Source organism: Haliotis rubra, unplaced genomic scaffold (assembly GCF_003918875.1).
Source record: "Haliotis rubra isolate DU_JTF1 unplaced genomic scaffold, ASM391887v1 Scf48, whole genome shotgun sequence".
Lineage (NCBI taxonomy): Eukaryota > Metazoa > Mollusca > Gastropoda > Lepetellida > Haliotidae > Haliotis > Haliotis rubra.
In genome coordinates this window covers 2,597,479-2,651,729 of record NW_025767168.1, presented here as the reverse complement: position 1 = coordinate 2,651,729, position 54,251 = coordinate 2,597,479, and the positions used below count along the sequence as shown (strand labels likewise).

Genomic DNA, 54,251 nt, shown 5'->3' with positions numbered 1-54,251 from the left:
ATTACAATTGTTATATCTGGCCATAATACATCATTAGATTTTCATCCCATCCTGCTAGTCACACTAAACAACTCGCCTCACATTCTACCATTCCCAGGTATCAACAGGCAACACAAATGACTGTGTTTGTTTCTTTAATTGTATATTTGAAATACACCAGACATACCAAGATTCATGTGAATCCAATCAAAGTGAATTGTAAAAGTATTATAAATATGGGAGAAGACTGCATCTTACCAAGTTCATGTGTTGAAACAGAACCTCTCAATACACCTCAGGTATTTTATCTATCCACCAGTATGCAAGCTAAGATTTGACATTTTTATGTCTACGCATATGTAAAAAGAAATTTTTAAACTTATCCTATCTCACGGTATGTACCTCTCTTCTTCTTCTACGACCATGTGTGGAAACGTGCTGTAGGCTAAGTTGAATCAAAGTTATCTGGCCTCTGACCCCCCGACCTCTGACCCCACTCCGATAGCAGTACCTGTCAATCATCTCAATAAGCGTGCAGATGGCTCAGATGATCACGTGACGGTCTGTGCCTGTCATTCTCTTTCTTGTCGCTACACCGAGTGGATGTGTGTTGTTCTCTCAGTTAGACATTATTTGATTGTCAATATCGGAAATAAATGGAATCAAAGTTCTTCTAAGAAACGCAAACACTGTGATCAGTGCAACAGAAACTTTTCCGCTGCTGATCCACACGCTTTGTGAGTGGATTGTAGATGTAGGCTTTTGTAGTTGGTCACATCAGTGTTCTGTTTGTTCACACTTGAATGATGATGATTTTTCTGAATATCGACGGGTTGCATCTAGACGTAGATCAGACAGAGATTGGCGTACAATTGCTGAAGGTCCTTCAACTTTTAAGCGTGCTATATCCGAATGCCGTTCGAAGAGAGCAGTCCGTTGATCTAAATCACTGTCCCCGGATGTAGATTTTTTAGGGGTGGCCTCAGAGTCAGACTCCTACTTGAGCGAGTATCTCCGTCATCTCTTTTCGTCATCAAACGTCTAGTCCTGTCTCCAGACAAGTTTTATCTCCTCCGAGAGTGGTAGTGCTAACACTTCTGCAGCACAGTCTCGGCCTTCTAACTTGGTGACGATTTCACAGACTCCTAGTTTACTCAAGTGGTTGTTTCCAATGCGCCGCTTTGGTTGAGTGCTCCACACACTGTTATGGTGTGTGCGCTTGGTGAAGCATTCACTCTCATGCAGCGAGTGCAGTCATTTCGGCGCTTTCAACCACAGGGATCAGTTCGTCAGGCATGGAACATCTGAAGTTTTTACCAGACTGTCTCGCTAGACGAGACCAGTGCATCGTTTCACTTCAGTTCACCGCTCTCGTTCGGTCCAACTCATTAGACCGATGCGCCACATTCAACTGGATCAACACTTCAGCCCAGTGTGCCTTTTCGATTAGATCTATGCTTCAGACCGGTGCCTTTTCGATTGGAACAACGATTCAACCTTGTGAATTGTTGTTTGATCGGAACATGTTTACAGTCCAGTACACCATTATTGTATGGTACAATGTTTTAGACGAGTGCATCGGTCTCGATTGACTCAGCGCTTTAGATCACACTGCCGAACCGGATCATCTATCCGATCCAGATCGTCGAACCAACCAAGATCGCATAACCGATCCTGATCGCCGAACCATACCAGTTCGCCGCTCCTACAGTATTCACCGATCCGAATGTGTTCGCTGAACTGTCAGCATTCACCGAATCATCTGGTTATCTCTATGTACCTACTGTCATCATGACTTTGTTTGCTGGTTCACACACTACGTTACCTACAGTGGTTTTTTTCTGCTGCGAGTTTACCTTTAACACTTCTTCCAACTCCGGCGTTGATTCCTCATTTCTACAGTTTTTACCAGTTCTCAGCTTGACTTTAGGGTTAGCTTCCTGATTCTGCGGTGTCTATGTACGGACAGTGCGTTCACTCCAATGTGGTGCTTTCATTCTGTTCAGCGCTTCAGAGAGTACCTTGGGTTTTTGATTGGCTCATCTCTACACACTAGGTCAATGCACTGTTTTCAGTCCAGTGCGACACTTTGCTCCAATGCGCCGCTTTCATTCACTTCCTTGTTATCTACCAGTGTGCTGATCGTATCCAGTGTGCCGTTTTACTCCAGTGCGCTTCTCTCTAAGCATCAACGCTTCCATCCAGTGCATCATTTCAGCTGGTTGTATAGAGGTAGTAGTTATGTCAGTAGCGCAGGCCCCTACTTTACGACGGCGAATGACGATCCCGGATCTTTAAGATTCCTCCATCATCTACCTTCCGATCTTCACCTTCGATGAATGATTTGATTCAACGACTCTACCCTTCGTTGTAGATGTCAGCTCTACAACCACCCGGTTTGACATATCTGTCCAGAAACTGGTTGATGTTAAAGGAATAATGATGAGGATGACGAAACAGGCCACGATTACACCCAGCGATACATCATAACGCTGCTTTGAGTTGTCTGTAGTAACCAGACTCAATGAAGTGTCGTATAATATTCCTGAATATCAAGTTGGCCTAGTATCCACAGTTTCTGCGTGTGGTATCAATGTTTGGTCAAGTAGCGAGCGTCCCTAACATGGATGTTATGGGTTGGGACTCGCCTGGTTAACCGAAGACTGCGGTGTCTGTTTTTTTGTCACTATTGTGAAGCGTTTGCAATGGCGGCCTACTGTTTGTTTATGGGAGATTTTTGATAATTCGGGTGACTATGGAGTGCCCTGACAGACCTGTCTTGGTCCTACGAAGCTGATTACTATCCCAGCCTTTAATTGCTAGGGATGATGGACAGTGCCATTCCTGGTAAGAGTGTTTATGTCGAGTTTCGTCAGTCAGCCGGGAGAAACAGTTTACCGAGGGTGCCAGACAGAATCGCCATGACGCTTTCACTTTGGCTGGGTTTACTCGGTTCTTAGCTTAAGGCCTCAGTTCAGGGGTCACTGCAGCTATGTCCGGACTGTTCGTAGGCATTGATGTTACTACCTTCGTCTCCTTTACGAACGTTCCTGGGGTCACTGGTCTTTTTTACCTCTGCCATTCCATCAATTTTACAAATGTTCCGGGTAGACTGATGATCCCATGCATCGCATCTACTAACTTTCTCACTCCATCTGGCGGACCAACACTTCATTTGGCGAACTATCCTACGATCACTGTTTATACGGCCTTCATCACTCTGTGTACAATGTGTATGTTACTGTAGGTTGACTGACATCTCCATGCCACAAACCTCCTACATTCAGCACTTCTTCAGTGCTGTCATGGTAACTTGGCTACTCAAACGGATCCTATCTCAGGAGGTTTTTTTTTCTTCAGTGGCAATAGTTGCTAGGCCTTCTGATGTCAGCTTAAGCCCCAACGTACAGAGGCCATCTCCAACTTCAACAGATACTGCGATTCTACACTCGTATCTCGACGTTGATAACTGAACCCAAAGGAATTGTTTTGCCTTCCTGAACCACTTCGTCCAGTCCTTCAGGGTGGCCCGATGAACGGAAGGTCTGCGCTGGAGTTTTTTTCTTGGTACCCCTAGCACTCTTGTGCATTTATATGTCTAACCCGACAGTGGATCTGTTTGCTACCCGCTTCCATCACCTGCCTCCGATAATCGTGTCCCCAATCCCGGATCCTTTGGCCTGGGAACATGACGTTCTAGCCATCCCCTGGGATGACTTGAATGCCTACGCGTTTCCACCAGTGGCGCTACTTCCATGCATACTGCTCAAGTTATGCATGACGTAGCGGTTGACACTGATTTGGGGTCACACCGTTTTGGCTCATTAGTTTGTTCCTAACCTGCAAGACTTGGCCGACCCATTCCAGTACCACAGGGGCGTGTCAGGCTTATAGAAAGACATATAGGTATATAGACCCTACCCTAGTACTATATAAAAGGAAAGGGATGTAACGACGGAACCACCCCCTCCTCAATCTAAATTAGATTTCACCAGGTAAACTATTTTTAAGGCCCCGTCGAGGCCTACGGATTGAAAGCAAGATGATTTCCCTACAAAATGAGCTATAAATGGTCACAATCAGATCATTATTTCAAAAGTTATACGCCACGACTCACCGAAAACAGCAACCTCCGCAATTCCAAGCCAAAATCATGGATCACCCAAGACAGCGAAAACTCATCTTTTAAATTCTTTTATTAATTCCAGCCATGTTGACAGCACCTATGTAGGGCTAGATTCGATCGGCAGCGCCATTCCACGGGTCTAAAAACTTATTGCAACATCTACAAATCATTTCCTGGACAGTAAGCAGACATTTTCTCCAAAACCATCGACAATCATACTCACTTGTCGGCCATAGATGTACGGAACGGTAAATTGTTAAGAATAGTTTTAGAGGTTGTAAAAATTCATTGGATATTGATTCATTTTTAGGAAATTATATTTATGAATATTTAACTTCTAAAATTATTCTTACAAATTTACTGCTCAGGTCACTTAAATGTCAAGGCCATAAGAAATAGTTTACGTGATGAAATCTAACTTAGATTGAGGAGGGGGTGGTTCCGTCGTTACATCCCTTTCCTTTTATATAGTACTAGGCTAGGGTCTATATACCTATATGTCTTTCTAACACTGTTTCTAAGTGTGACACGCCCCTGTGTCCAGTACCACTTCCCGTCACGCCGATATTATGGTTCATCTTCACTTCGATCAGCTGCATGGTCTCCGCTCACACTTAATTTTCACGCCTGGTGCCTATACTTGAATCGCTAACTGCAAAGGGATATTCCAAGCGAGTCGCTGTGGCGATTACCACAGCGCATTGAACTTCTACCAGGCCACTCTGTGATGACTATGGAAGTATTTTGAAGCGTACTGCTAGATGATGGGTATTATATCTCCCACTACAGCATCGCCGCAGATGGTCACAGAGTACCTCCAGCATCCTTGAACTTCCAAGGAATTGACGTGTTCCACCTTGTCTACATACCTGGCCATACGTAACACAGTTATTGCGCCGGCTACGGGTGCAAAGGTGTCAACTGTCCCAGAGCTCCAGTCTCTCCTTAGATCTTACAATCCCGGAAGTTCTGGCCACCAGCCTGGGACCTTTCCATGGTTTTTAATCATCTCATGTCAGAGGAGTATGAACCTCTGGCAGAGAAGGCTTTCAAGCATGTCACGTTTAATTCTTTCTTCCTCCCGGCTCTTGCGACTCACTGCTGCCTGCATCTCGCCTTCCCGCCGCTGTCTTCTATTTTGGGCCCTGACGACACCGAGAATCTCTCCCCATGTCCTGTCCAGAATTTACGGGTCTTTTAACTGCCTCCATGGACCGTTGTAGGTTACGCAAGAGACTTCTATTTCTCTGTCATCTGCCTCATCTAGAGAAGTCTCTTGTACCACACTGACCTTCGGGATGAGATCTACCATCCTTCATGCCTATGCCTGTGTTGATCTTCCTCTTCCTACTACAGCCAACCCTCATGAGACAAGAGCCTTGACCTCTACGATGGCGCGACATAGAACTGTTTTCTTCACGGCATCATGGAGGGTTGTTTTTGGAGTTGGACTTGGTCTTTGTTTTACCCTACCTCCGGGATCTGTCTGTCACTGACCCATCTGGGTCCATTGGTTCTGGCGTAGCAGTTGTCGTCGGCTCGCAAACGCAGATAAGATGCAGTTCCCACCTTCTTGTAGGTTTTGCATTCTCTATATCATGAAAGATCTCGGTCCTATCTTTCTTATTGGTATGGATTATATTGGGCATAGACCACCTCACTTAGGGTACTAGGGCGTGTCTGCACTGTCATAGTTATGACTCGATAGACTGAGAGGCCAGTCTTGTGCTACATGCAGAGGTGATCGTCGATCCGCTTACTGACCTCTACTCTCTGAGCAATTACGTCAGTGAAGTGTTGATTTCCGATTACCTGCGTGGTTTTCGAGGCGTTCCGCTCCTAAGTTCTTTCTCACCTTTGGTAAGTTAGGGGGATTGGTACTGAACGTTAAACTAGTTGAGCAACCGGGCTATTCCCTCTTTCACCGCCTTCCAGGGTGTCTGTGGGGGGTAGTTTCGAAGCAGGGACTGGCCAGATTAAGGTCCTCGACTTTAATTCACTGGGGTCACCTGATAAATCGTGGGGCAGCGGGGCCTACTTGCCAAACTGCATCCTTTTGCTTGTCAAAAGTTGCGGCTGAAAACCACATTAATTCAGGATCGCCCACTCCCTAGAGTTTTTGTGCTGTGTAAGCCAAGGGGTTATCTGAAGCAACCCATCACAAGTTTGGAGTTTGCATATCGGGAGTTGGTGCTTTCTCCTGGCCTCCTTGGGTTATGCATCTTCACAGTTTTAAGTATTGACAGGGTAATCTGAGTCCCTCCTGCCAACCGTGGGATTATGCATACCGTGAGATAGGATAAGCTTAAAAATTTGAAAATTTTACTATAAATTGTATATTTATATACTTATCCAATCTCACGAGATGGATACCCACCCGACCTGCCCCACATCACAGATTACTGGAAGCTCCAAGACGAGAATGACAGGCACAGACCGTCACATGATCATCTGAGCCATCTGCACGCTTATTGAGATGATTGACAGGTACTGCTATCGGAGTGGGGACAGAGGTCGGGGGGGTCAGAGGCCAGATAACTTTTGATTCAACTTAGCCTACAGCACGTTTCCACACATGGTCATAGAAGAAGAAGAGAGGTGCATACCGTGAGATAGGATATGTAAATAAATATACAGTTTATAGTAAAATTTTCAATTCTTTTCCAGAAGAAATCCTCCTTGGGGTACATATAAGCATTAAAATGTCCATTTTAAAACCTACGACAGTTGTAACTATATTATGATAAAAATATTTACAAAACAAAAAACACATTTGTCTTGAGAGACCACCCCTACAAGGCCCCTCAGGGTTCCCTACATCCAAGAGCAGGTAACTCTAGCCATTTACCTCGTACCTCACTAGGTTTGACCTCCCGCAGCTCAACCGCCAGTACCTGATGGGGGAGGAGGGTTTATACACCCCCCTGTGGTAGATGATTGTGTGTACGCATCTGTCGCCCTCGAGAGGGGTTCGTCAGGCTACTCCCAAGCTTTGGCTCAGCAGGGCCGTAGGTTGCCTCTGTTGACCACAAATAGCCAAGTGCTGAAGTCGGCTTACCGCTCTTTCTAAGAGCTGTAGCGTAACGCCGTACAACAGCTCAAGGTTATTATCCATTCACTGTACCTCTCCGCCTTTCAGAGGCAGTTGGTAGAGCAGGGTGGTGTGGGCGATGACTTGTCATCAACCACGCTTGCGAGGCAACTGACGGAGGTCCACTCACATCTGGCATGTGACGCTATAAGGTTATGCGCTAGCCATATGATGAGCGCCGTTATGGTCCTCCATTGGCTCTGGCTGTCCGTCACATAGTATTCGCCGGCCACAGAACACGCCCTTCTGTCACTCCCCTTCCAGATGGGTTTTACCCTATTCCCAGGGGCATTGACAGTTGTTTGGGAGGCCGAGGAGGCAGTTAGCACACTCAAGGACTCCAAGCCCTTGATTGAGCAACCCCCCCACTCCTTGCGCCCAGCCATCGGTCTTTGCCAGTGCATACCCTTCCACTTCCAGGAAGGAGCCTGCTTTTGTGGACTGCTACACTGCAGGCGCGCATAGGCAAGGGCAAAAGAAGAGGCAAGGGTAAGGCTGCTCCATCCCATCAGCCTTTTCAGAGGAAGGGGAAGTCGGCCCTGACCTCCCAGTAAAATCATCCTCGGGTGCCCTTAGAGAACCCAGTGCACACAGTTGTTGCACTGCCGACCATTGGGATCCAATGCCTTCTGCCCGACATCCCTGTCGGCGGCCAACTTTCCATATTCCTTCACCTGAAATCCCTCGGTCCTGTCCTGGCTCAGGGATGGTCATTAGCCACAGTGGAAGTGAGGCCCTCTCCCTTCTCCGGGATTCGTCACACTCTGGTGCCGACTTCTCAGAAGGCAGATACAATCCGTGCCGAGGTCCAGTCGTTGCTGGACATGGCAGCCACCGAGGTGGTTCCGTTGGGGCAGGAAAATCTGGGGTTTTACTCCACATATTTCCTGGTTACCAAGCAGGATGGAGAGTTCAGACCAATTCTAAATCTCAAAGGGCTGAACGACATGATAGAGGTGCTGTCTTTCCAGATGGAGACACTGTGATCTCACCTGTAGATCAATCGACCTCAAAGATGCATACCTTCATGTCCTGATGCACCCCAAGTTCAGGAAATACCTCAGGTTTTCCTTCTACGGGAAGTGCTATCAGTTTTGTGTGCTCCCCTTCGGCATCTCTACGGCGCCAAGGGTGTTCACCAAACTCATGCTCATTCCAGCTCAGGTTGAGTCGGGAAGCCACACATGCCATGATGGATACTGTCACCAAGTTGGGTTGGATTATCAACCTGAAGAAATCAGAGCTGGTACCAACACAGGATCTTGTTTTCTTGGGGGGCGAGATTCGAGACACACCGGGGCATAGTCTCCCTGTCTCAAGACCACAAGTCCAGAGGGTTGTTTTACAATTCCTTGCGTCCCCCAGGACCTTGACACGGACATGGCTCCAGTTGCTAGGCATAGTTTGGTGTGCGCGTCTGAGGATGCGACCTATTCAGCAGGCGTTAGCGCAGGTGTGCTCTCACTTGGAGAGTTACGAGAGGCTTCTGGTAACTCCGGAGTGGCTAATTCCTCACTTATGGAGACTCCAGTGCCGACACTCACAATTCAGACGGATGCCTCCCTCACAGGCTGGGGCGGTGTTCTGGGAGACCTCACAGCTTCCAGCCTTTGGTTCGAGAACGAGGTGACCCTGCACATCAATGTGTTAGAATTGAGAGCAGTCCCGGTTGGTATTCGAGAAGGTTCTGAGCTGAGTGGTTCGTCTAGAGATGGACAACCAGACAGCGATGACTTATATCCTGAAGCAAGGCGGTACGGTTTCCCCATCGCTCCTTCAGGATGCGTGTCAGTTTCTGCTTTGGTGCGATCAGTTCGACATACGGATGATGCCTGTTTATCTCCCGGGGGTAGACAACGTCCATGCAGACACGCTCTCACAGCCATATGAATGGATGCTCGACTGGGGGATATTCGGGATTATCTCCCAGTTGTACGGATCGTTCCAGGTGGATCTGTCTGCCTCTGGGGTGACGATTCAGACACCAGACATTTTTTTGCTCCCCCTATCCAAGATACGAGGGCAATCCCCTCCGATGCCTTCCAGCTCTATTGGACAGACACCCAAATCCCAGGATTCAGTGGGTAGCTTGGCCACTCCGGAATCACCTCCAAGTGAGCAGAATTCCTGTACCAGTTGCAGACACAATTCTGGCTTTGCGGAGGGATTTGACAAACATTCAGTATGACGATAAATACTGTTATGCGCATTGTTAATCCCTTTTCTGCAGATATAGTCACTGTGTTTGGAGTTTTTACAATCTCAATTGGAAGCCGGTCTCGCCGCTTCTACAATCAGGGAGTACTCCACGGCTATTTCTGCTTTTCACATACCGGTACCTGCCAATTGTGTACTTATGGGACAACACCCTCTTATGCAGCGCTTCTTAGAGGGCGTGGACAGAATCTGTCTGACTGTCCGGCAGATCAGTTCCCCCTGGTACTTGTCAATCGTTCTTGATTGGATCTCCGGTCCTCTCTGTTTCAATCTGTCGGCTCTCTCCCTCCAGCTGTTAAGTTTCTTGTGGCGGTGACGTCTGGCATACGGGTCGGTGACATTCATGCAATGTCATCGGATCCTGAGCTTACCGTTTTTCACACAGATCGGGTCTGCATTCGCTTGCCAAATTCTTACCATCCTAAGATCGCAGGCTCCTTTCATGTAGCGGCGCCTATCAAGTTACCAGCTTTCATTCAGCCTCCATCATCTGGTACCTCTCTTCGACGTGCTCATGTTTTAGATGACGCTTAAGGCTTATATCAGAAGGACAGCGTCTATCCGCAAGCTGTTCTGCTGTTATGGTGGTGGTAAGGCTGGCCTTTCGCCGAACAAGCAGACCATATCTAGGTGACTTGTCTCTGCCATTTGTATGGGTTACATTAACAAGGGCTTAACTCCCCCAGATGGGTTGAATGCTCATTCGGTTAGAGTGAGTGAGTGAGTTTAGTTTTATGCCGCACTCAGCAATATTCCAGCCATATGGCGGCATTCTGTAAGTAATTGAGTCTGGACCAGACAATCCAGTGATCAACAGCATGAGCATCTATCCGCGCAACTGGGAACCGATGACATGTGTCAACCAAGTCAGCGAGCCTGACCACCCAATCCCGTTAGGTCGCCTCTTACAACAAGCATGGGGTACTGAAGGCACATTCTAACCCAGACCTTCACGGGTCTCATCGGTTAGAGCAGGGGCCACCTCCAAGGCATATGCTGCTGCTCTGCCCATTGAGGAGATCTGCTCTGCAGCTATTTGGAGCCGACCATGTACATTCATTCATACCCCAAGGAGGACTTCTTCTGAAAAAGAAGAGAGGTATCCTGTAGAGGATATTGAGTTAATTTTGTTAAGAAAGTTCTCCTTGGGATACGGCCACCCATGAAAAGTGAGGTATGAGGTAGATGGCTAGAGTTACCTGCTCTTGGCTGTAGAGGGCCCTGAGGTGCCCTGTAGAGGTGGTCTCACAAGACAAAAACGTGTTTTTTGTTTTGTAAATATTTTTATTAAAATATAAGTACAACTGTCGTACTGACATCTTAGTGCTACTAGACATCTCAGCAGCATTAGATACTGTAGATCATAATGTGCTTCTTAATGTGCTGGATAACCGGATCGGTGTCCAGGGTTCAGCTTTGGAATGGATCCGAACGTAAGCATCGGTGGTGTAATTTCAAAGAAGACAGATCTGCTTTATGGTGTTTCACAGGACCGATCCTGTTCACTATATACACGCTACCAACTGGTGATCGCCAGAGCACACAACCTCGATTTTCACTTCTACGTGGATGACAGACAGATCTATCTGGCTTTCAAACCACTAACAGTGACAATCTCTTATCAGCGAATCCAACACTGTATAGACGACATCAAGCACTGGATGACATTAAACTTTCTAAAACTGAACGATGATAAAACAAAGTTGTTGGTCATCTGCCCTAAGCAAACCATGACAAGGATCCATCTGCCACATTTCCAAATTGGCGAACACACAATACCCAGAAGTCCACATGCCAGGAATCTGGGGGTTATCTTTCACTCGTCACTCAGTCTGGAGACCCACATCAACTCTGTTTGCAAGAGGTTGCCACATTAGAAACATTGGTCTGATAAGGAGGTACCTTTATGTGGATACCACACATCACAAGCCTATGTTACATCCAGGATAGACTATTGTAACTTGCTGCTATATGGCCTTCCAGAACAACTTATGAATAGGCTCCAAAAAGCACAAAATACAGCTGCAAGAATCATCACTAGAACAGCGAAGTGGGATCACATCAGACCAGTACTTCAAGACCTTCATTGGCTTTCTGTCCACCACAGAATCCAATACAAGATCTTCTGAAGGGTCTTGTCCAGCATGATAGAAACCTATCAACCAGTTATGATCAGCTGAACAGAATCTACTTGCTGTGCCACGGACTAGGACAAAGATGTTTGGAGATAGATCTTTTGGTAAAGCAGGTCCAGTTCTCTGGAACAGATTACCTCTTCATCGAAGATCAGAACAGCTATCCACTTTCAAGGCCCAGCTAAAGACTCACTTACACAGAGAAGCATTCAATCTGTAACTGTTACTTAAAGTGTTTTCCTGGAACTGATGTGCTTTTGAGCAGCTTCTGCTGGATTCTAGCGCTCAATAAATGTATATATATATATATATATGTATGTATTTATGTATACATAACGTAGTAGGTTTTAAAATGGACATTTTAATGCTTATATGTACCCCAAGGAGGAGTTTCTTCAAAGAATCAATAACCTCTACAGGTTTGTACAAATTTATTGAGTATTTGCAGTTGATAACATTGCATTTTGTACATGGTTCAACAGCAATTTTCACCTTTCCACTATTGAAAAAGCATGAAATACTCATTTTACCAAACTAGTTTGGTCATAATAGAATTATTCTCTCTCCATTGAAAATACACAGTAACTAAATCTTTAAGCAAAACCTAGTGCATTAAAATATATTGTAACAGATTTCCTTTCATTCTGTCAACAACACTGAAAAATCTGTAAGTCAAGATGGATATTTGATCAAACATAACATTTACAATCCCTCATTGTGCAATCTTGTCAGCAGGATTATCAAACGCTGATAGTTTTGATTTACAATAATAACCCATAGAGTTAAAAGATCTTATAATGGAACTGGACCCTTACAGGAGCATAAGAGATCATTGATAATGTGTTATTCACAATACGGATAGAAAAATCAGGAAATTGAAACAAAATACAATATATTCAATACTAGGTAATCCTGTTTGCAATAGACAGTAAGACTTATTTTATCTATCCACAAATCACTTCAGCCAAAACATATTGGTATGATACTGTATGTTAACTCATGCAGAAACAGAACATTTCAAATTTACCTCAGTACCAAAGGCCTTCCCTTCTTTGCAAACTCCATCAAAGAGTGTTCTGTGTTGTCGAGAGCAACAACCTTAACATCCTTTGCTACATTTCCAATAGCAACGTTGTCATAGATACGGATATACAGGGTCTTCAACATGGTCTCTGCTGCCTTGATTCCATACATGGCTCGAATAAACTCCTCAGGGTCAGCTTGGCTGCTGTTTTCTCTTCTGGCCTTTATTTTAGCCACTACAAACTGACGAAGTGGTGGTACCATGATAAGCACTAACAGAACCATCTGGGTGGCGGCAATCCCCAAAAATGCCAGCACACATAACACTGGACGCGGGACATACTCTTTCAGTTCAAGTACAGAAGTAGGCCTGATCATTGCAAACACTGAAAGCAAATATTTACAGTAACATGAGTTGAATATTGCTTCTAAAAAAGAAAGAGAAAAAGACAATTTCATTTCGCAACCTTCGGCAAGATACTCAAGTGTTATCTCCCCGCCACCAGGTGGCGCAAACCAGCTTTTTCAAAGTCCCGCGAAAATTCGCCTTTCTCCATTACCAGCTTTCAGCTAGCAGTCGACTCGTGAAGGTTACAGTTGCATTTTGCTTTTTAGCTGGAGGTGAGTACTTTTCTTGCATAATTGGTTTAATTGTATTGTTTCTACAAACATAAGACATTATAAAACATGTCTAGTTCGCAGTTGCCGTGTCAAAATAAGGAAAATAACGATGAGCAACACGTTGTCAATGTACTGGCAGGTAATACTGACCCGAGTATGAAACTGTTGGTTTCGGCCACGGTAGATTCTGACTCTGAGTGTCGGGTCGATCAAAACGAATCTGACTCAGACGACGATGCTGTCTCGAAACGTTCGTTTTTTAGCGATACAAGAGCCAGAAGGGGTGACAGCATGTGGTCTGTGCAGGGTACCTCGAATATGGGGGACACCCTGACAGAACCTAGACGTTTTGACCCTCATGGGGCATCTAATGTCCCTCGCTGTAGGCTCCCTAAGGGACAAGTGGACTACATAACCAGGCATTTCACCACTTTCATAGATGACAAGACTATGGAGGGTGTGTTAGAGGAATGTCCTATACCGGAGGGTAAGGTTTTTGAAGTCCCTCATATGGATGGCATTATCGAATCCCTTATGGAACAATATGGGATAAGTAATGAGAAGGGAGCTGACAAGGGTCTAAGATCCATTCAGTCCAGGCTCATGAGAGTTATGGGTCCTTTAGGGGCTTTATATGCTCTACTTGAACAGGCCCGTAATGATCAGTGTACTGAGTTAGACTTCGAGTGTGTGATTGAGCTAGTTGAGAAAACGATATGTTGCACAGGCCAAGTTAATGTAGCCTTGAACTACAATTGGAGGCTAGCTACATTGTGCAAACTTACAAAGGATCTCAAAAAGAGTAAATCCTTGATGAGAAAACATGCCAACGTCTTCAGTGACACCGAGGCCCAATTGTTTGGGGACGGTTTTCTGCAAGTCTTGAAAGACATGGGAAAAAATCGTAGGGAGGCTAGAGAAGTGGCTGATGCACTTCAGCCCCCTAAAAAGAAACTGAAATTTGTGCATAAGCCAACAGCACAACCTAACCCTCCACAGTCTGCTAGTTTTTCCAGACTCATGTTCAAGCAGCTCTTTCGGCCCGTGCCCTCGGGAGGCAGACAGGTTTCCGGGGGCGGATATACCGGTGGACTTGTCAGCAGGGGAGGTTTGTCCCAGTACAAGAGAGGCAAAAGGTATGTATCAGCAAGTTCCTTACCCCACAAAAAATCAGTTAGAACACCTGTTCTTAGATTTAGATACCCTGCACAAAAACGGAAATGTGGTGGCCCCAGTGCTAGGTTTGAATTTGACCAAGCTGGCTCCAAACGTTCCTTTGGCAGGGAGAATTCATTTCTTTCTAGAAAATTGGGAGAAGATAACTTGCGACCAGTCAGTTCTTACACTTGTGCAGGGAGCAAAGTTGAATTCGGTCTCCACTCCCTTTCAGAAATCCCCATCAAACACTCCATCCCTCTCAATAAAGGAAAGGAATCTAATAGACCAGGAGATACAAGAACTCCTTCGGAAGGGGGCCATATCACAGGTGGAAGGCAAACCGCCTCAGTTTCTAAGCCACCTTTTCCTGGTCCCAAAGAAGGGTGCAGGCTTTCGTCCTGTAATAAACCTAAAAAGGTTAAACCGTCATCTGAAATACCAACATTTCAAGATGGAGGGTTTGTTCATGGTTCCAGATCTTCTCAGAAGAGGCGACTTCATGTGCAAAGTAGATCTAAAAGACGCATACTTTGCTGTTCCAATGGACGAAAAAGACAAAAGGTACCTCCGGTTCAAATGGAATGGTATGATTTTTCAATTCAATTGCCTTCCTTTCGGTCTGGCCTCTGCGCCGCGCCATTTCACAAAGCTGCTGAGACCGGAGGTAGCGTTTCTCAGACGCCTGGGAATGAGAACGATTATTTATCTCGACGATGTGTGGCTGGTGAGCACCAGTCGTCAGGGTCTTCTCAAGTGTCGGGATTCCCTTCTTTTCCTCCTCCAATCCCTCGGTTTCACAATAAACTGGGAGAAATCTCAGTTAGTGCCGACAAGAAGGATAGAATTCCTGGGGTTTTGTATTGACTCCATAGAAATAATGTTCTACCTACCGGAGGGGAAGGTGGATCAGATAAAGAATCAGTGAAGGGAGGTACTACAATCTCACACAGTAACAGTGCGTCAGGTGTCTCAGCTGGTGGGAAAACTGCTATCATCTGTTCAGGCCATTCTCCCTGCAATTTTGCAGTGCAGATACCTCCAAATGATACAAATACGAACGTTGATTCAGGGGAAGTCTTTCCAAAACTCCATTGACTCTGGATCACGAGGCGAGAGAGGAAGTCGCATGGTGGATCAGTCAGATGGAACAGTTCAATGGCAGAGCCATTATCTCCCCCACACCGGATCTGACAGTGGACTCGGACGCCTCCAACAAGGGCTGGGGGGCAGTATGTCAGGGTCAGACAACTCAGGGTGTGTGGAGTTCCACAGAGCTATCATATCATATCAATGTGAATGAGCTCCTTGCAGCTCTACTAGCTCTAAAATCATTCACAAAGAACAAGAAAGAAATGTGTGTTCACATGAGGCTGGACAACCAAACGGCAGTTGCACACATAGTCAGGGGAGGGGGGACGAAATCCCGTTTGTTAAACGGCCTCTCCAAGGAGATATGGGAATGGTGTGCTGCAAGATCAATAAACCTGACAGCAGAACATCTGCCGGGAATTCTGAATTCTGTAGCAGACTGGCAATCTCGGAATTACCAAGACAGCAGCGATTGGATGTTGAACAGAGTCATGTTCAAGCAGATTCTGTCGCTCTTTGGACCATTATCAGTGGCCCTGTTTGCGTCCAGGCTGAACAAACAGCTGAGCCAGTATGTCAGTTGGAAACCAGACCTATATGCCTTGGCGACGGACGTTTTCCTCCAGAACAGAACTGGAAACAATATCAGAACACTCCATATGCGTTCCCTCCGTTCATTTTGGTGGGGAGATGTCTGGCCAAAGTAAGGAAGGAGGGTGGGACACTAGTGGTAGTAACACCCCTGTGGCAGGCTCAGGTCTGGTACCCTCTCTTGCTGGAGATGGCAGTGGTGAACCCAATCAGGCTACCACTAACTCGGGATCTCTTAACCTCGCCTTTGGGTCAGGTCCACCCGTTAGTGGAGCTGAAGACACTGCATCTAGCAGTTTGGAAGGTTTCAGGGAATCCCACTCAACAGCTGGCATATCAGAGAGGTCTGCAGACCTTCATGCTAGAGCATGGCGGTCAGGAACAAGGGCAGCTTACAAAAGCGCCTGGGGACAGTGGGTTTGCTGGTGTCACGAACGGGAAATTGATCCCGTTCAGTCACCTATTTCCGCTGTTATAGATTATCTGACTTTCCTTTACGATAAGGGATTAAAGTACCCGACAATTAATGCTCATCGGTCAGCAATCTCCAAGAATCATGCTCCCCTAGGGGCTGTTCAGGTGGATCAGTTGCCTGTAGTCTGCGAGCACATGCGGGCAATCTTTAATGAAAGGATACCAAGCCCTAGATATACTAAAACTTGGGATGTTGAGAAGGTTTTGGGTGCCATCAAGGGTTGGGGGGATAATGCGAATCTCTCCGATAAGCTTCTCACAGGAAAACTGGCTATGCTGTTAGCGTTAACCTCCGCTGGAAGGGCGTCAGAGCTTCAGCAGTTAGACACAAGATATATGTGTATCAAAGATGATAGGGTAACCTTTCATTTGACAAAAAGAACAAAAACTTGTAGGCCAGGGAAAACACATATGGTGTTAGAATTTTTTAGGTTTGAGGAGGACAGGTCCTCGTGTGTAGTTGAATGTATTGAAGGATATTTGTCAAGGAGTAGATTATGGCAGCAGACCTCGGACGAAGTCTTGCGTCATAATCTGCTCCTGAGTTATGTGAAGCCCCATGGGCATGTGAAAACTTGCACCATAAGCAGATGGCTGAAAGATGTCATGAAGGAGTCTGGGTTGGCGGCGGAGTTCACAGCGCACTCTACCAGGGCCGCCTCCACCTCTAAGGCAATGGGTCAAGGTATCTCGGTTGATGATATCCAGAAAACAGGCAAATTGGTCAAAGCAATCAACTTTTAGAAAGTTTTATTGTAGGACTCCAGAGGTCAACACTTTCCAGCAGGCAGTTTTGACCAGGTAAGCTTTAAACTAACACTTGAGTGTCTTGCCGAAGGTTGTGAAATGAAATTGTAGATTTCATCAGCTCACGTAGTGAGGGCCATGAAATCATAATTTTATGAGTAACCGAAGACAAGATATGAAAGTGTTCCCACCCACCTATCCCGTTTGCTTGCCTTCGGTACTAAAATATTTCACCTTTGTTGCAGGTAGGACCTAGCCAAAGATGGAGTCCTGTGCTCTGACGATCTCCATTGTGTCGGACAGCCTGACAGTGTGGAGCCCTTTGTGGCTTGATAGTGATTTTTAATACTCTAATTCAATTCCGTCCAGATGCCATGTATGCATTGTTTTGCTATTGTTGAGCATTAAAATTATTGTTGATGAGCTTGGACCCTGTTTTGCTTCTCGCTGTTCTCCTGCTAGCTGAAAGCTGGTAATGGAGAATGGCAAATTTTCGTGGGAATTTGAAAAAGCTGGTTTGCAGCCACCTGGTGGCGGGGAGATAACACTTTCATATCTTGCCTTCGGTTACTCATAAAATTATGATTTCACGGCGTTCCCCACTATTGAGCTGATGAAATCTACAATTTTAGGACAACTTTTCCAGGTACAACCCTGGGATGTAGCTGACCTGACTGCTAAATAGCTGATATTTCATCCCAATTATGCCAGTATGAATTCCCAAATTGGAAAATGTTACCATATTGCAATCGATACAAGAATAAAACGTCTCTGAACAAATGAAAATACAAACTTTAAAAATTCAAATTTGTCTGTCGATGACACTTCATTTGAATCTTAAGATGAATTCCTGCCCAATCAAATATATTCATAATTTCTGAGCCTCACATAGAGTGACTTGGCCTGAACATCAAATAATGTATTTTAAGCGGTATTCCCTCCTTTATTGATGTACTTTTACCCATGACGATGGAGGTATTTTATCCCAGTCCTTTCTTACTTTGTCCAAACATTTGTTTAACCAATGTAGATTATTCGGATAAACATACAGAAGCCTTTTAGGTCAATCTGCTTAATTTCACAACACTAAGTTGAAATTTCAACATAATGTTTTCAAAATTCAATATACATGTAATAAGTTGAAACTTGAAATCTCAAGATGTTAAGTCACAATTAAAATAGTGCACTTGTTTTGTTGAAAGATATTTCAACTAATTCACTCGGTTTGACCCAAATTGCACATCAAGATATACTGCCTGCCGAACAGTTAATCCCGCATAACAGTTATCGCCAATACATCAGTATCACGCGTGCACAGCTCCGGTCAATACAATTCCAGTATTTTTTCCAACGGTATTTGACATCAATTAAGGACAGTAAAAGAAAATTCTTCATGATAAGAAACATAAAGAGAAAAATTAAAGATAAAGTTATGAACCCTATAAAAAAATTTAACTTTGTCAAGGGATGTCACATGATCTATATGATAGAAATTTCAAGTTCACAAGTCATTAATTGTTTCATTCCCTATCTATCTACAGTAAAAAACACTCAATTAGTCACATAACCAATTATTCGAAGGTTACTTTATGATATAAATATATATTATTTCATGCATGACATGAGAAATTCGGAAATGGCAAAAACTGTTACAGTTAGTTGTGAGAAAACACTTCTTTGTACTACCATGATTCCCTTCCGTCACGTTATATAGAAACACAATCAGCGTCAGTAAATGGGCTGGACACATCGGTGAAGAGCTAATTAAGTATCATAATTAATTCTGTTTCATTAATTAAAGAATGGCAGAGTAATTTTGTAAATATCACTAAAATATGGCAATTATTAACTGTTCGGTAGTCAGTATAGTTAAGAAAGAAAAAAATACTTCTTTGATTGGCATTAAAAAAATAAATAAATGTCACTAAAAGGCCTCCATAGTCAAATATATACATGTATGCTTAGCTCTGGCCCATACCGGATAGAATGCAGTTTACCGGGCACAGCCCTCGCTGCTCGCTGCAGGGCAATTAACGCGTTATCATGGTTATAGCGCTACCACGCTGTTTCGCAGTAATTGCTCCGTCTCCCTTCACTTGCATCTATAGAGTTAAGCAACCCTGTACGATCCTTAGGGTTAGGGTATGGCACCCTTTACGATCCTTAGGGTTAGGGTTAGGGTGTTATAGTGACTAATTCAGGACAGCCATCGTCCAAATATTTAAAAAGTAAAAACTATGTACTCAAGACATGTGAGACTTTATTGTAATTATTTATATGATGCTAATCTGTATTCTATGCAATCCTTATCACTACTGCATTGTACATTGACACCTGTCCATTGTTGTAAAAAACTGTATATATATATATATGCTCACATCTACATGTGTATTGAAAAACGAGTACGAGTCCGGTATTCCGACTGTCTGTGTTGGGACGACCACGAGCAGGATAATGTCGCTCGTAGGAAACGCCCTGGGGTTGAGCAGGTACTCCGTTCATCTCATTTATGTCTTGTGTATTTGCTTGTCATGTAACTAAGGAAGTAGGGCAGTATAATCCTATTATATACAATTGAAACACATTTCGATCCATCCGGTACTCGTCAGTACAGTCCAAGAAATAATGGCGCGGAAAAAATGAATGGGAAGGGCGTGGCACAGTGGGAAGCGCGTTCGAGCCCCAGCAGCGCTAATTAATCTGAAAAAGTGCGCCCGGTAAAGTGCAGTACACAACCCCACCCCCACCCCACCCCAAATACCGATTCACACTCTTATACAGCATATATACAGTAAAGATATACAATACCGTTTGCGTCAGATGAAATCGGAGATGTTGAACTGAGGCGTCTGAACCTGATCGTCTAACCAAAGACCATATATTATATGGTCTCTGGTCTAACCGATCGTTACCTGTTGTAAATGGGTCATGACACCCGATGAGCGTAGTACAAAACTCGTGCCTATGTAGACCCGCCAAATGTAAAGTACTGATCAGACAATATCGATTGTGATTGTGTCAAATGCTGACAACACAAGAACGACGTTTGTATAGTCTACATAAAACTGTCCAAGGACAACTTGGAGACTCTTTGGTGTTGTGAGACCAAGATGGTAGCATATTTTCCCTACAGCGTCTATAGGGACTCGCTAATACAGACTTTCTCAAGAAAACATACAAGCTGTGCTGCGAGTTTTGGGTATACATTTCAAAGTTCTCCGCAAATATTGTGGGTATTTTAAGTGAGAAACGAATGTGTTGACTATCCGAATACATTGTATGCAAATACGAAATAACGTTTGAACATGTGACCTTCTACTTTACAGGTAAGATAGCATAGAAACGGTTGCGTGTTGTTTTGTTTATCGTCACTGAACTTGAAGACAAGTGATAAATAACGTATTTAGATCGAAGTGTCTTATTCTTAGCCAGGTGGATGGATGTCGATTGACATTGTGTTCATGCCATCAGAATATTTTGTTAAGAATATTACACATTACCGGGCACCCGATTCGGATTTTCTTCCTCAACGTTCGTTTCTTGTATCCACCAAAGGAGTTAGTTGACCCAAGCAAGACCTCAAAACTACCCTGATTTGGGTTTTCATCAGCAAATGTTGCCTAACTCTAAGGATCTTGAAGACGTGTTTGATTCGAAAGGGGTACACCAAATGTCATAAAAAGAGTGCTAGATGGAAAGGGGTTCCAAGGGATATGGATAGAATAGTGTGTAACCACCCATACAACTGACCCTAAGGATGAGAGATCTGGGAAGTGAGAGCCAGAGTCAGTAGCCTGAGCGAAAGGGCACTACAGTAAGCTGTGCCCATGTAAAATGCACTGTTGGTGTTCTTATTATTTTGTGTCATATTCACTGTCATCAGTGCATTCTGTCTGCATCCTGTTTGCTATGTCAAAATGGAATGCTTCTTTGAAATTCAGTGTAATATTAATGGTTGTAAAGACATTCACTTCAGAATAATGAAGAAAAGCATGTCATTTTCCTGATTTTTTGTTGTAAATAACAAATTAGTGGTTACATAATTCTAGATACTTACTGTATATCCCAGTTCCACCAGTTTTTGGGGCGGTGGGGTAGCCTAATGGTTAAAGCGTTGGCTCGTCACGCCGAAGACCCGGGTTCGAATCCCCACATGGGCACAATGCGTGAAGCCCATTTCTGGTGTCCCCGCCACGATGTTGCTGGAATATTGCTAAAAGCGGCGTAAAACCAAACTCAGTCAGTCCACCAGTTTTTGTTGAAGTAAGACTATGCAGGGTACATTTATGAACATTCTAATAAAATAATTTCATTTTTCGTTCATTACATCAAACTCACATTTCGCCAAATGCACTCTTCAAGTTAACTTGTTGCTTGCCACCATTGCTGCTGTGCCTTATGTCACTTTTTATCAGCAATGACATTTTACACAGAGAAGGTGTTAAATGTGTTTGTTGAAAATATAATGGAAGTTTATGTAGTTCCAACAATTACTGAATAATTCCAACAGGAAATCATTAGGACACCAATGGGATGTTACTCTTCTGTACTTTGACCAGAGTGGATTCAAAAACATTGTGCATGAGCAAAGAAATTCATGGTAGTCTGCCACCTTGGAGAGTATGAAACTGGGCTGAGGACAAGTCACGTAATGGTTGTCCACACTGACTAGTAGTGTTAAGGGCTAACAATCTGAACCATTTCTCAATACTTCAAGTTTACTATATACTGGAACTGTATATAACTGATAGAAATTATATAACTATTGTAAACAAATATTTCTTGCTCAAGTGGGACTAGCCACAGCCCTGATTATTATACTATTTCTCTGAACCAGTCATAAGAAAAGCAAAATTCTTTGCTTAAAATATATTCACATTTGTCTTGCTGGACCAGCATTGAACCTGGATGTGATGCCTTTAGACTTATTTGTGTAAAGTTTGCTGGGATGGAGAACGAAACTGACGTCGTGCCAGAGAGAGAGACCTACAGTCCAGGGGATGTTGTCTGGGCCAAGATACCTAACTGTCCATGGTGGCCAGCAGAGGTGAGTTCTTACCCTGGTGGTGACAATCGTACAATATTGACAAACTCTTTAGATAGCTACTTCTTGTTTTTCATGAGTGTGACATTTCGATTCAGATCCTTTGTCTTGAGGAATCCTGCATCACAACGGTACAAGAATCCGCATTAAAACTCATGCTCCTGAAATATAAGAAACTGTTATCCTGAAATATTTCATTGTAGTAATTTGACATTATCAGGCAGCCTACAGATGACTGTGTTGGTTGTAAATGTGCTGCCCAATTTGTAAATTGTTTTAAGATGACAGTTCCTATCTGCACTAGGTTATCAGTTCCCTACCAAGACTATGTTTGGATACCTTGAATTAGTTTAAAATGGTTCATTCATCATGTTCATATTTCTCTGCAATGTTGAAAGATGGCAATTCTGGAATGTTTTCCTCTTTCAGGTGATTGAAGAAGATGACTGCCCTTTCCCTCTTCCAGAATTTCGGAAAAAGAAAACTGTGGTAGCAGTCATCAAGTTCCTTGATGAAGATTGCTAGTATGTAGACATGGTGGATTGTGTTGTGTATTTTCTCACTCTGGTACTTTTGTTTTATCATATATTCTGAGATGCCATTGCCAATCCATATCAAGAAAGTTTTAAATTTATCCTGTCTCACTTTCTCTTTTGACAATGGAGTGGAAATGACCTAACCCCTGAAAAAGCTTTCGGGAAAGCTGTACATGATTTTCAGCATGATTTTCATTGCCTAGTACCTCGATCATGAACCATACTTCAGGATGGTTGGTTTCGTAGTGCGGCTCCCGATGATTCTCGAGCCATACCTCATCATGGTTTCTGCTGATCACTGATCCAGGTGACTCCTATTGTCCCTCCATCAGTACTTTCAGTGGAGGCTGCTGGAGTCAGATGTTAGTCCCGGAGTCTCTTTTCATACCAGCACATTGTCCGTTAGTCAATCTTCATGGTTGGGGAGCACATCTTATTAATCAGTGAGTGGCAAGCCTGTTGTCTTTTGCCAATCATCCACTGCACATAAATGATCAGAATTTCAAGGCAATGATCCTAGCCTAGCCTACAATCATTGAACCTCACAGTGCCATCAAACAACTCGACAGTGGGGTGCTACATCAAGCAAAGTTTACCTTCACTGAACCAATCCATGTATTTGTGTTACATGTTTGTAGGAGCTTAAATCATTTTCATGTCGAAATTCAGGCTCTATATAATTTTCTTAGTAAGGTTCCTTCATGGGAATTCCTGTATTGTGCTATGTGCCTGCATTTTCCCAAACTGAATTATTGCATTAAACCACAGTTGTATATTTCTAGGATAGCAATGGAACTGGACTAAGTAGTACTACTTTTGGCAACATTAGAATCAAAGATGAAAATAATTAGACATTGATGAGGTTTGCTGTCACTTGATTTAGAAAAGTCAAAATGGTTCTTAAAATAAGTTCATGCTGAAATTGTTTCTAGGGTATAGAAAAAAGGAGAGTATGGCACTACTTTTGAATGTGCGTGTAGCACAAAACCCAGTCTATTTTATGAAGTGTGCTGAGCTTCTGTACCTCAGGATGAAGTCAATGCCAGAACTGTTTGTGTTAAACATTATTGGCAGATTTAGATGGAGATAGATAGTTTCTAGCTTGTTATTGTAAGTCAGAATCAGGCAAAGTTGTTGACTGATCAAGTCAGGAATATTCAGATGATATTCTGTTTTTGATATAGATCAGTGATTGTATATTTCAGTTACTGCATCAATTCCTTGGACAAGATCAAACCCTTGCTGTACCCTGGCTATGAGGAATGTATACTTAAAGGTAAATACTCACATTGTAATTACCCTTTCAAAATCTTAACTGGTGAAGATGGGTATAGGATGCAAGTAATGCAGTGATTACTTTGATTTAAGTGAAAGGCAGTATTTATGGAATGGATGACAGAGCACTCCATGCCGAATGTAGATTTGTTGGCTGTTACAGATAGTGATGTTAGGCAATGTAGGTTTGTAAGTTTGTAAGATTATTATTTTTCCTTATCCTGACTCATGCTATATTGCTTATCTCCCTTCTCCTTTCGATGGGGCAGTGGGGTAGCCTAGTGGTTAAAGCGTTTGCTCGTCACGCCGAAGACCCGGGTTCGTTTCCCCACATGGGTACAACATGTGAAGCCCATTTCTGGTGTCCCCCACAGTGATATTGCTGGAATATTGCTAAAAGCGGTGTAAAACCAAAACTCACTCACTCACTCCTTTTTCGACACTTACATGGAAACTTGAATCCCTAGTTCCCTGAAGAGAATGTAAAATCACTCACCCACAAGTTGCCTCCCTTTTCCCGCCAGAAGCGTCCCTTGTTACTAGAGCCTTGAGCCTTGCTCTCATCACTCTCCCCTTCATCGCCCAAGCGATTATTTATTATATCAAATCCATGTGACAAAATAATATGTTCTGGTGTAATTGTAATTGTACCTTAGGTCATATGACCTGCAGTATTGAATAAACGAGTCTGAGTCTGAATCTGACAACTCAACAGTAGCCTTTTACATAAATCTCCAAGGCTCAACGAGATCATCGCCTCTACTGCAACTGATGTTCCAACTCTTCAACCTAGCAGACAACCTCAACTTACCAGGAGCAAAGAACGTCTTAGCCGAAACCTTATCCAGACCGGTCAGGCCATCACCCACAGAATGGATGCTTCACTCAGAAGCGTTCCAACTGCTAACAGTAGATAAAGGCCGTCCTCTCATAGATCTGTTTGCAACATGCTTCAATCGTCAGATTGCGAAGTTTGTCTCACCAGTACCAGATCCACAAGCATTGGCTCTCGACGCTCTAGCCATATCTTGGGAGGGACTGAATGCATATGCATTTCCATCACCGATCCTGCTACCTCAAGTTCTACACAAGATGGCCCAGTCCTAGGACTGATTAGGGAAACCAATGCTGAGTCTATGTGATTGGCCGAATCTACTGATCCACCCTCACACAAAACAATGTCACGGCAACCCAATATGACTACACGCATGGAACGTATTACGTACTGCCTGAGACAAAGAGGGTACTCCAGAAGAGCAGCTAAGGCAGTTACATTGGCCTTAGACGATCAACTCGGTACCTCTATGATGATAAGTCGAGGAGTTTCGACCAGTTTGCTGCACGCAGGTGATTTTCGGCCGAGAAAGCTACACATCCTCAAGTAGCAGAATACTTATGTGATCTGAGAACTACTCGACACCTGAAGGGATCTATACTCTCAACATACTTGGCGGTGATCGGCTCTGTTATCACCATGGATACGGGAGTCAAGCTCACCAAAGTACTTGAACTTGTTGCTCTATTGAGGTCATATACTAGAAGACCAGCAGCAGAAGTTCAGAACTCCAGCATGGGACCTCAACATAGAGCTGCAACATCTTACCAGCGACGACTATGTGCCACTGAGAGACACAACTTTTGAGTTGTTATCTCAGAAGACATTATTCTTCCTCGCCTTAGATACAGCGGCTAGGATGTCAGAAATACACACCCTCGACTACGGACAAACCAGTATGCTGCAGTCCACCTGGGTCTCAGATGGGACTTTATGAAGAGAATCAGCAACCTTTTAAACCAGATCGACAATTCCACGTCCCGGCAATATCTACGGTCCTTGGACCACACGATACAGAAGATCTGTCCTTGTGCCCAGTCAGAGTTTTAAGATGTACTTGGAATGGACTGCTACAAGAAGGAGGAAACTACTCGTTTTGGATCAGAGCTGTCATCCTACGAGCTTACTAAGCCTAGCAGAGCCCCCAACCCACACAAAGTTAGAGTATGAGCCTCGACACGCCCTACATGGGAATTGCTCTCTATTGTCCATCATGGAGGACTGCTTCTGGAAGTTGGACACAGTGTTCGCCAATCATAATCTCTGAGATATCGCTACAGAAGATGTATCTGGTATCCACCATTTCGACACTCTTGTAGTAGCGCAACAACTCACAGCTCCAGCTAGACGATGAGAAACTCACCCTTATCACGTTGACTTTACTTCTTTTATTGACTTAAGAGAAGGTGGTCCTCCGAATGACATCAGGATCCTTTGGAAGCCGCAAAGAAGAGTTCCCAGTCACAATGAATCCCGTTAGGTGGCTGCCATGCCACTTATTCCATCGGATTCGGTAAGCAATATAGCATGAGTCAGGATAAGGAAAAATATGTCATTTTTATGATAAAATTGATATTTTATACTTATCCTGACTAATGATCTGAAGGGCCCTCCCAACCGTCCCCTCTCAGCATTACGGGCTTCACTGCAGGCCCAAGTGCGGGCTTATTCAGGAGAGAGTGATGAGAGCAAGACCCAAGTCACATGTTATGCTTTATGCGGGAAAAGGGAGGCAACTCGTGGATGAGTGATTTTACATTCTCTTCAGGGAACAAGGGATTCAAGTTTCCACGTAACCGTCGAAAGAAGAAGGGAGATAAGCAATATAGCATGAGTCAGGATAAGTATGAAATGTCAATTTTATCATAAAAATTACATTATTGCATGTGTAGATTTAAGAGTATGTCAGGGGCTCGGGTGGAAAAGTGTAATTGCTGCAATTCGCCATGCAGAGTTTAGTGCTTTGGTTGCTTTCTCTAAACATCATTTGATTCTTTGTACCATGATGACCGCTTAAACCATCTTAGACCCTCTTTCACTCACTCATCTGAGTCATCTCTCTGACTTGTTATTTATTTCAGGAGAGAAAGAAAAGAGAGAGAGTCTACGGGTGAAGTTTGGTCCAGCGGTCAGGATGGGCCTTCAAAGGGTCGGGGTAGTCTCCCCTACCAAGGAGGTGCCTGATGTAAGCTCCCAGAGCCAGCTGCTCTCACTTCAAAGCCAGGAGACTGAAAACACTAATACCCCACAAAGACATGACAATCATATAAATGACCAGTGCCCAGAGGCAAAACACAGTGACACTGAGAACAATAACATAGACCCAGGGGAGAACCACACCATCGGTGTAGATCGTCAGGTCACAGAGCCCAAAGAACTTCCAAGAGCATCCAGAGTGAGGCGGCAGGTTCAGAAGTTCGTTGCAAGCAATCCTGATCCTCATCCTAGAGTCAAAAAGGGACAGAAAAGACGTAGCATGTCCACAGGCTCTGTGCCACCAAGTCGACGGAAAATCAGAAACAGTAGCATTGATGCAAATTCACCAACTATTCCATATCCTTCACAAAGACTTTTTGCTTTTGGAACTGCCAAGTCAAGTCTTGTGACTCGTCTTGATGTGCAAACCTCTCTGGGTGTGGCAGTGAAAAGATCTCTTGAAAGTGAGTATTCATCTACAGCTTCAGTGAACAGCACTCCTGACGACTCGGTCTCGGCCTGGTCAGTGGGGACTCAGTGTAGCCTGTCAGAGAGGCTGCCCAACCACACCCACACGATGACTACAGATGGACAGGAGGAGATAAAGGATAAGGACAATGGCATTCAAGATGAAAACCAGGCTTTTATGTTCCCTCGCCACAGTTCAAGGTAAGTTTGATACAGAGAAGAGACCTAGAATTGACACTCCATATTTGATATCTACTGCTCAAAAGTAGAACACCTGATTATGTTGCTATTGTTAATGGTATGACAGACGAACTATAGCAATACTGAAGAATCAAGTGTTTGTTGTTTTGGGAAGTATTTGGTTCTAACTTGAATTAGTTTATCATTGAGATCTTTCTTTTTATGAATATTTAAGCAATTACAATTATGAGTGATCAATAAATGTTCAATCAGAGGGATATCTTCAGGGGTGAAAATAACTTTAAAAGTGCTAGTGTACACCGGTACCATGGGTACAGTGGCACATGTATAATCACTTGCCCTGATAATTTTTCCTCTATACCGGACGATTTTCTTGTTGATTTTTTTTAGATAAACAACATAATTAACATTGGAAAGTCAACTTGACATTGGAACAGCGTGATATACGAATTTGCTTGCCCGACTGGAAAAAAACTGGACTCAGACGTCAGGCAATGGGTTATTCCCACCCCTGATCTTTAGTCAAAACCTAGCTCTTTTGTGCTAATGTTTTTGCAAGCTAACCAGATTTTGTGCTGGCCGAGCCCTGTTGAAAATGGTAGTTAATGGTTGTTGTTACAGCGCGTCCATGTATTACTCCAATCTTGACTCGGAATCCTCAGAATCAGATGATGAGCTTCCCGAGGGACTGTCTCCATCAGTTGTTGGTAGGTGTCTAATTGTGATTATTTGAGGTGGAGCATTCTTGGAGTAGAAGTCCTGATCATAGGCAATTCACTAATAGATTTATTGCATTAATAGTGTTGGCATTCAGTTATGTAATGCTTCACTCAAGTGACAACATTGAATTAAACAATTACATTAAGTATTTTAATGATCAATTAAGAAAGGTAGGAACTATATAGATGACAATTTCTTTATTATAGTTTTATATATGTATAGTTATATTAGTGTCTTGCCTGTTTTTTAATGATAGACAAATCCTTAACCTGTGTTATAAAAATGTAGGGCCCAGCTATGAAATAAGACTTAACTATCTTCCTCTGTAACAGACACGTCGTCCCTACCGAAGGTGAAGGATGTGGTGTGGGTCAAGTACAGGCAGTGCCCCTTCTGGCCAGCAGTGGTGAGTACTTAGTCCTGGACTGTGCTCAACTGGGTCAGGTCGTGCTTCTCACGGATCTCGGTGTTCTGTCAACAGTGCTGTCTTGTACACATGCATTATTTGCATTTCATGAAATTGAGCCCTAAATAATACATTTGTAGTGCTGATTTTTGTTCTGGAAGGGCATTTGAATATGGCATAACTATTGTGATGCAGTACAGGGACAACTATTATATATCACTGTACTGTGTACCCTATGTTATCTGACATGTTGACAGAGCCAATGACTCCCCAAAGTGACAGATTGTACAGATTGCTGGAGTGTTGTCTGTGAGTTAGGGAGGCAACTCTGATTATAAGCTGGCCTTGAAGAAAATTTGTAAATCAAAGCTGAAAGTACATGTATTCTGATTCTGTTCTGTTCACATTAATTATTAACACTGAAGTCAGAATCCTCGATTCAGGGATTTACCTTGAGTCCTGTTTTTGAGGGTCCCTGGGACAACAAAATGGGGGTCCAGACACTTAAATATTATTATCAATATTGTTATTGTCTTGTGTATCATGATCATCACATTATTTGTTACAGTAATTGAATTGCAAATGATACCATAACCAAGCTAGTAGCAAACTCTTTGATAACTTAGTGTTACTTGATTGGAATTTTTACAAAAAGTATTTGGACTTTTTCTGCGTCCCTGTGGATGCACTAATAAACTTTGTTGCGTCCATTGTCAATTTTTATGCGTATAGGACGCAGGAATATGCGTCCAGTGAATCCCTGTCGATTGATGTCTGTTCGAGTTTATGGACTGATGTGAAGGTAATTCATACAGTTTACAAAATGAAACTGTTTGTGAACTTGAACTTGCTATTATATAGATCCTGTGCCCCCATCTAAGTTAAAACATTCTTTAGAGGGTTCATAACTTATCTTTAATTTTTCTTTTATGTTACTTACCGTGAAGAATTTTCTGTTTCTGTCCTTTATTGTTGTCAAATACCACGGGGAAAAATACCAGACTTGTAATTGACCGGAACTGTGCATGTGTGACACAGATGTATTGGCTATAACTGTTACATGGTGATAACTGTTAGGCAGCCAGTAAACATCATGTAAACCTGAGTGCTGGATTTCCTGAATACTATCATGACTGTAAGAATACTTCTGCCTCATTTGTCCAGGACCCATAACCTAACCAATGAACTGTTATCTTTCAAAACAAGCTCTCCTATTATGCACACTGGCATTCAAAATGGCCACTCCCAGGTTAAGCCTTGAGACTGAGAGTGACACCAAAAAACAGTTTGATGGGATGCATAAATAAGTTATGAATCATATGAGTTGGTCAAATTTGTCACGATTTTTAAATTTGTCGTGGCACCAGGTAAAATTGAAAATATTTCATCCATGCCATTTCAATATTTACCGTGCCATGGCCAACAAATTAAGTGCTACTTTGATCCATAAGATTTTAATGTTAACCCAGCACGTTAGGTAATTTGGGTTGTATACTCCCAAGGAAGTTGAAAAAAACTTTTCAGAGAACTCTGATATTTTGAGTGGGATAATAGTGGTGCAACGCTTTGAATACACCTGTATGAGGAGTTGAGTGGATTATAAATATACTTAGTAAGTTAGTATTATTCATTATGATTGATCTCTATTGTGTAAGAAGAATATGATTACGATTAATGGAATAAAGAAATGACTGTGTTCTTGATTTCTTTTTGTGTGGAAAGGTGAGAAGGATCCAGGATAGTAGAGGGAAAAAAAGTCCAAAGAAGATCCAAGTCCAGTTTCTAGGAAACACAGGGCACTTCAGAGAAAAGTAGGTCCCTTAGACCCGTCTGTAACAAGGCATCCTTTTTTGTTTTGAGTGTCATGTTTGTATTGATATTCAACACAATGTATAGTTTTGCATGAAATGCATGTGGACCCGTTTTTTTGTAAATATCTCTTCATCCAATGACCCAAGCGATCTCAAACTGTGCAAGTGGATGTTTTGTCAGACAACCTAATCACATTGTAAAGCACCGATTTTATGCATTTGTATTAAAGAATCTGTCTATGTAACTGTCAACAAAATAAACAGCAGAACGCAAACTGCTTGTAGAGGGAGGGAGCCAATGACCTGAATTCCTTGATCAAACTGCAACAACAATAGTGTGACTTGCAGCCTTGAGTTCAGGCCAGATTCATTGACTCTGTTTGATGGGAAATGTGGTTTTCCAACCATTCATTTAATGCTCTAAGTGGCAGTCCCTGATTCTAAAGCAGGGTGAAGTGGTATATTGTACACAACTTATTTATGGTTTAAAACATTACATTACTGTGATAAGATGTGTGAGAAGTGAGACCATCAACGACATTTTAAATTGGTCCCACAGTTTCAATCCATATTTGTTTCTGTACAGTTTCTACGTGACATACAAGCGTGACCGTGTGTTCCCACTGGACCATGTGAAAAGGAAGGAGTTTGAGGTTTGTGTTGTATGTTCATAGGTTCTCCTGTTGTATGTTCATAGGTTCTCCTGTTGTATGTTCATAGGTTCTCCTGTTGTATGTTCATAGGTTCTCCTGTTGTATGTTCATAGGTTCTCCAGTTGTATGCTCATAGGTTCTCCTGTTGTATGTTCATAGGTTCTCCTGTTGTATGTTCATAGGTTCTCCTGTTGTATGTTCATAGGTTCTCCTGTTGTATGTTCATAGGTTCTCCTGTTGTATGTTCATAGGTTCTCCTGTTGTATGTTCATAGGTTCTCCTGTTGTATGTTCATAGGATCTCCTGTTCGTATGTTCTCCTGTTGTATGTTCATAGGTTCTCCTGTTGTATGTTCATAGGATCTCCTGTTGTATGTTCATAGGTTCTCCTGTTGTATGTTCATAGGATCTCCTGTTGTATGTTCATAGGTTCTCCTGTTGTATGTTCATAGGATCTCCTGTTGTATGTTCATAGGTTCTCCTGTTGTATGTTCATAGGATCTCCTGTTGTATGTTCATAGGTTCTCCTGTTGTATGTTCATAGGTTCTCCTGTTGTATGTTCATAGGTTCTCCTGTTGTATGTTCATAGGATCTCCTGTTGTATGTTCATAGGTTCTCCTGTTGTATGTTCATAGGTTCTCCTGTTGTATGTTCATAGGATCTCCTGTTGTATGTTCATAGGATCTCCTGTTGTATGTTCATAGGTTCTCCTGTTGTATGTTCATAGGTTCTCCTGTTGTATGTTCATAGGTTCTCCTGTTGTATGTTCATAGGATCTCCTGGTATGTTCTCCTGTTGTATGTTCATAGGTCCTCCTGTTGTATGTCTCATATGGTTCTCCTGTTGTATGTTCATAGGATCTCCTGTTGTATGTTCATAGGTTCTCCTGTTGTATGTTCATAGGTTCTCCTGTTGTATGTTCATAGGATCCTGTTGTATGTTCATAGGTTCTCCTGTTGTATGCTCATAGGATCTCCTGTTGTATGTTCATAGGTTCTCCTGTTGTATGTTCATAGGATCTCCTGTTGTATGTTCATATGTTCTCCTGTTGTATGTTCATAGGTTCTCCTGTTGTATGTTCATAGGATCTCCTGTTGTTGTATGTTCTCCATAGGTTCTCCTGTTGTATGTTCAGGTTCTCCTGTTGTATGTTCATAGGATCTCCTGTTGTATGTTCATAGGTTCTCCTGTTGTATGTTCATAGGTGTATGTTCATAGGTTCTCCTGTTGTATGCCTCCTCCTGTTGTATGTTCATAGGTTCTCCTGTTGTATGTTCATAGGATCTCCTGTTGTATGTTCATAGGTTCTCCTGTTGTATGTTCATAGGATCTCCTGTTGTATGTTCATAGGTTCTCCTGTTGTATGCTCATAGGTTCTCCTGTTGTATGTTTTATATGTTCATAGGTTCTCCTGTTGTATGTTCATAGGATCTCCTGTTGTATGTTCATAGGATCTCCTGTTGTATGTTCATAGGTTCTCCTGTTGTATGTTCATAGGGTTCTCCTGTTGTATGTTCATAGGTTCTCCTGTTGTATGTTCATAGGTTCTCCTGTTGTATGTTCATAGGTTCTCCTGTTGTATGTTCATAGGTTCATCTCCTGTTGTATGTTCATAGGTTCTCCTGTTGTATGTTCATAGGTTCTCCTGTTGTATGTTCATAGGTTCTCCTGTTGTATGTTCATAGGTTCTCCTGTTGTATGTTCATAGGATCTCCTGTTGTATGTTCATAGGTTCTCCTGTTGTATGTTCATCCTGTTGTTCTCCTGTTGTATGTTCATAGGTTCTCCTGTTGTATGCTCATAGGTTCTCCTGTTGTATGTTCATAGGTTCCTCCTCTCCTGTTTGTATGTTCATAGGTTCTCCTGTTGTATGTTCATAGGTTCTCCTGTTGTATGTTCATAGGTTCTCCTGTTGTATGTCATAGGTCTCCATGTTCATAGGTTCTCCTGTTGTATGTTCATAGGATCTCCTGTTGTATGTTCATAGGTTCTCCTGTTGTATGCTCATAGGTTCTCCTGTTGTATGTTCATAGGTTCTCCTGTTGTATGTTCATAGGTTCTCCTGTTGTATGTTCATAGGTTCTCCTGTTGTATGTTCATAGGTTCTCCTGTTGTATGCTCATAGGTTCTCCTGTTGTATGTTCATAGGATCTCCTGTTGTATGTTCATAGGTTTCCTGTTGTATGTTCATAGGTTCTCCTGTTGTATGTTCATAGGTCCTCCTGTTGTATGTTCATAGGTTCTCCTGTTGTATGCTCATAGGTTCTCCTGTTGTATGTTCATAGGATCTCCTGTTGTATGTTCATAGGTTCTCCTGTTGTATGTTCATAGGTTCTCCTGTTGTATGTTCATAGGTTCTCCTGTTGTATGTTCATAGGTTCTCCTGTTGTATGTTCATTCTCCTGTTGTATGTATGTTCTCATAGGTTCTCCTGTTGTATGCTCATAGGATCTCCTGTTGTATGTTCATAGGTTCTCCTGTTGTATGTTCATAGGTTCTCCTGTTGTATGTTCATAGGATCTCCTGTTGTATGTTCATAGGTTCTCCTGTTGTATGCTCATAGGATCTCCTGTTGTATGTTCATAGGTTCTCCTGTTGTATGTTCATAGGTTCTCCTGTTGTATGTTCATAGGATCTCCTGTTGTATGTTCATAGGTTCTCCTGTTGTATGTTCATAAGTTCTCCTGTTGTATGATCTCCTCATAGGATCTCCTGTTGTATGTTCATAGGTTCTCCTGTTGTATGTTCATAGGTTCTCCTGTTGTATGTTCATAGGATCTCCTGTTGTATGTTCATAGGTTCTCCTGTTGTATGTTCATAGGATCTCCTGTTGTATGTTCATAGGATCTCCTGTTGTATGTTCATAGGATCTCCTGTTGTATGTTCATAGGATCTCCTGTTGTATGCTCATAGGATCTCCTGTTGTATGTTCATAGGTATGTTCATAGGATCTCCTGTTGTATGTTCATAGGATCTCCTGTTTATGTATGTTCATAGGATCTCCTGTTGTAGGGTCATAGGATCTCCTGTTGTATGTTCATAGGTTCTCCTGTTGTATGTTCATAGGTTCTCCTGTTGTATGTTCATAGGTGCTCCTGTTGTATGTTCATAGGTTCTCCTGTTGCAGGTTCATGGGTGGTCCTGTTGTAGATTCATAGGTTCTCCAGTCAGTGACTTTAAAATGAATGGCTGGCATGTTCGATGTGTTAGTAAGGAATGTTTGTTCCAGCAGAAGATCCGATAGATGACTTGCCTCCTCGATTCCAGTACAGATTCTGGTTCTCCCATTATGTGGTCTTGATCATTGTTTGTCATGATATGTTAATGGTGTTGTTTCTCCTGTCAGCACACTCATTTGTCTTGTCTATAACTTTGTATAGACATCATATTGAAAAAATGATGTTTTGTTACTCTTAGAGATAAACAATATTCATTGTTAGATCGTAACAATTCATTACTCTGCCCTTATGTTTGTCTGAATGGTAAGACTGGGTAATTCTAGGATTCGTTAATCTGCTCCTATGTCAGACTGTAAGGAGAGTTTTGATGTTTCTAGGATATGGGACTGATGAGTGAGAACTTAGACCTGCAGAAGAGATTCAAGTCAAGTCTTCAGGAAGTGGAAACATACCTCAATAGGAAGGCCCTCGGTCTTTTGCCTCCTAGCAAAGAAAGCAGCTTCTTTGATGAAGGTATGTGTTACGGAGATGTGGTTTATAAAGGACTCGACAGTTTCCGAAGGGAATTAGCATATAACTAGCCACTACATTTTAGAATGTTCTTATCAGTTGATATGTCCTATGTTACAGACTATGATAGTGACACCAATGACAGCATGGCCGAGGAAGATCATGGTCAGTCACAGTCCAACGTACCGGTCAACAGTCCCGAGGAAGGCAGCAAACTGGCCACTCCACCAGTCCAAGTTGTCAAGAAGAGCATGGGGAAACAAGCTCATGGCTTACAAGTGCTTAATGTCATGTAAGATAACCAGTACCTCCATGATGTTATCTCAATGTCATGGCTGTTCCACCATAAACAAGGCCAATTCGCTTGTGTTGCAATGAGTTAATTGTGGTATAGGACACAAAATATGAAACTCACATCAGTGGGGATGTTGTTATGTTGTTTCGTTGTGGAATAAAAGATCGTGTATCACTGAAGATTGTGAAAGATTTTATAATAATTTTCTTTTCTTTTAGGAAGGAAAGAAGAAAGAAAAAGAACAAAGTCCTTTTAGACTTCATAATATCGGAAGAAATGAAGGTATATTCCTCTTTAATGTTGATATGTAGTTTGTGCTTGTTTTGTTGGCATTGCGTGAGTTACAAATCTTAATTACTTATCTCCACACATGGACAGAATGCACAAATGTATAGAATGCAAGCAGAAAACAATATATAGTATGTCCAGAAGGGTGCAAAATAATATTCAGTGTACCAAGTTCTTGACAGGAAATATATGATTCCTGTAATTAAAAAAAAGGTTTCACTTGTTCAATCACTGAGAATGTATTAAACACTCTCCCCTAGGTGCAGGCACTTGTACATGGACTTTATCACTGTATGTTTGATGTGATCACTGTATGTTTGTGTGATCACTGTATGTTTGACATAATCACTGTATGCTTGTGTGATCACTGTATGTTTGACATAATCACTGTATGCTTGTGTGATCACTGTACGTTTGTGTGATCACTGTATTTGATATGATCACTGTATGTTTGATGTGGTCACTGTATGTTTGTGTGATCACTGTATGTTTGACATAATCACTGTATGTTTGTGTGATCACTGTATGTTTGACTTGATCACTGTATGTTTGACTTGATCACTGTATGTTTGACTTGATCACTGTATGTTTGACTTGATCACTGTATGTTTGTGTCATATTTTGCTTCAGGAGTACTTATTAGCTATCTACAAAGGGACAAAGAAGAGTGAACGTCATACGCAGTACCATTCTTCAGTTCGGGAGCGAGACAAGCTACGTCATTCTGGGTTTGGTCCAATTGCAGATGAAGAGCAGGTAGCCAACATTTTCATCAATGATGTAATGACTGTCAGTTACACTTTGCAGACATCTGATACTTGCCACGTGCTTCTGTATCTATTAGAATAATTGTTAAAGGTAAAAGGACAACTTGGTGGGGCTTATTTTCAAATAGCCCTTAAGTTTTGAACCCATTTTAGCATGAAACGATATGCTTTGGGAATCCTACTGGTTAACTCAGTAATGTCTGAGACGACAGGTAGAATTCCCACATGGGAACACCATTAGTTAGTTACAGAAGAGTTGCTTCCCTTGCACTGACGAAAATATAAGAAGGAAACTCTAAATTAATTTGTAAAATTCACTGACATTTACTTCTCAAATCTAATTAATCATCATGGCAACGCTGACTTGCACACCTAACAGGCTTTCACACAGCATTAATTTCAAGTGCCAATCACAAAAAATGAAAAGTTACGTACTATAAAGACAAGCAAACTGAAAAAATAATTGGAAATATTAATATAAATTGTATATTTATATACTTATCCTATCTCACGATTTGCACTTCTCTCTCTTGCTTCAACGCTGAGTGGAACGAATGAGAACTTTTCCTGTAGGCCTCTCTTGTCCATACGCCCATGTTCCCCAGGCTGCTCTCTTTATAGGACAGGTCCCTAGTCCCTGGCTAAGCGTGCAGCACGTTCCCCTGTGCGTTTAAACATAACTCGAAAATTTCTGTTTACGGTCTAAAGCAAGACAGTATGTGTTACCAGCATCATTCTTTGCACGTTACCGACATCCAGACTTTGAGTTACCGACATCCTCGCGCGATTTTAAAAATGCTTATTGTTCAACACATAGGCATTAATAAGCAAATTCAGTGCACTGAATGTATTTCCACCATCAAAGTTCATCAGTGTGCTAAATAATGTTGATTGTATACACGTGGAAGGCTGCTAATTCGAGGGGAATAATCGCCAAGCGATCTTACCTGCCGCCATGCTGGGATGCTGATAACGTGCGTTACCAGCATCACCTTAGGTACAGTGATGGGTAGTTAACCCAAAGTAGCGTAATTTTGCGCACACTGTAACAATATTTTCTTCCTCGGATCCCCACTCGTCATGTGTGGGTTGTATTGACCTGTGTTCCTGAAGCAAGCGTTGTTGGGATTGTGCTCCCTTATCAAGGACGTTTTTAGAGCATATAGACATGCTTGCTCCCGTTGACTGGCAGACAGAGCTCGTTACACTTCAACAGTTGATCACCCGACAAAACCCCCGTTTACAACGACCAGTATTAACTGCTTGTCATTTGAAGATTCCCATGTCGGAAGGTGATGATTTTATTTGCGCATCATCAGATGTCTACTCGTCGTTCCGCCTCATCGAACCGCTCTGTTTTGCCAGCCAACACACAAACAGCCGATCTACATCGTCAAATCGCCGAACCAATTCACCACACTGAATCGGTTCGCCACACCGAATGGATTCACCAGGCCCGAACCGTTTCGCGAAGGTGTATTGGATCACGACATCGACTCAATTCGCCATATATAAGACTGTTTCTTATCGCCGAAACGGTTCACATCATCGGTTCGATTCATCGCACCGAAACGGTTCGCCTCGCCATAACAGCTTTCTTCACCGAAACGATTCACCTCGGCCGGAACATTTCACCTCACCGGTTCATCTGATCGTTCTAGATCTCTCCATCAGCTGAGATCATTTAAATGTTTCGGATTACCAAACTGATCCAGATCACAGTCACAATCCAGATCACAACGCCGATCCAGATCACATCAACGTTCCGGCTCACCATTCTGAATCAGATCACTAAGCTGAACCGATTTACTAGCCCGACTCGTCCCGTTTCACCAGGCCGAACCGCTTCATATCGCCGAACCAGTTCACCTGGCCATTCAAGATCACTGAATCGTCAGCATTCATCGAACTGTCAGCATTCGTCAATAATCCGTTCCTCGGACCTTGCCTACCAATTGAGTTGATTCACCGAATTCTGCGATTCACCACTCGTGTTATTTCCAACACGGCGCATCTTACCAGCCTATTGGTTCGTCAGAGCCTATGCAAATTATGTCTGGGATGCCTCCCAAGACACTTAACCCACATCGAACTTCGTCTTTGTTTTCATGGTTTGGGCTATGCCAGTCGCCTTTAAAATGCAGGAATTGTTTTGGTTGATTTGACACACATAATCGCTTGGTTGGCCGACCACCTACAGCTACCTAGAGGAAAATACCAGATGTTTTATTTATTACATTCAACATGAAGGATCGGGACTTGTCAACACTGGTTTTTAACATCCTCAACGAGGATCGTGAACTTGCATCTAGATACGGCCAAATTTGTCGAACTCTGCTAGTTTTCAACACGATCCTAGTTTTCAGGGCATCTGTGAGGCGCTGACTTCCTTCCACACCATGGAGTGGCAAGCACTAAGCACGACAAACTGATTGTTTATCCGGTTTACCTTACGGCGGCGTTTAAAGTTTTTAGTCACATAACTTATCCCACCTGGTACCCTTTTTCTGCTGGTTGAACAGAGGTAGTAGCTATGTGCTTCACCATGCCGAATCGATTCACATTTGATGTCAGTAGCGCAGTCATCTAAACATATTACATTTCGGCACTTGGCGGTCTGACGGTCCCAGTTCTCAAGATTCACTTGACTCATCTCATTCCAGATTTAATCTACCATCCGATCTTCACCTTTGATGAATGATTCGGTTCAAAGAATCTATCTTCGGCATAGATATCAGCACTACGACCACCCGATAGGGCATTTCTAGATAAGCTTGCTAGCCAGGAATACTTTACGACGCTTCACTGAGTCTTGTTACTACTGACTACTCGTAACAGCATTTCTGTGTATCGCTGGGTGCAATCATTGCAGATGGTTCGTCATCTTCAGCACCCTGCGTTTTACATCATCAGCAAGTTTCTGGACAGATGACAGATGGGTCAAGTTTTTGTGCATGGTACCAGCAGCGATGTCTTGTCAAGTATAGTCAGCATAGCGCAGCCCGGAATTTATAGGTTGTGACTCGCCAGGTTAACCGAAGACTGTGTTGTCCGGATTTTTGTCGCATCGTGGGTAACGTTTGTTTACCGGAATTTTGATGATTAGAGTGAGTATGAAGTGCCCTGGCAGACTTGTCTTGGTCCGTCGAGGCGGATATCAAGTCCAGTCTTCAAAGGCTAGTAACAATTCCCGGTAAGAATGATTGTGTCGGGATTTCGTCAGCCAGTCGAGAGAGACTGCTTAGCGAGGGTGACAGACAGAAACACCCATGAATGGTTTGACTTTGGCTGGGGTTACGCGGTTTTCTACACTAGTTCAAGCACTGAGTTCAGGGGTCACTGCAGTTATGTCCGGCAATCTACTACCTTTACCACTCCACCTGGCGAACCATCATTTTGTTCGGCCAACCAAAACGTTCCTGAGGTCGCCGATCGTGTGAATTTCTTCACTTCGTTTACAATGTGAACGTTCCTGTAGATTGACTGACAATCTCCATGTGCAAACCTACTACTTTCAGCACTCCATTAGTACTGGCATGGTAGCTGGACTAATTGAACGTTCCTATCTCAGGAGATATCTCTTTGTCAGAGGCAAGAGTTGTTAGACCTCTCATTTCCCTCGACCTGTGAGACGCCTACCTTCACATCCCGATACATCCAGACTATCGGAAGTATCTTCGATTTACTTTCAAGGGGCGTCATTGATACCAATGGAGGGTCCTGCTGTTTGGCATATGTACGGCCTCGTGGCTTTTTACTCAGGTACCCAATCCGATAACAAGCTACCTGCATTGTCGAGGCGTGACATTCGAGAACTATATCGACGACTGTGTTCAAGCCCAGCAGGATCCAGTCGTCCTTCATCTCCACAGGCAGTTCATCATCAAGTTGCTCTCGCAATTAGGATGGCTGCTGAATTAGGAGAAATCGGAGGTAACAACGACCGGTGATTACTTTTTATTGGGACAATTTTCAACACGACAGGTCATGATGTTTGTGCCCCAGGAGAGGTGGGACAAGATTCAGTGCAACGTACCACTAGTGCTGGTCCAACCCACAACTTTTCGCCAGTGGCAGAAGTTACTAGGGTGGTTAACGTCGGCACAAGCGCTGACTTACAGGGGCCAGCTGCAGCTTCGCCCTCTTCAGATGTTTCTGTGCCCATACATCCGGGACGACAACCCCAGGGAGTTGATTCATCTTCCCGCACAACTACATTCAGTCTTTCGGTGGTGGCTTGACAAGTGGAATGTTTGCGTTGGAGTCTCTATGGTGCCCTTCATACCGACTCAACACCTGTTCATTGACGCATCTCTCAAGCTGGGTCGCTCACTTTCTTCATCAAGTGGCCTAGCAGTGGTCATCAGGAGAAAGGGCCCTTCATATCAACGAATTGGAATTCAGCACTGTCATTTTCGCCGTTCTGCATTGGGCAGTTGAACAACGGTCCTCTCATATACTGATTCAATCAGGCATTTTGATGGTAGTTTGATACATAAACCATCAGGGGTCGACAGGATCAGCAGTCTGCTTCAGTTGATGTTTTGAATTTATCATCTGATCGATTCACTCAACACAGTGGCCAGAGCCCGACACATTCCCGGGATGAGCAATGTCATTGCCGATGCCCTGTCACGTCCCAAACACCCGTCACTCACGGAGTGGAAACAACTGCCTCTGATATTCCAATCGAAGATCTACCTGTTATCACGACCAGATGTAGACCTGTTCGCCACTCGGTACAACCATCAGCTTCAGCGCAGATGATCACCAGTTGCGATCGTTGCTGCTTTGTGTACAATCTGAATAAAATTCTGAATTTTATTTCTGATTTGTGTCCTTCGATTCTTCCGGGACTTCGATTTCTCCTCTCAATTTAATTTTAGACTCTGGAGAGTCGCCACCTCACTTACTGTCGTCTGCTCTGTGGAGTAATTACATCAGTGAAGTGAGTCATTCTCGAAGTGTTACACTTCGTTAGCGTTCATGCTCCTAAGTACCTATACACATCTATGTGATCTTACTGTGGTAAGTAGTGGAAGTCATAAGATGATGTTGTGGTACTGAACGTTAAAATTGTGAGTTTTCCGATTCAATTACCCTTTCACCCTCCTCGGGACGGTGTCTGTGGGGGTTGTTTCGAAGCAGGGGCTGGCCCGATACTAGTCATTAGACTTTTATTACGGGGGTACCTTGGAAATCGTGGTAATGCGACTGATTACACTCGCTAAGCTGCGTCCTTTCACTTTCGTGAAGGTAGTGACTGAACACCACATTGCTCAGGAGTCCCGGTCCCTGGGAGCAATTGTGCTTAGTAAGTCAATGGGTTCGAACTAACCATCGCACGTAGTGACCTTGGTAGTTATGGGCCTACCTTGTCGTTGCTCCCTACGGATGTAGAAGTGTTCGACAATCTTGCTTGCTGACCTCTACTCCACGGAGCAATCACGTCAGTGTAGTGAGTCCTTCCCGATTTCCTTATGGATTTCGTAGCGTTCAAGCTCCTAAGTACCTTAGCACACCGTTGTGACCTAACTGTGGTAAGTAGTGGAAGTCATGTGGTGTTGTTTTGGTACTGAACGTTAAACTTGTGAGTTTTCCGATTCAGTTTCCTTTTCCCCTCTTCGTGATGGGGTCTGGGGGGCTGTCTCGAAGCAGGTGCGGGCCCGATTACTAGTCGTAATTACGTGGGTACTCTGATAAATCGTGGCGAAGCAAGGTGACTTGCCTAGTTGCGTTTTCTTGCGTATGCGAGGGTTGCTGCTGAACACCACATTGCTCAGGAGCACCCACTCCATGGGAGCGATGGTGCCTAGTAAGCCAAGGGGTTCAGGAGAACCCATCACTAGTATAGGTACTATGCTAGTCGGATCCTGCAGCCGAAAACCACATCGCCCAGGAGCACCCACTCCTTGGGGCGATGATGCCTAGTACGCCAAGAGGTTCAGGAGAACCCATCACTAGTATAGGTATTATGCTAGTCGGATCCTGTGGCCGAACACCACATCGCTCAGGAGCACTCACTCCTTGGGAGCGATGATGCCTAGTAAGCCAAGGGGTTCAGGAGAACCCATCACTACATCACTAGTATAGGTACTATGCTAGCACCCACTCTTGGGGATCCCTAGTGCCAAGGCCGAAACACACATTGCTCAGGAGCACCCACTCCTTTGGAGCACCCACTCCTTTGGAGCTATGATGCTTAGTAAGCCAAGAGGTTCAGAAGAACCCATCACTAGTAGAGGTACTATGCTAGTCAGATCCGGCCTCCCTTGTTCATTGCTATCTACGGTTGTCATTAGCCTATACAGTATATACTATCAGGGCCTTTTGACTTAGGGTAATCTGCGACCCGCCGTCCAACCGTGGGATAAGTGCAAATCTTGAGATAGGATAAGTTTTAAAATTTGGAAATTTTAATATAAATTGTATATTTATATACTTATCCTATCTCACGCAATGGATGCCCACCCAGCCCCCCCCTCTACTCAGATTACGACGGTTACGTATAACTGTCATTGGCTCCAAGAAGAGATTGATCACTCTGAGGTAGTCACGTGGGTAGACAGGGGAACGTGCTGCACACTTAGCCAGGGACTAGGGACCTGTCCTATAAAGAGAGCAGCCTGGGAAACACGGGCATATGGACAAGAGAGGCCTACAGGAAAAGTTCTCATCCGTTCCACTCAGCGTTGAAGCAAGAGAGAGAAGTGCAAATCGTGAGATAGGATAAGTATATAAATATACAATTTATATTAATATTTCCAATTATTTTTTCAGTTTGCTTGTCTTTATAGTACGTAACTTTTCATTTTTTGTGATTGGCACTTGAAATTAATGCTGTGTGAAAGCCTGTTAGGTGTGCAAGTCAGCGTTGCCATGATGATTAATTAGATTTGAGAAGTAAATGTCAGTGAATTTTACAAATTAATTTAGAGATTTGGGGCAGGTAAAAAAAAGGATTCACAATATCTTTTATCTGAAAAAAGAGAATCGAATGTAATGTGTTTCAGCAAGATGAAATTACATACAAATTTGTGGAATGGTACAAAGACTATGCCTGTCCATCAGCTGACATCGACTACATCTTGGATGTGTGGATACCCGAAGTAAGTACTTCTCAGTAGCATTTCAAATATTATTCAGACAAAAAGACGGGAATCTCAATTCCAGATAATAAGTATCCCTTTACCCAAACAAAAGGCACTGTAAAACTTGACTCACTCACACTTCATGTAAACAGAACCGATCAGCCAAGAGAGATCATGACTGAAATGTTGAAGAGACATCCATCAAAAAGTCAAATATTTTTCATCGAAACTAAGATGATCAACATGGCTTTGGAATGATAATGTTATGTAAATATGGCCTTGTGGATATGACATGTCATATATGGGGGATGTGGAGTGAATATCAGTTCAGATATGTGCTCTGTTTATCATTCTGCCATGACCAGTATAATAAATCGATGTAGTTATGGGAGATGTGGACTGAATATCAGTTCAGATGTGTGCTCTGTTTATCATTCTGCCATGACCAGTATGATAAATCGATGTAGTTATGGGAGATGTGGACTGAATATCAGTTCAGATGTGTGCTCTGTTTATCATTCTGCCATGTACAATATGATAAATCGATGTAGTTATGGGAGATCTGGACTGAATATCAGTTCAGATGTGTGCTCTGTTTATCATTCTGCTGTGTACTGTATGATAAATCGATGTAGTTATGGGAGATCCAGAGTGTATCACGGCTAGGATGTATGCTCTGTTTTCCAGGCTATTGTATACAGTATGATAAAGCAGCGTAGTTATGGGAGATCCGGAGTGTATAACAGTCATGATGTATGCTCTTGTTTTCCAGGCTGTTGTATACAGTATGATAAAACGACGTAGTTATGGGAGATCCGGAGCGTATAGCAGTCATGATGTATGCTCTTGTTTTCCAGGCTGTTGTATACAGTATGATAAAACGGCGTAGTTATGGGAGATCCGGAGTGTATAGCAGTCATGATGTATGCTCTTGTTTTCCAGGCTGTTGTATACAGTATGATAAAACGGCGTAGTTATGGGAGATCCGGAGTGTATAGCAGTCATGATGTATGCTCTTGTTTTCCAGGCTGTTGTATACAGTATGATAAAACGGCGTAGTTATGGGAGATCCGGAGTGTATAGCAGTCATGATGTATGCTCTTGTTTTCCAGGCTGTTGTATACAGTATGATAAAACGGCGTAGTTATGGGAGATCCGGAGTGTATAGCAGTCATGATGTATGCTCTTGTTTTCCAGGCTGTTGTATACAGTATGATAAAACGGCGTAGTTATGGGAGATCCGGAGTGTATAGCAGTCATGATGTATGCTCTTGTTTTCCAGGCTGTTGTATACAGTATGATAAAACGACGTAGTTATGGGAGATCCGGAGTGTATAGCAGTCATGATGTATGCTCTTGTTTTCCAGGCTGTTGTATACAGTATGATAAAACGACGTAGTTATGGGAGATCCAGAGCGTGGGAGGCATTCAGCAAAGGATGTCGACTCTTCAAGATGGAGCAGCGACAGATTCACCAACACCTCATTGAAACCGCCGGCAACATTTCCCCTGCAGATGCTCGCCTGTACAATGAGCGTCTGCAGGAGCGTATGCAACTCCATATGCCCACATGAACTCGTATTAGGCCTGATTAATTGGTTTTCAGATTTCATTCTTCAAAATTTAGGTTCAATCGTCAAAATATTAATGATAATATGGCTGCTTCAATTTTTATTTGTGAAAAATATAGTCGGGTCAGTAGATAAGTAGGTAAGAAATATGATACAACTAAGATTATTTTATGGTTTCTACAACAGTGCACAGCAAGGTAATTTCAAGTTTAATTGGAGATCCAGAGTGTATCACGGCTAGGATGTATGCTCTGTTTTCCTGGCCGTTTGAAGGTTATTGATCACTTCTCCTGGCCAGGCAGGAAATATTTGGTTATTTATTTCCCACAGCAGTTTGATAATCAGCAGTTATAACACAAACCCTTCCGGACTGCAATTTCCTATTTTATATCCAGGGTTAAAGGTCAGTGGATCTGTAAGCTAAAATGTCATAGTTTTGTCATAAGTCACATACCATACGCTCTCTGTCCATGTGGGGCAGTGGGGTAACCTAGTGGGTTAAGTGTTGGCTCTTCTCGCCAAAGACCCAGGTTCGATTCCCAACATGGGTACAATATGTGAAGCCCATTTCCGGTGTCCCCCATCTTGATATTGCTGAAATATTGCTAAAAGCGGCGTAAAACCATACTCATTCACTCTGTCAATGTACCTTGTTCATCTACGGTTATGTTAAAAAATAAATCATCCAGATTTACTCAGGTCAGCTCAGGTGTTACAGTCAGAGCTTTTACATGTCCTTGTCAGATCAGATGACACCTCCATAGAAGCTTGCATCGGTAAAGTCAAAATGAAGGATATTTGAGTTCTTCATACAATGAAGAGTCAGCTTTCTAAAACAGTTCAGCTTCAATATTGTACCACCTCCATTCAGTAATTTCAATCCAAGGCAAAGGAAACCACCAGTGAACTTAAATATTCTGTGTATAGAAAACCCTTTTAGTTGTAGCCACGGCTTTCTAAAACAATGACGTATACTGTATCCAGAATGAAGTAAATGCATTGATGGTATTTTTTCATATTCAGATTTCATCGATTCTATTCATTTTCAAGATTTTAAATCAGACATGCTTGACTGAATAGCCTGCTCACTTGTACCGAGAATGTTGAAGCCTTGACATTGATAGGCTCATTAAAGAATTCACCTGATGCTACTTCCGATGGAGGTGCCTAGAGGTGTTCATGCGGATTAATTATACCTGTGCAGGTCAAACGTGCCAATCTGAATTTGTGGTGATGAGAGTTGTTTGATGGTTTTGATGAAAATTGTTCAATGTGGCTGTGGGAAACAAACGTTTCATCCACGCCATCAGGCTTCTTTCAGTCTTTTATTTCTCAATCGTCAGAAAACTATTGTTGTATTGTTGGGGCTTGTGGCGATAACCTTGGCTTGTCAGGAAGAAAGGCCGAGATTCATTTCCCCCCATGTTAATTTGTGGAGCCCATTTCCTGTGACACTGTGATATTTCTTGAATATTGTTGAAAGAGGCATAAAAACATAATCAGTCACTCAGAAACCTACTGGTAATATAAACTGGCAGCAGCTAAGGTGATATTACACACATTACTCACATGTTAACTGTGGATAGTGTTGGGGGGAAATATTATTGAACACCATGAACAGAACTCTCGCACAGCATGTTGTAAATGAACTGTAATGTTGTTAGAACAGCTATCTACCGTAGTAAAGGATGTTAGTAATGTTCAGTACAGGTAACTGTAGTCATATATGCTGGGTGTGCTCTCAGCATGGATAGCATCAAGACTGTGTTAGAAATGTGATACAAATCACTGACTCCAGAGAAGTTCCACATGGTGAAAGAAACGTGGTGAGAACTATAGTACTGGTCCTGGTGTGGCAGCGTTGAGTTTTCAGAGACAGATGACAGTTCCTGCTCTCATTTAACATAATTACTTCCCACATCAGTTCAACCTATAGGGCCACTGGGGTAGCCTGGGGGTTAAAGCATCCACTTGTTACGCTGGAGACCCGGGTTTGATTCCCCATTTGGGTACAATGTGTGAAGCCCATTTCTGGTTTCCTCGCCGTGATATTGCTGGAGTATTGCTAAAAGTGGTGTGAAGCTATATTCACTCACTCACACCAAGACGCAGACCAAAAATGCAGGCAGTGCACAATATATCTATGACAATCTGCCTTGTAGTATTAGTGACTGGATTCAGAAATTCCTGTGTTATGAAATAAGCCATGATACGACTGAGCTACCGACACTCAGAATGGTGTGCGGCCCTTTTTGTATTGTTGAATGGATGAAATTCACTTTGATCATGAAGCAAAGTCTTCATGTGCTTACTGAACTGAATGTATTTTACAGTCATAATATGTTTCTATGTTATCTATTTTCCTGATAATTTAATGTCGAACAGCTTATGGAGACCCACTTGTTCAGATAAAGGGTTATGTATGTAGTGAACGATAGTGTCTCATACCTCACCTTATAATTGTACAAAATAACAAACTGCTTTGAGCAAGTGGGTGAGTGCCTTGTAGTATACTAGTAATAATTATTGGAATTTTTTAGATGAAATCTATGTAGGAATTAGTGTACAATGTGTGTGAATTGTCATGAAATGAAGAATTGGTGTGTGAATCAATGCAATTGCCAATAGGACAAGATGCTTTATGAGACAATGTTTGTTTGTATTTGTCACAGATGTGCATGACTAACCTTGCATGGTGTCTAGTGTGGATTGATTGTGTCTTGTCTGAAACACATACGACCAATCTTGGTTTAGAGAATCTACAACATCATGTCTGAAAAAATGTCTGAAAAGGTTCTTATAATCTTTCATTTCATTCCATTAAAGAATGGACCATTTTCTTCAATGGGGAAGGGCAAGTGTAATTTTATGGCTGACTTCATCCATTTTGTGGCTTGTTTTTGCAAATTATTTACCAAGAATGATGTGTTTGGGGATTACCATGATTTTTGTTAGATAATTGATTAATCATTATCAGTGCAAAACAAAGTTATTTATTTCATCTTCTAAGTGTTTGGAACAATATTTCTCCTCAGGCAACTGAATGGTCGATCCCATGGTGCAGACTTGTATTAAATTAAAACAGGCTCCCCTGCTTAACCCACACAGCAGAAGGATAAACGGGGTAACCATGTTGGACTTTTAAAAATTGAAATCAGCTCATTGTGATGTATTATTGAATCTGGTTAGTGATGAGTTAATTAAAGGCATTTTTCTTGCATATTCTAGTCTGAACCCTCCCGAAGTCGTTCTTGTCTTACACTGACAATAACATGACGTGTTTTGTCGGTCAGACCTTACACTGCAACGAAGACCTTTATTGTTTGTTGCTATGAAAATATACTACTCAAAACAATTGTAGAACACCCACTACTGGAAGGCTGTGTGTTGTAATACTCACCAGCCATGACAGACCGATTATAGTCACGTTGGAAATTAGGTGTTTCTTAACTTCTTTTGAATAGTATATGAGTCCAGGGCCTTATGGTTGTCTGGTAGGTGTGCTGTGTTCTTTGAATGTGTGATAATGAATTGCATATAAATGAAATGGCATAAACATTGAATAAAATGTGATAATAATCATCACAATTAATCTGTTACTCTAACATTGTGTGTCTTAGTGTGATTGAAGTGTTTCATAGGATTTCAACATGTTTATTTTGAGGCAGCTGCTGCTCAACTATACCCATTTATTTTGAATTTTCCAAAATTTCAAATGTCAAATCATATGCATTTCTACTTGAAATACATTCTTGCTAGCTAAGGCATGCAAGAAGATTGTGGAGATCAGTAATTGTTTACTTCCAATCTTCAGACAATCAAAAGATTGTTGATGCCATGTTCTTAGCTGAATGGGGCGATGGGGTAGTCTAGTGGTTAAAGCGTTTGCTCGTCACACCAAAGACCCGGGTTCGAATCCCCACATGGGTACATTGTGTGAAGCCTATTTCTAGTGTCCCCCGCCGTGATGTTGCTGGAATATTGCTAAAAGCGGCGTAAAACTAAACTCAGTCAGTCAGTCTTAGCTGAATGTTGGTCAATGCTTCTCAGTCATGAAATGATAGTGAGTTTGTTTAAATGATTTGTCTAATTGATGCTGTTTCTGTATTGTTTTAGGAGTTTACTACAAAAAGAGTTCTATACTAAATGAAGTCCATTGAAGTGATTATTGTAACTGTATGACTGCAGATATTTAAGGTAATTATCCTTGTTGGCTCTACCATGGACTAATGTCAATAGCCCAGTGTCCAGATATATCGTCATCAGCAGCCTACAATTACACACCATTATTAACAGCATCAAGAAATGGAAAAATAAATATAAAATCTTTTTCAAAAGTTTTGTTTCGTTCAGATCCAAAGTCACGTTTATTTGAAAACATTGGTGGTATTCATTCAGAATATGTTAGTTTCAGACAACAAGGACAGGCTACTTGACAAATTGAGAATATAGTGTTCATTTTGTTGCATTGATAAAGCAACACTTGTACCGCTTTAATGATAAAACTATTCAATTTCTGCCAATGCTACCCTGGGACACTCAGAGCACTGCATTATTAGCACGCCAGTCAATGAATCAGTGCTCACATGATTTTCAGTTCTCAGCTTCCTGGGAAGTCTGTAAGAGGGGCAGTGGGGTAGCCAAGAGGTTAAAGCTTTTGCTTGTCACGCGGAACACCTCCATTCCCCACATGGGTACAATATATGAAGCCCATTATTTCTGGTGTCCCCTGCCAAGATATTGCTGGAATATTGCTAAATGTGGTGTAAAACCATACTCACTCACTCACTGTCAGGTGTTATCAATCACAATTATATTTTTAATAAAAATGCCTCCAATGATCTCTTACATGGGGAACAATTCAATAGTAACAGCATAGTGAACAATGAAATGTTCTGTAGATGTTTGGCTTTTCAGACATGTCTGCTGAATCAGTTGTATGGTCTGATGGTTTCATGTGATTGTAAGCCAATTGATGGATTTCAACTTGAGATTCCGACAGGAATCTGATGTCTTAGGGATTCATTTGATTCGTCCGACCGGTGGGACATATATTGCATGTGGTGCTGTGTGTAGTTGTCAATTCAATTAAAGGAGAGACAGATATGTTAAGTTTGTAGTTGCTCAATTTTGTTCATTTTTACTTTATCAACAAGATTTGCCCCAAATGAAGAAAACAGACATTCACAATGAAATGAAAACATTATTATCATTACTCTTTAACTTTGCGCTCTTGTGTAAATTATATGTCAGCAGAACTTGTTAAGAATGCTAACATGAAATGGCTTGTTTTTGTAAAAATCATTGTTAGTTTTAGTTTTAGATAATGAGAATCTAGTCTTTAAAATGTTAATCAAGATACTTGTAGCCTGAATGTACTCGATTTTAGCCTATGTAATTGTGGTTTTATCCTTTTGCGCAAAGTAGATAGTGTCCAATACTTAATGCTCGAGGATATACTGTTTACTGCTCATTAATAAACATACATAGTAATCAGGTCAATACGAAACACACATTCTCAGAGGGGTGAAGGTTTGATTGGCAATACCCTTCACCACCTTTGTTACCTTCTACAAAGGTCAGTATTAGTTGTGAGGAGTTTCGTACCTTTGTTACTTAGATACAGTTTATATCAGAGCCCTTATTCTCGAATCGTTGGTAGCCCTAAGAATTCTTAACTTTGATCGTAGCCAATGTGTTAAGAATGGGCTTAAAAGTTTGTAGGGCTACGAACGTTTCGAGAATAGCTAGCCAGGTCACTGTTTGTTTTCTAGAAGTTTGGTAAAGCAGAGAAAGTGATGTAAAGGACATGCAATGTTTCCCACCTAAAACAGTCCTTCCATCTTATATGTGCTGTTTACTGAATGGGAGACTAGAATTGGTCTTCAGTAACCCATGCTTGTCGCAAGAGGCGACTAACAGGATCGGGTGGTCAGACTCGCTTGACTTGGTTGACACATGTCATTGTATCCCAATTGCATAGATCGATGCTCATGATGTTGATCACTGGATTGTCTGGTCCAGACTCGATTATTTACAGACCGCCGTCATATGTCTGGCATATTGCTGAGTGCAGCATTAAACAACGAACTAACAAGACAAACTGAATACGAGGTATTTCTTCGGTAGCATTAGTCTCAATACATGTTCACCTCAATTGTCTTGTAGAGAATCAAATTTGTTAATCTGTCCATGCATCAGCAGCTTTAAGTTGAGGTAATCATTGGGTTGATAGGTGCTTACAGCACAGATTTGTGCCTTTGTTATAATGCCGCCCATGCACTTTCATATCTGATATGACAGGTGGCCAATCAATTGTACATAATGTGTTGACTGTGTAATGGATTATATTTCACTTTCAGCTTCATATAAAAGTTTGTCATACAGTGAAGATATCGATGCTTTGAAAATGTTTGTGACTTGTTTCAGTGTGTGTAGGATCATAACTAAGGTTTGTAGGATGGAAGATATTCTGCCTTTAATCCCTGTAATATGTTTTCATTTATGAAGTGTGAAATAAATATGTGCTGATTGCACTGGTGTCATGTTGATATTTCTGTGCATGTTTGATATTTATATGTTGTTACAACTTGGTCAGTGTCCATCACTTTCACTGGGGTACAAGCATACCCCAGATCAGCCAGGGTACTGTTAGAATTAGTGTTCAACCTTGATCACTAGCAGTATGGAGTTGCCATTTATATACAGAACATAGTACATGGATACCTCTGTAGGGTTAGTACACATATGGATGTCCTGAGTGTCTACAGTTAGTACACAGATGGGTGAGGTGGGTGTGTACAGGTAGTACATGGATGGGTTACCTGGATGTGTACAGGTAGAACAGATGGGTCAGGTGGGTGTGTGCAGGTAGTACATGGATGGGTTACCTGGATGTGTACAGGTAGAACAGATGGGTGAGGTGGGTGTGTACATGTAGTACATAGATGGGTTACCTGGATGTGTACAGGTAGAACACAGATGGGTGAGGTGGGTGTGTACAGGTAGTACATGGATGGGTTACCTGGATGTGTACAGGTAGAACACAGATGGGTGAGGTGGGTGTGTACATGGTAGTACATGGATGGGTTACCTGGATGTGTACAGGTAGAACACAGATGGGTGTGTACATTTGGATGGGTGATTCGACTCAGAAATTCCTTGTCTGACATGCCTCATCTTGGCCAGGAGAAATATAACAGTAGCCCTAAATGCTCAGTCCATGCTCAGCTGACTACATGATTTGTGTATATTGCTGCACGTACGTTTCTGTAAATCATCGCGGCCCAACTAAAACTCATGCGTCAAACTCAAGTGGAATTTCCATGTGTATAAATAGACCTAGACTGGCCGGTGATCATGTGCCAATCCCTATCATCTGGTCCCACATACCGTGGATTGTTCTGTGCACTCGCAGTGATCACCAAGCAGTCGTGACCCGGACATGCTCGCTCCGCGGGTATCTTTACTACATAGGTCTAAAGTCCAAGTATACAGAGGACATTGACTGGGATTTTCAGTCCATGCTGCTTGGGACTTTAGGCACGCATGTCTGCGGTTGACAGTCGTGTTTTACCTTAAACCAGGTGTACATTTTTACAATGATATTTTCAAACAAAAACTCATTAAGAATGCTATTGACAGAACTAACTGGAAAAAGGATATACAAATATAACCTGACATACACATAGACATGTTACATGCACGTTCAATATCATCCTAGAATTTGAGTCTGATGTAAATTTGAATGAAAGTTGTGTGACGAACCTATTGCTGTCATCATGGGAAAAAAACAAGCTTAAAGTGTTAAACTTGATATTTATGTCCATTCCCGGGAGTAATCTAATTTTCAAAGCATATTTTTCAGTTTGAATGGTTTACATCTACGTTGTTGGTTTCCATTAAATGTATTTTCTTACATTACGCCATTTGACATCGCATATAAATGACCCTATGCATAACCCCATGTCTGACATAATACGAACGCCATGTACAAGGTCGTGACAATAATCACATTACAACAAAAGAAAGAACGTGTTTTAATTATTCCGACATTTCATTGGCGGATCCAGGTGTGTGTGTGAGTGTGTGTGTGTGTGCTCAGGGGGTACCCCCTTCCCCTTTTGAAAATGACTAAAGTTAGAGAGGAGGGTATAGAGAGGAGGTCACAATGTTCCGAACCCCTGAACCCCCTCCTTTGAAAATTCCTGGAACCGCCCATGCATTTGCACATGTGCTTATAGCGATTTTCAATACTGTTGAGATACTAGTATATGGAATAGCCTACTTGAATGTCGGAAATACAGTTTATCTCTCCCTCGTGAGTGAATGATGTGTGTACCTCGCCAAAGACGGGTCTAACACCATTCCTTTACTCAGGAAAGGTCAACCGTAGGTCTTCGATGCCCGTTTGTCATTCTCTAAGTCAGTGTAGGTTTATTTAGACACTGTAGGCTTAAAGTCACGCCAGTGTACTTCCCTCGGTGTTTGTACAGAAAACACCATGTCTCTTGGTTTGTAACACAACACACGCATAGACGTGCACACACATTTGTATAGACTATCAATCTCGTGGGTAATATTGTGTTCAGATCTGCCGAGTATACCATTTTGAAGAATGAAGCCTATGTTAATTTGTTTTAATCAAACAGAGTGCACATCTGAGTGCCAAAATGATTAACAAGATTAGTATAGAACCTTTGTTTACATGGCGAGAGAGACATTCTGAGTGAAGTTTGACCTTTTTTACATCTGGTTATATGTTCCATGTTTCATACATGAAACTAATGTGAACGTCAAGACCGAGACAGAAAATGGGTATTGACGTGATGCTGACAAACATATGACTTTTCACAGGGGCAATCTATTATTAGGCAATACACAGACTGAAAATCAATTAAGGTATATCCCATTATCTCAGCTTATGGGTTACTTTTGCTGGCGTCAAGACTTTGCAAGAGCTCTGACGTAATGAGTTTGCGTTTTGGTTTCCCCTTGTTCTGAATGGACTGCTCCGATAAATATTTTTATGAGGTCAAGGTGAAGTATTTTTTTCAACTTTGTTTACGAACAAAACAATAGCTGACATGTCTAAATGTCTGCAGAGTGTCACAGATAAAGTGATATCGGGATGTGACCTAAGTTCATGGTCGTG

General features: G+C 42.4%; 3 protein-coding genes across 4 annotated transcripts; all 3 read left to right on the top strand.

Annotated features, from left to right (window-relative positions):
• The first annotated feature begins 13,510 nt into the window (after positions 1-13,510).
• LOC124290991 lies at positions 13,511-17,671 on the top strand. Its single transcript, XM_046727853.1, has 2 exons — positions 13,511-14,328; positions 17,497-17,671. The coding sequence occupies exons 1-2, from the start codon at positions 13,511-13,513 to the stop codon at positions 17,498-17,500; spliced, it is 822 nt and encodes a 273-aa protein (XP_046583809.1). The 3' UTR covers positions 17,501-17,671.
• Positions 15,408-17,671, top strand: LOC124291013. Its single transcript, XM_046727916.1, has 2 exons — positions 15,408-15,556; positions 16,221-17,671. Exons 1-2 carry the CDS (start codon positions 15,493-15,495, stop codon positions 17,246-17,248), a joined length of 1,092 nt encoding a protein of 363 aa, XP_046583872.1. The 5' UTR covers positions 15,408-15,492; the 3' UTR covers positions 17,249-17,671.
• A 2,576-nt stretch (positions 17,672-20,247) lies between these two features.
• Positions 20,248-45,627, top strand: LOC124291011. Of its 2 annotated transcripts, none has more exons than XM_046727914.1 (15): positions 20,248-20,577; positions 22,148-22,298; positions 22,725-22,819; positions 24,037-24,107; positions 27,023-27,806; positions 28,428-28,513; positions 28,859-28,932; positions 30,655-30,743; positions 31,330-31,396; positions 34,953-35,088; positions 35,206-35,377; positions 35,599-35,662; positions 36,299-36,424; positions 43,449-43,544; positions 44,894-45,627. In XM_046727914.1, exons 2-15 carry the CDS (start codon positions 22,200-22,202, stop codon positions 45,098-45,100), a joined length of 2,166 nt encoding a protein of 721 aa, XP_046583870.1. In that variant the 5' UTR covers positions 20,248-20,577; positions 22,148-22,199; the 3' UTR covers positions 45,101-45,627. The 2 variants fall into 2 exon arrangements, with proteins under 2 accessions (XP_046583870.1, XP_046583869.1); XM_046727913.1 differs by having other exon boundaries at positions 22,191-22,298; positions 44,894-45,625.
• The last annotated feature ends 8,624 nt before the right edge of the window (positions 45,628-54,251 follow it).

Coding starts and splice junctions, on each gene's coding strand:
- LOC124290991 (XM_046727853.1), top strand. CDS start 13,511: ATGGGGGACACCCTGACAGAACCTAGACGTTTTGACCCTCATGGGGCA.
- LOC124291013 (XM_046727916.1), top strand. CDS start 15,493: ATGGAACAGTTCAATGGCAGAGCCATTATCTCCCCCACACCGGATCTG. Junction 15,557..16,220: donor TCTGACAGTGGACTCGGACG/CCTCCAACAAGG, acceptor CTCTTGCTGGAG/ATGGCAGTGGTGAACCCAAT.
- LOC124291011 (XM_046727914.1), top strand. CDS start 22,200: ATGGAGAACGAAACTGACGTCGTGCCAGAGAGAGAGACCTACAGTCCA. Junction 28,933..30,654: donor GCCCCTTCTGGCCAGCAGTG/GTGAGTACTTAG, acceptor TTGTGTGGAAAG/GTGAGAAGGATCCAGGATAG. Junction 35,378..35,598: donor TTACAAGTGCTTAATGTCAT/GTAAGATAACCA, acceptor CTTTTCTTTTAG/GAAGGAAAGAAGAAAGAAAA.